Raw genomic sequence first — 72,089 nt, 5'->3', positions numbered from 1 at the left:
TTTATTATGCATTATAGATAAATATCTTATATCTTGTACTGTTGTGGTTTGTTCTATAGATTGAGATTGAAGATCTGGACAACTTTCTTGGAAGGGCCAAGGGCTCTAGGCCAATGAAGCTTGGAAAAAATCAAAGCCTTGGCCATTATATTGGAAACTTAAACAATCAAACAATTGTAATATATCATAGTAGATTGTCAAGCTCTCCAAGTCTACCAATGATGGCTTTGAGAGCTATCTCAAAGGTTATTGGATCTCAAGTTTTCAGCAGAGGTTTGGACAAGATCATTTTGGTGGAGAAGGAAGAAGCCATAAGAGTTTTTGGCTTTATGCCTGGATACAGTGGATCTAGAGCTGGATATTTTGGAGTTCTTTGCTCCTATTTGCTCTCTTATGTAGGAGATAGTAAGAATTTGAAGCTTCTTCCAGGCTATCGAAAACAAGAGTTTTTGAAATACAGAGGTCTTATTGAGTGGGATGAAACAAAAGATTCCTCTAGAGGCCCTGTCGAGCTACCTGAAACCAAGGACTCCACTGAAGGCCCTGTTGAGGTGCCTGAAACTAAGGACTCTTCTGCAACACAATCAGACTAGAAGATGCCAAAGATTAAGGGTTTCTTGAAACCCATCTTTTCCCAACTCTTTGTTTGGTTTGTAACCATTCTGTAAATCTTTGCTTTGCGCAAGAATTTAAATATCTATCTTTTCTTCTTTGGGTAACAATTTGTATAGTCCTTGCTAAAGATGATGTATTGCTTGATGTGGTTGTATCTTTAAGCTTGAATTTATGCCAAATTTGTCAATAGAACCATTGAAAGACCTCTAATAAACTGTTGGCTTTGTGTCTTCCACCTCCATGTCTTGTATGTCTGAAATATTTTGTTCTTGCTTGATAATGTGATTTTTCCATACCTTGGGTTGACCAGATAGATAGAGATCCATATTGTTTAATAAAGTATGGAGCATGGTTGTATAGAATATGCTGCATAGTCAACAAATAAGGAAAGTTATTAAAAAACATTATATGAGTTCGACAATGAAGAAACAAACATATACAAACTTCTTACCATATAGTGAGTAAAGTGTTGATCACCCCAAGCTTCTGTCATCGCCTTTTTGAAAAGGTTCAATTCGTTTTTAAAGTCTTTGAGATCATCGTCATTCCATTCAGTCTTATCACAATAAAAAAACACTTTGTCTAGTGTTTCCCAAACTTTAGCTTTTCTATTTCGAGCTTGTCCATTATCAGTGTGATCCTTAACTGCATTATGTAGGGATTTCCACTGATTAAATTTAATAGTTGAGCCACCATTTCTCGAGTTTATCTTGCCAAGTCTCCCATGAAAGCCTAGAAACCTTCTAGCCTTCACTCCACCAATAGATGGTTTTTTTGGGACACAATTACCATCCTTAGACTTTTGAAGATCTGGTTCAATAACAACATTGCCACCATGCAAACCAATTGCAGAGAGAACTTTTTCAACCTTTGTTATAGCATCTGTTCTAGTTGATAATGGCTTCAACTTCCATGCAAATCCTATATAGAGATGAACAAGCTTTTCGATTATCCTGCAAAGTGCATGAAGTGTACAAATATGGGCATTCGCTAAAGGAATTTCCAAGACTGGTTTAAACTGTGGATCCTTATTGTGCCTAGAGGGAGCTCTATTCCAATTGCTTGAGTTTAACTCTACAGCTGGTGACATGCAGTATAAGCAAGGAGATCTCGAGTTAGCTCCCTTTGATACATTATACATACATTTGAGTGTCTTTAGGTCACCAGCTATGTGCCACTCAATCTTGTAGTTCCCTAATCCTTCAACAAATAGCTCTTCTCCTGCTTGTTGCCTTTGAATAACATTAGGTATTGATGTTTGATGAAAAACCCAATATAGTATATCAAAATTCTCAGTATCTACCTCAAATGCTCCTAGCCACCAGATATTATATTCAGATTGAACACTAAATGATGTTGAGTGATTGCAATGACTTGACGAAAGTGCTCTATTCATCAAGGTGATAGAGATTCTCTCCAATTTTTTACATTTCAGAATCTCACTTTCATCAAGTTTAATCACAAATCTAGCCACTCCTTGTGCCTCAGCTACTGACAAGTCATAAAATTTGATCATTAAGCATTGTAGGGTGGGCAATTCAAGGAAAATATTGTTAAATTCATTGAATGTAACCTCCTTTTTCTTGCCCTTGAAGCTAGCCTTGATATGAAAAGGCTCACCTAGAATCTCCATCACTTTGTTATTAACTCTCTGTCTGATAGTCCTAACCACAAATGGTTTCGGAAGTATGCAATTGTGTACCTGTCCTTGCTTCATATTTGATTGTAAAAGTTGGAAAAGTTGCATATAAGCATCTCGACTGATACCAATACTATCCAGTGTCTTCTGTACTAACTCAGAATCCAAAGAATGATCCTTCACAAATGACTCCAAGCATTGTTTCTTTGCCTTTTTAAATTTCTTCTTCTCCAAAATATCCTTTGAAACCACTGAAGGAAGAAGATGATAATAAAACTGAGCTGCTTTTAAAGAATCTCTTTCACTTGCATTTGGTTGTAGAAGAGATCTAAGCAAAATTAACATCACAAATCAATGCAAGTAGTTTAAATAAAGCCATATTTAAGATTTTTCAAGTGAAAAAAAATATACATTGCTGCTTGGATTCTTTTACCACAGCCTCCTCCTCCTCGTTTGAGATTCTCAATATTTTTAAGAGCTCTTTGTCGATTTCGAAGGCCTAATAAAGTTTGCTTTTGTTGATAAGCTTTGATACGCTTTTCCAATGAATGATTTTTTTGTTTTCAATCGTCTAGCTTCTGCAACAACTCTATATTGTGTTTCATCAAAAGATGATTCTCTAGTCCAAGGATATCCTTTTCTGCAACAAGATTAAGTGTATAACCTAAAAATCCATTGTAGCCATCGCCAATAAACCTCATTAATGACGAGCTGTTATAGAAAGGAGGAGTGCTATTTCTGTTAGGATCTTTGGGATATAGCTTTCCATCTAACCAAAGATCAATATTCTTCTTTCCTTCAAACCTCAGTATATGTTTCATAGACTCTGTAACCGTGATAGATTTTGTTCTCTTTCTTATCGGTTCATACTCACTGTCCAACTCAATATGAAGATGATAGAGAGGTCTTTTATGAGAGCTACAGAGATCATTAGATGATTGATCCATAGCTGAGTTACAGAGATCATTGGGTGATTGATCCATAGCTAAGGATATGATTAGAAGCAAGAACGAAAACAAAGAAGAGACTAATAAGGAGGAGAGAAAAAGAAGAGAGAAACGATGGAGAAACGATGGAGGGAGGCAATCGAGTATCCACCAAAATTCAAATTGAATATTACTTTTCACTTTAATGAGGAGAGGTAAGATCTTCATTATGACAACCTTGCCAACTTTATGGCGACCTAGATTTCTAGGTTTGATGTGACCACGAGAATATCACGACAATGACTTGTTAACGAATTTTGATATTTTAACTTACCAAAATATAAACCTTTTAAAAATTCTATAAAATGATTTTATTTCGTAAATTGTTTTCTCTCTCTAGGATCTCTTACAGGGCATTTTCGAGACCTCAAATCTCCCCTAATGAAGCTCTCTTCATAGGTAGCTACTAGTAATCTAATTGCTAGAGCTAAAACTCTAGACAAGCATGCAAACCATTAGGGCCAAAAACGCTTCAAAAAATGCACTTTTGTTAATCACGGGATTAAGGAAAGGGCCAAAGAGAGTTTGCCACGTGTGCAAGAATATGGTATTCTTGTCTCCTCTTTTTTAGAGATAGTGGAGTCCATTTCGTGATTCTCTCTTCTTTTTTAGCCAAAACCCCTAAAGTCTGACATGTTTTGGAGTCCCAAAGACGTTATTTACTTACAAATCTGACAAAATACATGACAGAGATGTGATGAAATTAATAATGAGTTTTTTGAAAGTCGGGAGATCTTTCAATATTGTTTTTGGCGCCCAATACATACTCATTTGGGTTCTTGGCGCTACTTTTTAGTTCATTCACCCCTCTTTGAGCTTCTTTCTCTGCGCTTTCATTCTTTTCATGGCTTCCTCCAGGCGCCCTTCTCGTTTAATACACTCTTGCACAGTCTATAGCCAGGGAGTAGATGGAAATTTTGAGCCCAAAACCTTTGCTGTAAATGATTGGGTTACCATGCTGCCATCTTGCAAGGGCTCCCATAAGGTGAAAAGAAGAAAACGAGAAGATATAAAACATCACTGGAAGGGGCGTATCATTGCCTTCAAAATTATGCCCGAAGGCTGGTTTGTCAAGGTGCAACATGTTTACATGGCCAAGGATATGCACTTGCCATAAGTTGAATAACGTATATAATTCTTTTCCATTTATGCAAGTTCTAACAAATGGTTCGTTATTGTAGATATCTTTCCGTCAACAAGTATTGAATGGCAACCTGTGGAAAGCCTAAGTGGGACTTTCCATGCCATTCATAAGGTATTGGCAGACATTATTTATGCCAATCAAACTGTGTCTTTTTATAGTGAATGCAAGGTTTTTATATATTATGCACAGTATGTGGTTCCCTCTAAAGCGGATAGGTATGGGAATATCGAAGATTTGCCATTGCCAAGTCTTTCATCTCTAAATTGGGAGATTCCTGACAAGGTAACAGTGCAGAGTTTCAAATTCAAAATATCTTAGGATATTAAAAAGTCCATGACAGCTGGAAGGATCTCAAGAAGAATACGTTTATCATGGTTTGTACCCCTCCATATCTTCGTGGCTTGCTTCAAAACAGTAAATTTACAAAGAACGAAGGTATCCTGGTTAAGTAGAAACTTTTCGGAAGAGGATTTGGACAACACTATAGGGACGCATTGGAAATCTAGAGAGTGCGATCATAAAGGTGATATCTTGAGGTGCAGTGCATGCCCTCAATCCTTGGCTTTGGCTTATAGTATCCCTCGCCAAAATCTTGCTTTGGGCTTTGATTACAGGCGATACAAACTAAGATTGGGTATTTGGGTTCCCTTGGATTCTGATACAGATAACACACCATATAAACTTGTGGTGCACGTTTTTCCGCATGAAGAAGTAAAGAAGGTGAATGTTACTTCCAATTGGAGTCTAAAAGATGTGAGGGATACCTTGGAATTGCTAGACAATACATCCCCTAGATATAAGTTCAAAGTGAATGGTGTAACAATTGGTAAAAGAGCCGAGCGCTCTTTCTTTTGTATGAGTTGTTTGTCTCCCACAATTGTGAGTTTGGGGCCTTAAGAATGAAAACTTGGCGGGAATTTATCTTAATAGACTGTCCTTAAGATATTTTTTAATGGGAACTTCATAAGCTATCGTGAAGCAAGTCGCCTTTCGAATGTGTATAAATAAAATGTACATTGCATCCGATTTACAAGTGAAAATTTTCATTACACAATGAGGTACAAAAATTGCATAAAAATGTACAAAGCCAAAATAATAAGGCTCGTGTATAAAATGTACATTACATTCGATTTACAAGTGAAAATTTTCATTACACAATGAGGTACAAAAATTGCATAAAAATGTACAAAGCCAAAATAAAATGGCTCGTGTATGCTTATGTTTGCTATTTTCATTCTGTATTGATTTCTTCAAAGATATTTTTTCTCACAGGGCCTTTCTTTGATTGTTGAAAAAATTTGACCTTTACAGGTAGTCTCTTTTCTTGGGGCTTAAGAGGGGATGGATCAAATTTAAGAGGAGAGAGCACTGGCATTCCTTTTTTCTTAGACTCTGCAGCAGTGGTCCCATTGCCTTTTCCCTTGCCCTTGTCTTTACCATTGCCATTGTCCTTACCCTTTCCCTTGACCTTTCCCTTGCTTGTGCCCTTGGCCATCGAAGTTTTGGGAGGAAGAGGGGAGTCAGGATCATACGGTGTGATTGCTTTGTCTAGAATCAGCTCGATGCATCTCTCCCTTATCCACCAAACATATGATTCAGGATAGTCTCTACACTGTAAGAATAAATGTTATAAGTTAGTGAAAAGACATCATGATAAGGGTTACACAAACATCAAATGAAATAAACTTACATTCACTCCTTCTATTTGTAACAGCTTTGAATCCACTGTTCTGCAAATGTTTGAGATAACTCTCCATCCACAAGAATGCGCATCGCTTTGCAATGGAACTTCTTGTAGAAGAAAAGTATACGGCCTTTGAGGATCAGCAAGATCCTCGTATGTTGTATCCAAAAATGTAGAAACGAGTCTACCAGCACTGCAAAAGGAAGCTTTGTAAGTTCAAAATATTATTTATAAAAGAAATCAAAGTAAGTAATTTTCTTCCAACATACATTCGTGCTTGACCGTGAACACCGCTGAGAGAATTCATAAAGATAATTTCCCTTGAAAGACAATTAATGTTGATGAGACTCCAATGCCCTCTGCAAATTCATAAAAGAGGTGAGTAGAAGGGTGAAAGCAAATGAACATAAATTTTCCTCTACAGAAAAAGAAAAATACCTTTCTACATAAGGGAAAAAGATGTGGTAATTTCTCACACTATCGAAGCTACGAAAAAATGGTGAAATATTAGAACCAGATTTTGCAAAAAGTCCCACAGAGAGAAGTGGATCAACAATGTATATGGTTCTTCGGATATCGAGAGTGAGAGAGGAGACCAATGCCCTGCAGATAATAGCAAAAGCTATTCAATACCAATTTCATCCAAAATATAATTGAACCTATAAGACTTAACTTATGCAACAAAAAACCTTACCTTATGCAACAAAATACCACGGAGTCAGATAGTTGGACATCCCTTTTTTCCAACATGGGCTTGTCCTCGGGAGATATACTAAGATATTCCTCCTCAGGTTCCCCAGCAACATTCACAAGAATCTGCCATACACTTTGCCCATCCTCTCGCTGTTGACGGGAGCAAGTGATGCGGCTTTCCTCTTGTAAACATCGTCTTCAGTTTTAAACACCTCCTGATTTTCTTCACTCAAGAAAGCCTCCTGCTGGGTGGCACCCCTTGTAGGGTAAAGGTCACTAACATCCTCAACATTTAGCTTTTTCTCTTTCCTGGACAATTTTGGGGGAACGTTAAGGATTTCAAAGGCTTTTTGATCATTGGAAGGCAAGGGCCTCAGGACTTTGTCAAACCTATACCTCACTCTGCTAATGATGCTGAAATCTTTATTCATAAGGGTAATCCTATGAGCATGGGCGGCAGCAATGTAAGCGTCGTTCATGAAATCAATAACAAAATCTTCTGCGGCCTCTTGCAGGGCAAGAATGGCTGAGAGTTGCCACTTCTTATTTAGACCAGAGACAGTTGCCACTTGAGACAATCTATCAGAGATCTCTTTAACCACCCTTATAAAAGCAGCTTTTGGAATGACATGTTGTGTAGCTCTCTGGGCTTTCCTGATCTCACTGAAACATCTCTGCATATAGAAGAACCTGGACTTCCTCTTTCTCTTTTGTGGCTTGGGGTGTTCAGTGGCTTCAGTAGATGTGGGCTCAGGTACCATTGTAGGGAATGAATCTTTCACAGGGTAAGCCTCATCCTTTGCTTCCTCAACTTCAGGTGAAGAAACATTTATAGAAGATGTAAGGACAACACCTGGTGTAGGGGGGATTTCTGTTGTAAAATTCTCTGGAGCCTGTGATGGACCAGCTTCTTCTACCCCCTTAGATTCATCAAATTTTAACTTTCTTCTACCCCCACTGTCCTTCCCATCTAGATACACTCTTCTTGCAGTTTGCTTTGTCCTTGCCATCCAGAAAAGCAAAAATAACAACCAGAAGGACAATAATTGAAAGACAAATTGGCGAGCAAAGTGACGAAATGAGGAATTCCGATACGGCGCGATATGAACAAAGCGAGCAGAATGGAACAGTGCCTTCGCTCCGTATTGGAGATCAGATGCCGATACGGCGCGATATGGAGGAAACGAGCACACCGTTTGGACGCCCTCGCTCCGTATTGGAGATCAGAAGCCGATACGGCGCGATAGAGAGCAAACGAGCACACCGTTTGGACGCCCTCGCTCCGTATTGGAGATCAGAAGACGATACGGCGCGATAGAGAGAAAACGAGCACACCGTTTGGACGCCCTCGCTCTGTATTGGAGATCAGAAGCTGATACGACGCGATAGAGAGAAAACGAGCACACCGTTTGGACGCCCTCGCTCTGTATTGGAGATCAGAAGCTGATACGGCGCGATATGGAGAAAACGAGCACACCGTTTGGACGCCCTCGCTCTGTATCGGCACACCTCTTTTTACTAGCGAAAAAAGGACTTGTATCGCACCGTATCGGCAAGCAAGGCGGGAAGAGCTCGAGAAATGAAAAGTGTACACGTCGGAAAAATGACCACTTATATACCCAGGTAAATCATGACACGTGTCAGACACGTGGCCGATACTGATTGTGCCACGTATCTGCATTTATGGTCCGTATGCTACGTGTCAAGTAATGACCGGTCCACTTGTTCGCCACGTGGTTGTCGGCCACGTGTTGCCCAACGGCTACTGCCACGTGTATGAGACTAACGGATACTGCCAGGTGGCATAATCCGCGCCTACATAAGGGTGTGTTTCTTATTTGTACGGCTTTTTTCGGTTTCTGACCTCTGTTTGTATTGCTGATACGGTACGAGAGCGACTGTTGGTTTTCTTCGCTTTCCTCTCTTCGCTTCGTTTTGGAGGTTCTGTAGATCTAGTCTTCTTTCAGCGTTCCTCAAGCTCGTGTGACCACCTTTGTTGTGGCTCTAGCGCTTCTTACTGGGATCACCTATACGGCGCGAGGGGGCCTTTCCGTCTGAATCGTTTCTCTCTTATCGCGCCGTATCGTCAGAAGTTGGAAACATGTCTGAACCCATAGAATCCAAGGTTTCTTCAGGAACTGGTAAAAGAAGAAGGCTTTCAAAAGGCTCAAGTGCATCAACAGCTGATCAGCCTGTGCATTCTTTTTCCTCTCCATCCTCTGCCACCAGTGTGAGAAAGCCAAGTACATCTCCAGGGAAGCGAACGTCAGTAGTGAGAGGTCAAGGAGTATCAGAGCTCATTGATATCACTCCATTAGAGAGGCTACTTGATTTTATGCTTCAGAATGGAATGGATCTCTCATTCTATGGAGTTGTGAAAAATATTTTTAATCCTGATTGGGAACTTGACAAAGTTCTGAAATCTTGTGAAAAATATATTGTGGAGGATTTTTTGGAGTTTGAAACTCTTGCAGGTCCTTCTGTTGAAGTTGGCACAATTGAATATGTCCATGTTCCCATTGGGTCAACAGGAAATGAAAAGGCAGTATTTACTAGAAAGTGCAGGGCCCACTCTCTGGAGAGGTTTCATTCAACAGACATATTTTGCTGCACTCATTCCAAAAACTGCAAGATGATGAGAAAATCTGCTGCTTTTATTATATTGACCCTTGTCAAATACCCTGTGAAAGCTGAGGAGCAACAGTTGGAAGGAGCAAAGACTGCCAGCTTTTGCATGTTGGATGATCTGGTAGATGAAAGGGAAACAGAGGAGGTTGTAGATACAGATTTTGAGGCTTCCATTGTTGAGAATTTGGATGTTGCTCACTTCAAAGCTGAGACTATCATTGAGGAGAGCCAAGGAGATACAAACCCTCAACCTGATGAGAGTTCTCACCATATTGTCCCTTCCCTGCCATGTATACCTTTCAAGGACAAGGAGTACATTTTACTATCAGATATTCAAAGACTTTTTAATCTCAGGGAAGATTATTGTCTTGCAATTATTGCAGAGGCTTCTGATGCTGCTAATGGGATAATTGACACAGAAAATGAATCAAAGGAAGAGATTCTGAAACTTGATAAAGAAACTCTAGATGATAAGTTTATTGATGCTGGTGAGACATTCTCTCTTTGTTTTGAAAAGGCCAAAGAAGCTGAGAAAGAGTTGAGTATTACTGATGAGGACTTCGATCGCATTCAAAGCGAGCTCGGCATTTCCAATTTTGGAAGAGAGGAGTCTGAATATGTTAAAGAATTGACTAATACCAATGAGACAGCATCATCAATTAATTTATGGAATCCGTTAAAATTGGAGTACGATGAAAATCAAGTGGTAAGATAATTTTGAATTTGCTTTTACACATTGGTAGGTTTACATTTCATGCTCATTCAGTATGGGTTTTATTTGCAGTTGGAGATTGCCGATACAGATAACTTCTTGGGGCGTGGTAAAGGATCGAGAGCTGCTAGTAACACCACCAAAGACATTGCACTCGGCCACTACTTGGCTAGGATTGACCCTGAATCCTTTTTTGTACTTCATAGTAGTTTCTCAGAGGACGCAGCATGGCCGATACTTTGTATTAAAGCTCTTACAAGGCTTCTAGGTTTCTCAGGATTACAATATAATGCCCACAAAATAATGTTTTTGGAAAAGACTGCAGCAATTAGGATTTTTGGCTACGGTCCAGGTTACTCTGCTTCTAGAGCAGGATACTTTTTGGCGTTTTCATCCTACGCCTTAGCTGCAGACAGAACTGATGTAAAATCTATAGCTGGCTACAAGAGAAAAAAATTTCTACGTTATAGAGGAAAGATTCCTGAGGAGGAAGAGAATGTGAGAGTTTTGGAAAACTAGCTTTGTATATATTCTTTCTTATATATAAAAGTGCGATTGCTCATGTGTCATTGCCGTCTTTTATTTGCATTCTTTGAAGTTGTCGTCGAAAAAACCAGTTGAATAGCTCCTCCAAAGCATTGCTTTTTGTAACTCCTCCCCCATGCCTTGTGCTTCGAAAATAACTTGTGCGTGCTTGATAGTGGGATTTTTCCATGCCTTGGTTGCTATAAGTTGCTAAGGGGCCATGCTCCTCCACAAAGAAAGGTCCATGAATATGAAGAATATGCTACAATACAAAGTAACACAAATTTTATACCAATTGAAAAACCTGTCAAAATAAGCCGATATTAAATAATTATTACTTTACCAGATAAAAAGTGATATCTTTTTCTCCCCATGCCTCTTTTATCACCTGAACAAGCTTTGTGATTGATCTTTTGAACTCTTCCGCATATGCATATGTTGTCTTATGTTGCCTGAGGAGTTTCAGAAAAACATCAAGGTATATCCAGACCTCCATTCTAAGAAACGCAAGCCTCGGCGTGCTTGCAACATTTGTTGTGATCTCACATAGCTCTCTCCAACACTCCCAAGCCGCATTCACCTGCTTTCCTGAATGGTTTCCTAAGAATCGTCTAGCTTTTGAGTCTCCCATAGAGACATCGGCCAAGATATCTCTTGTTTTTCCTGAAAGTATTGGATCCTTTCTCAAGTGAACTTGGCCCCCATGAAATCCCATTTTCGATAGCAATGCCTCGCATTTATCAATACACTCATCTGATAAAGATAATGGCTTAATGGAATATGCGTAGTCAAGATGCAACCTGAGAAGCTTATCGATTATTCTAATCTCTGCATGCAAAGTACAAATATGAACATTCTTAAGAGAGATGGAAAGAATGGGATCCCAGATGTCTTCTATGTTTTTAAATTTACTCAAATCTATAGAGTCTCTATTTGGGGCTCTTCTTACTGGTCGCAAACTACTCCAATCTTTGGATCCAATACTTTCCATGCAATAAATGCAAGGATATTTTGCATTTGCACCATTACATATTCCAAGCATACATTTGATAGTTTTTAAATCAGCACTCATATGCCATTCCACATTAAATTTACCAACCCCATCAACTACCAACATTTCGCCTTCACTTTGAGACTTAATGATATTTGGAATACCTGTATGGTTGAACAACCATTTCAACGTTTGATGATTTTCAATTGGTACTTGGGCTGCACCAATCCACCAAATCTCCATCTCGGATTGGATCTTATGCAATGGAGCTTTGCCCTCGCCATTGCCATGGTCCAATGCCATGTTCATGAGGCAAATGCTAATTCTTTCCATCTTCTGTCCCTTTTGAATCTGTGCTTCATCCAACTTCAAGGCAAACTTTAGAACACCATAACTTTCTTCTACTGTGATTTTATACATGTGAACCATTGCAATTTGCACCTTTTTTAGATCAACCCATATATTGTTAAACTCATTGTAATAAAAAATTGCATGTTTTTTTTGTTTTTCATAGGACATAGACCTTTCGATGTGAAAGTAATCTCCAAAAACATGTGGAATCTTGCGATTCATGGAAATTCTTGCAGTGGAAACTGCAAGGGCTCGGGGCAATCCAAATATAGTTACCCTATTGCGTTTAAGATTTTTAAACCATAATCCAGAGATAGCACGGTAACCTTTTCGACTTATACCCATAGTATCGCATGTCTCTACGATTTCATTTGCTTTCACTGTGCCTTTTAAATCCTTCACTAACTCTCTCAGAGTTGGACCTCTCAAATCCACATTTTCTGGTGACTTAAGAATCCTCAAAATGTCTTTCTTATTCATGGTTTCCTTCAAAAGTTTGATTCTTTCCTCATTCTCTCGGATATTTATGCCTAATATGTTAGAGACATATTTCTTTGTAAGATTTAGTCTCCTTTTCTTTGCTCTCTCACACAAGCTGGTTATATTTTTTAATGGTCTCTTCCTCTCTCTAAATCCTACTGGAGTTTCTCTCAAGCGTATTAGCTTATTCTGCAATGAATTGTTAACATTTTTCAAAATATCAATCTGACTTGTCAACTCTAAAATTTTTGTTTGTGTAGTTTCTAGTGCTTTTTTCATTTCGTGCACGTGAGCTATATATGTGTAAGATGCAGAGTATAACCTCATACAGTAGCCAAGCATTCCATTGTAACCTTCTCCAACATATCTTATATAGTCATGGACATTCAAAAAAGGAGGTGGTTTACCTGTAGAAGGATCCCTGGGATAGATATTTCCATCCACCCACAAATCTATATGCTTCATTCCTTGTGTTCGCAACCTGTTGGCTTCAATCTCATCTATCAATACTCGATGATGTATACTTCTCCAAGATGTGTAAGTCGGATCTAGCTGAATAGATAGCTTGTATTTACGTGTGCTTGCGCATGTGTTATTTGAAGTAGTATTGCTAGACATTCTAGCAAATGAACCGAGCAAGAATCTCACAGTGATAGAAAGCAAGTGTAGCAAAAGGAATGGTAAAAGAGAATAGTGTATAGAAAGAAAACGCGGGAGCAAACAAATGCGAAGTTCGTACGAAAATCTCGAAAATACAAAATCTCTCGAGTTCCAAGACAATAAATGGCCGAAAAGGTGACCCCTGACCTGGATTAAAAGATGAGGGCAATTAATGGCCGACCTCTTCAATGAACCAAATATTCTCTCATTAATCACATCTGGACAACCAAATTTAGAGGTTTTATTCTTCCTAAACCTCAACTAATTAGCAACTTAATCACTTTCTTACAAGTGCCATTTTTGAAGCGTTTTTGGCCCTAATGATAGCTCACATGGAAAGTAGCATGGGCCAACTGATTTTCTAAATCAAGGGCCTTGCTAAAAAAAACTAACAACTCTCAACAGAGCCACTATGAGGGATATAGGTAAGTTCGCTAGTTGAGAAGCTTCCACCACATTTGGCATTATGGTTCCAAGGAACAACACACTGCCATACTTGATAATAGTAGCACCCATACATTTATTGATTTTTTCAATTTTAGCAACAGTAGCCTTTTTCAGCCTTGTGCTATTTATAAAACTGGCAGTGGTCCCACCAAGGAGAGAGCATCTATTGCAATGCTTCCAAGGTCCACACTTTGCTTCTCAATAGTCATAACCTAGTTGATATGAAACACTTGACTAGAATTTTTGTTGGTATTAAGTGAGCAACAAAGGCTTACACAATGAGCATTCTAAAGCTATACCATAAAACCATCATGTAATGTTACCTGGTGTTCTTTTAATTTCAAGCATTCTCATTCCTTTGCAAGCAGTGAGCCACCAGGCATGGACTCAACTTTAAGCGTGGATAGTGTTTTAGTTGATGCAGATGCTTTGTTCTAAAACCATAAAAGACAAATGCCTTAACAACTAGCCAATCATGTTTCAATATAAGACTTGTGGTAACCTTCCATGAAAATAACTTCCAAACTTTCATGCATTCAAATATGTCCTATGCAATCCCAAGCATTTTTAAGTTGTTACTTACAAGTTCTTTAATAGCACTACAAACCCTCCCAGGGTGTCAAAAGAGACATTGTTAAAGAGGCTACAGATACCATTAATCTCCCTCTCAACAGAGAACTTAACAACTTCTAAGAAGCATAGGCTTGAACAATACTGGAACAAAGTACATGGCCTTGAAAATTTGTGAGTATCCCAAAAAAAGAAACTATGATCGACATATATAACAGCTAGAAAAACCAAAACATCTTGTGTAAGAATAGTGATTGAAGAGAAACCTTACCAATGTATTATCAATACTGAAGCACTTTATGCCTAGCACCTTTAAGCTTCTTCTCAGTGTATGGACTCACTAATGTTATCTCAAAATAAAACTTACTAAGCTTGTGTGATGTTGCAAATCGTCAAGCAACAACATCAAGATATGAGATCCCATTTACATTATGTGCGGCAAGGTAGGATCATGTGTTTGTATCTCTCGAGGAAGTTACTATATATATATCTCTCTGCATCACGTGTGTTCAAGGCCTATTTATAAATATCCTTATTTGTGAGTTTTTCCTAAATAAAACATAACCCATTTCTATTCAATTTGTAAATAACCCCTTTATATTACACCCTTCTTTATGTAAAAATATATAGAAATGGTATTTTAAAAATATTTTATTTTGAACCCACGTGATGCACACATATATTCATGAGTAACTTACCCGAGTTGTATCTGTCAAGTCATGGAATCCAAATGGTGTTGGTCAAGGAAAAGTTGCAGCAAGTGCAAGAGACTCAAGCATAAAAATCCACACAATACCATCATTGCATGCACAAGCAACATCCAAACTTGAAATGGCTAAACCATGGTCTTGTCAAACCTGCAACGAGCAGTTGAAACTATTGTTGATGTCTGCAGATAGGAAACCACATCCTTGCTTGCATCAGAGGATACCTTAAGATTAACCCATTTTTTCAATGCAAGTCCATGATGTAGAATGCATAGTATTCTTGTTGAACATCATATGTTAGGAGAGAACTGCACACATGAAATGCCATATTAGTGCAATTTCAGCTCAGCTAGGCAAGACCCATCGGTTACATCCCAAATACAAAGCAGCTGGTTGATGCCCAGACTAAAACAACAAAAAACCACCCAGCTTAGTGCTAGGAAACCTCTAGCCCTATAATTCTCTACATAAGGACTTTTCAACTAACTATTGGTGGGGGACTGAAATCGCAGTCATTTTGTAGATGATATATACCTCTCCAGAAGTAACAAGTCAGCCTGCATCAGGTGAATAAGCAACACATGCCAATGCTTTTGGAGTCATTGTAACATTGCCCTTTACAAGGTTGCAAGCCCACCCATTTGCATTGCCAGTTGTGAGCCCAATAGCCTTTTTCAGTTGAAGCTGAAAATCAAGTACGCATCATTGATATTAAAAACTTAGTAAAATCATTTTAGGGAAGGAAACACAAGCTTGTGCCACTTCTTTGGGTCTTCTAGTTGAGTTATCAGAATACACAAGTTTGTGATTTGACAACCTCAATATACAACAAGTGAGGATTGATAAATATAACATCACCATTGAAATATACAAGTTTGTCTGCACAAACACCAATACATTTCAAGTGCTTCTCGTTCATTTAGCTTCATTCTCTTGCAGAATACATACATTCTTATGTGCCAAGAGTTCCTTAATTGTCTAGATTCTCTGTGTACATGGCTTCAAATGTGTACATATGCCTAATTAGAATATCAATAATGGCAATAGATGCTACCTTTTCAAAGGACTTAGGGCGGCAAGCTTTGTGCTTGAGAAGCCTCATGCTATGGGATGAGGAGTCTGTCTGGAAACAGCTGTGACCACAAAGGAGCTAGTTATGCCATAGCAATTCAGAAAAGAAACAAACAAGGCTTTCTTCTCGTAGTTGCAAAACTGATTACAAGGAAAGATGGAGGAGGCATGCTCACCGTAGGTGGAAGAGGTCGTCGATTGCAGTGAGATAGTTCTGATCGGAGTCCATGCGACATGACAAAAATGGTGTAGTAATAGGCAGCAGCAGTAGCATTTCCCTACATGACGAAAGGAAAAATGGTGCGATGCTAACCATGGTTCAAAACCAAACCCAAAGATAAGTTAACTGAATTTGCTCAAGGGTGTGTGGGTAGCCATGGAAAGGAATAATGATTAAGGCCACTAGAGCCATTATTACAACATTAAGGACATCCTAACACATGGCCACTCTTCTTGTGCATGCAAGAGAGCTTATTGGAAAACAAGAATTTGGGGTGGTTATTGGGGAGAATGACCAAAATAAAAAGAAGAAGTTAGTAAGTGAGGAGACAACTATGGAGTTAGATTATGTAGCTCTTACTCTATTATAGTGTCCTTCCTTCTCATCTAAGTTGGTTATCCAACATAAGTGTGTGGGTTGGATTTCTTTCCTTGATATGCATGTCTAGTTGGATGGTGTAGTGCATGCTCTTACAGAAGTAGTAGGGCATATTTTCTATGTGCCTACTATGGCCTCCTCCTATGGTACTCTTAGACCATAAAGAAAAACTTGTATTCTTTGGGAGAGGCATCAAGAGCCATCAAAATGTATGGAGGTGTTTCACCCTCATGGGCTTGAAGTGGCTTTGAACATTAAATTTAAATATTTTCCAAATGCATGTTACATCTACAGATTTGGGAGGGCATTATGCTAAGGATGATCGTTGAGGCTATTGAAATCTCTTGCCATAGTTTAAAACTTGAATATACAAAATTTAGGAGAGTTCATGAGAAAGCATGAATCATGAAAAAAGCAAGAGAGAGTACTTGACACAAGATTGGGCACAATGCCTCCTCTAAAACCCTAAGAGGTCCTCTAGTAGTCAATCAAAGAGTCCCCACACAACATTATCCAATCTTTCCTTGGGAAACAATGAGCTTAGTTGAACACATGAATTTTGGTTATACTTCACAAGGATCATATGTGATGGTAATCCCTTATATCAAATTTCTTCAAGACAAACAAAGTTTTAGCCCTTTTAATCCAAAATAGAAATTGAATAGGATGTGTACATGCACCCCATGACGATAATTTTAGGTGCTTGATATTTAATAAGGCCAATAATGGATTATATTTTGGAGTTTTTTCTTTTTAGTAGAAATATACATGTTTCTAAAAATCTGCATTGAATTAATTTTAGCTTAGTCTAGTATAATATTTTGTTAGATGTAACAGGTCCTCTTCTTTAGACTTCAAACATAGTAATCCGTAGTTTTTTAAAATAATAAAACTTATATTAATAATAATCCAATAAGTTTACATTGGTTGAACTCTTACCTTGCAATGTGAATCCTAAGAATATTGATCTAAATTTTACTTATTGTTTTTTATAACTTCCAATAGACTATTAAGTTTATATGTTTATATTAGATAGGTTTTGTTTTTTCATGTCCTTAATGGATCCCAAATAACTTTCCTCACTATATTATTGTTGATAGAGATACATCACTGGTGGCTAGTACCTTTGCATACATGGATCCAGAATACATGTGCACAGGATCCATTGGGCCCTTCTATGATGTCTTTGCTTTAGGGATTGTGATCCTTTGAATTCTCATAGGCAAGTAGGTTGTTGGTTTGGTAGACATGGTTTAAGCAGCTATTAATGACAAAAGGCTTGAAGAAATCCTTGACACATCTGCTGGAGAGTGGCCGCTCCTTGAAACTTTGGAATAAGCAAACTTGGTTGTGAAATGTGCAAAACCAAGATGAAGAGACCATGTCTTTTATTTTTGCCTCCGCTCCACCTCCTCCTTCCTCTCCCTATCTCTCACGCCAAACTCAAGTAAATACACAATAAGGGCTTATGCCCCTTACATACAATGTGGGCAAGGAGCCACCTAAATAAGAGGTGGATGACAAGACATTTACACATATGCAAGTCTATTTATGAGCTTTCCTTTAGTTTTTCCTCTTAGAACCAGTCATAATAGCGCATGGGAAGATATTTGACCTATATTCCATAAATGATTGGTATAAATCTAACAAATCGTGGTAGGAAATCTTTATCCTCTTTGGGGAGCTGATATTCCCCATATGGCTTGAAAAAAAATTATACTCTTTCTGTAAGGGTTGTAATTGGACTTTGTAGGACATGCTTTGGTAGGGTGGTTGCTTGATAGCGCATCCCTCAAACCCAAATCCAAAGGACCAAGTTTTATTCAAGTGAAAAAGTCCAAATTCCAAAAATATAAAAAAAAGTAAAGTTCATATTTTGCATCCCTAAGGTAGACAATCATTTTGGAAATTAGTCTTGTAATCTCAAGTAACAATAATAGAATGAAAAGCAATCAATAGTTAGCTCAGAATCCTTATGTGATCAACCATAAGTTGCAGGAGTTGATATGGTATCTTCTCTCTATTTTCAATTCTACTCAACCATCTATTTGTCTAAATTCACCATATAACACACAAGCATTGTCTCTAGCATATCAAGGCACAAGCACTTTATATGTTTCACCTCAATTTAAATTAAAGAAAAATGTTGAATTGAAGTACCATATTGACTTTTGTTAAAAAGTAATTTAGGTTCGGGCCTCCCTTCCTCTCTAACCTTGGCATTTTATAAAGAAACACAATTAAATTAACATAATCCCTGATATTGTTAAACTATCATATATTAGAATATGCTTGTGAACACTCACCAATTATCTAGGTTTTTGGAAATATGAATACCAATTCATGACCAATATATGGTAACTAGTTTTTTCTAGATATGATTGGATGAAAATGCGAATGTGTGTGGATGGTCAATTAGGAATAGCTTGTCTTTGATTGAACAAGAAAACTATTAATATATAGATATGACAACTAGAATGTATCCACAACTAAATACTATGTGTTGAGGTAGAGAGAGAGAGAGAGAGAGAGAGAGAGAGAGAGAGAGAGAGAGAGAGAGAGAGAGAGAGAGAGAGAGAGAGAGAGAGAGAGAGAGAGAGAGAGAGAGAGAGAGAGAGTTTGCAAGACATCCATTGGAGGATTTTTTTGCTCATCATTAGTCATCTAGTGGAGTGGCTTATGCAACTGAAAGCCTCTATTCCTCCTCTCATTTAGACCTTCTTGATGGTTTCAATTATGGCTACATATATAGCAACCTCCAATTTCTGCGCATGAGAAAGTAGTGAGAATGACAGTGTAGATACCACTATTTAGTCTCAAACCTTGGGTGAAAAATTCTTCAAAGCATTCTTTGAAAAGCTCACTCATCCCATGTTGAGGACACTCCATGGTTTTTAGAAAAAGGAATGGAATTGTTAATTTGTGATGAAAGTCCAAAGGCATATCTGCCATCTTATCCTAGGTCTCGACCCATTTTGCAACTTCTAGGACCACTTGCCATGCATACACAAGTATTTTAACTACTTTGAGACTTTGAATACTTATTCTTTTAGCTCAAACAAGAGAGCATTTGCCTAGTAGAAGACATCTAAGTTAAGTTTCTTCATCTTCACTTTCACAAGCCATGCTTTAATGAATTGCCCATGCATGTGAGGACTCTATTCTCTTTGAACATGCCAAAAAAAAAAACACATGCTTTTCGTGCAAGTGTAGGAACATCAATCCCCCCCCCCCCCCCACCCTTGCAAATTCTCTTTGAAATCTTGCCCAACTACTTCCACTAAAGTTTAGCACTATTGTTAAAAAAATTATCATAGAAGTGAGAATCACCCCAATGGGCATCCCAAATACCTAAACCCTTGCTCCAATTCCACTACTTTGAAGATTGGCTCCCTTGGCCACTTTGCTAACTCTTTCAATCCTAGGCAAATTAACTTGTTTTTTCTCACACTAGTCACCACCCTAGAGAGTTTTGAAAAACTTTCATACGTTTTCATCAATACATCTACTAATTGCTTCTTTACTTGCACAATGTTGGAGTTATTGCTGCCAAATAATTGGGAGACCAAGTGTTTTATTTTTGGTATAGGAAGTCCATTGGTTACTCCATGTTGCACTTTCAAATCCAAATTCCTAAGCAACAGGTTGGTCATTATGGCAAAGAGTAGTGGGGCAATGGGACACCCTTTCCCATCAACCTCTTTACCTCAGATGGAGTTAAGCATAGACCATTTACAAATACATCCTAAAGAGATTGAAATATCTCTACAAAAATACACTACAAGATATAGGCCTTATATCAACGTTTAAAGCGATGAAAATGCAAACAACAAAATTTGCCCCTGTCGTCGCAAAAAGCATCGTTATTGGCGACGCCATAGAACAGTCGGTATTGGCGTCACTATCAGCATCGTTATGTACATGGCAAACTGTCACTATCAGCGTCGGTATTGGCATCGCTATCAGCATTGCAAATGTTGATAGTGACGCTAATACCAACTCTGATAGTGACGGTTTGCGACGTGTATAACGGCGCCAATAGCAACGCGAGCAGTAAAATTTGCGACACTAATAGTGACGGTAACATGGAATTTTTTTTTTTGTGGCAGGGCAGCATATAGCACTGTGTGCTTTATGAGAGCCATACAAAATAGTTTCTGCACTACTGTGTACAATGCGCTTGCAAACAAAAACAATGTATACTGAAATCATAAAACTGATACATGAAATAAATACATGATTGCATAAAAAGCGATTGGTACAATCATGACAGGATATCACTAATACATAGAAAATGTATACATAGATCAGGCGACTCAAAAATAAAGGTGTGTGAGCTCTAGGGATCCAAGGGTGAGCTACATATCCTCGTCCCTCGAAAGCTCGTCCCGCTGCAAAGGAGCATCGAACGGACTCTGCAGAAAAAGAAACAACACATCAGCCCACCATACAATAATGCATTCAAATATATCATGCTAACTATGGACAAGAAAGATGAGTGACTTACAAGGCCGCCGCATCTATATAATCGGTTGACCAATGCCCTGAGGCCGTGCCTCTCTGCATATCGAGTCTCAAGGCCAGTCGGATCATGATTTGTAATGGAGTGCTGCAAAGAAAACAAAATGCTAACTGTTAGAAACATGATTGTCAGTACAAAGAATATTTCAAAAAAATAAATAAGCAAAACAAAAGAAAAACTTACAAAGTCCTCCAAATATGTCCTGTGGCCGCCTCTCCCAAGATGATGGACCACTCCGGCCTCGAGTCGTACCCTTGCCGCCTCATGTTGCTGACTCCAATGTCCTGGAGAATTTGTAGCCTCCTCCCTCAGTCGGCGCCAGTCGTCTGCATCTAACCACTTGGGCTTTGCAGCCCCACTCTCGATTGCCTTGCATGCATCGGATCATCTATGTGACATGTATGCATGCATGTAATCCATCATCTAGCCCATAGAGAATCTATCTACTGCGGCTGGCACCGGAAACTCCTCGTGCAAGGATGCTACTATGTAGTCCTTGCTCCCCTCCGGTATGTTCTTCCAATGATCCAAGACGTTGTGCCGAAAAACTTGTTTGTAAAACTCTCTCATGCGAGCCATCACCCTCCTCTCCTCATCATTCATGATGATGGCTCTTGACCTACTATCGACTAGATATCCATAACCCGCAGGAGTCTGCCTAAGATGGGTCCTCTCCCATCTGCATACATGCTCTTGGGCATATCCAGGAGACCCCTATGCATCTGGTGTACCGACAGGGGTAATATCTCTCGAAGTGGCACTCGTAGGGGTGCTACCTCTACTGACGGCTATGCAAAAGCCAGAGTAACTAGAGTAGACGTCCTCACAGGTGTGACAAATCGTGGAGGTGACGCAGCTCCAGCTGAACAACGAGACGAAGACACTGCGTCCATGTCTCCATAGCATCCACCTGAGCCACGAGAGCGAGGAGTCGCACCTATATCCCGTGTCGACCATGGGCTCACTGCCTCTATATCTTTGCAGTATCCCCTTGATCCCGATGCACTCCCTCCCTCTGGCCCAAGTCGTGAGCGTCGAGATCATCTGCTTGAAGCCGAAGCATTCAATCGCGCTGAAGCAGATTTAGCAGAGCGCCCTGATAAAGACCGAGATAGCTCCTGGTCTGCCATCTCTCTGAATCTGGCGATCTGGTCTGGAGACATGTGTGCGAAGATGTCCTGTAACTCCTCATCGCTCATCCCTCGACTCATCCTGAAAATGTCACCTCCACAGATAAAAAATGATGTTAGAATAATCAATTTAAATCATACAAAGCATAGTAATATAAATCATTTAAAGAAAATCTCACTTAAAATGCATATCTTATGTACCCTTATAAGCGATTGGTCAACGAATTGAGTAAGTGGATGCTCCAAGTATGAAGTATCCTATGGTCCCATGTTAATCTCCTGACACAACTCCGCATACACTGGAAGGTCGATAGACATGTCACCACAAAAGAATGAGTCCGTCTCGTTCTCAAAGAATTCTTGGACTCCTGTATTTCCATCATTGTTAGCCGATACTGGCTCCAAGCTTTCGACGGCCTCCACCCCTTGCAATATCGACCCCTCTATTTGCATATTATCTTTATCTATGCTCAGAACATCGCTTTGATCATATACTCTCGCACTTCGGGGAGTTGAAGGTATAACATACCACCATTGAGGTTGTCGGGGGTTTGGATAGAAGATTACCTGTTCACAAACATGTACAAGAGAGTTCAAACCATTGTGACATAAACCATGTCATAATACAATTAGCAAGCAAATGAATCCATGCACCTGTTCACAATGGGCCGGCAACACAAAGGTGTCGCGCAAATCCATCCATTTTTTTTCGGAATCTATTTCGAGAAATCCAGATGGACCTCGTCAAACTGTTGCTCCAGCTCCTCCAAGTGTCACTTTGAACCATTGCACATCGAATAGTATCATGGAGAAGCTACGGTAATCCATTGAAATGCCCACATTCTTGAAAATATGCATGGGATCCAACAAGTAGTTGATCTGTAAGTGGGTCCAATATGGCAACTTATAGAAAACTGAGAACCGCCGCATTCCATTTGGATGTGATTCCACATGGACCATTTTCAGCTCGTACCAGCTTGCGGCATTCATATATATTGGAGGTCATCCAAGGAAACCTTGAGTTCATGATCCTCCAGCAAGAAAGCAGGGTGTCCTTGATATACCATCTTCTTCATGGTTCGTAACCTTCGGGAGTCTAAATGTGGCCCGCACAATGGACATGCATGATAACCTGAGGTAACCAGACCTGTTCCAACACCACGACCTAGTGAATACTTGATTGAACAAGATAAAATATAGATATTACCAGTAAGAACGGAGGATTGCTCACTTGAGCACTCTCCCAATCCCGGAAAGTCATGCATCGTCCACTTGAGAATGGCTCAAATATTGGCTGACCGCCGACCATCGCGCCTGCTCATATCTTGCACAGTGATCCCCTTCTCCCACAAAATCTTAAGCTCATCGAGTAATGGACAAAGATACATGTCCATATTTTTTACTTTGTAGCGGCCTGGGACGAGCAAGCTAAGGATGAGATGTCCTTTCTTTGTAGAAAGCCATGGAGGGATATTGTAGTTAACAAGGACTATAGGCCACACACTGTAAGAAGTTGAGCGCAGACCGAATGGGTTCACGCCATCCATTGCGAGATCGAGCCAAAGATTCCTTGGCTCTCGGGCAAAGCTTGGGAAGGTAGAGTCAATGTGGCTCCATGCGCGCGAATCCGCTGATATTCGTTGAACTCCATCCGTGGACCTATTCTGCACATGCCACATTGTCAAGCTCGCCATGCCGGACGTACGAAACATGTGGTTTATGCGGGGGATAAGCGAAAAGTGTCTGAGAACTTTTTGAGGGATGGTTTGCCCTTGTAAGTCCTGTTAATACTTGTGAGCACCACACTTTGGACATGTCTCCATAGTCTTGTATTCTCCTCAAAACAGACAACAATCGTTGATACATGCATGGATGTTATTGTAGTCCATGCCAAGCTTCTGTAAAACATGTCGTGCATCATCACGAGACTCAGGCATGGTATTTGCAGGTGGTAATATATGATATTTCAATAACCTGAAAAAAATCATAAAACACCTTGAAAAACATAAATTTTTGTAATAATAGTGCCGAAAAAAAAATCAATGAAGTGTATGTACAAGGTACCTGAACAACTCGGTCACACTCGTATTGCTCCACCCATATTTTGCTTGCACACTTAAGAGTGCAAGCAGTGTCTTCAGCCGAGATACTTGGCACCCATTATATAATGGTATGGATGCTTCCTCTCTAAGCGGATCAGAAGTCTCGACATCCATGGGAATCAATGCATCGATCATTGCCTCCATCTTAGGCTCCAAAATTGTAGGTAGGTCTAGAAGGTTGCCTGTCTCCTCTGGCATTGACGGTATAGATTGGCCTTGCGAGTGGTGGATTGAATCTTGCACTCCATTCATTGCACGCCCACGTACTTTTCTAATTGGCCGCAAAGGGTGCACTCCCCCTTGGGATGAGACAACACCTTCCTGGATAGAAAATTTGCCAGTAAGACCCAATCTTATTGTATATGTATTCAATTAGCTTGCGAGTACAATGCATGATTGATATTAACTTCAAATTACCGTTTGTTGAAAATCCGAAATCGCTTGATCAACGATCTCAGATTGAAACTCGCCAAATCGTCGTACGTGTTCTATAGACAATCGGCGTTTTCGTCTAATTGCCAACTTGCATTGAGAGCAAGGACATGGGACACACTGATTAAGATATGCTTTGCGATCTTGAACAACATGACCTTCTTTGTTTTCCATCTTGTCTACATTACAACAAACAATTTAATGACTTGTAATACAATTTGGGAAAACCCTTCACTCATTGTTTATTGGAGGTCACTTATGCTTCTCGAGATGTCTATTTGATTGAAATCACTTGGGATGCTATGTCAATGTCTTGGCATGCTATTGGACTAATTTGAGTACTCATTTACTCAATTTATAGAGGTTTTCACTTCTGTAATAAGTAGGATTGAATGCTATTTTGTCAGAGAAACTTTATGCTTATTGCTTATTGATGCTTATTGATTACTTTGCATGCTACACTAATGTCTATGGTTGATGCCATATGCTTGGCCATGCTTCTTGAATGCACTTGGATTGAGATTGAAGCTTAGTCTCATTGAGTTTGACTGTCACTTCTCACATCAAGCATTATTTAAGACACTTCATGCCTCTTATCATTGGATGATACATGAGCCATTTGTTAGATATATTATAGTGAGACAATAGGACTAATTGTGACATGTACATGCTCTCTTGATACTCATTGGATGCAGTACCCCTATCGTAGGATGGTTTGATGTTTTGTCTTGGATCTAGTACTTATATCTACCATAGTGTTGTCAGTGGTATTTATATGCTTCTAGGTTATGTATTGAGCCTTAGTGCCCTCTCTCATTTCCTTTTCTCTCTCCTCTCTCTCTCTCATTTTTTCTCTCTCCTCTCCCTCTCTCATTTCGTTTTCTCTCTTCCTCTCCCTCTCTCATTTCATTTTCTTCCTTAAATGTTTTATTTGGAAAATATCTCCCTCTCTTCCTGCTAGCTTTCACTCAAGAGGTCCTTCCATTTAAATGCTCCTAACACTCTCCAATGAGTTGCATTTAGATAAGTTCCATTGTGAGTTCAATTTGAATGCAACCCATAGGGTGTTTTATCTAAAGAACTAATTTCATGTTGTAAGCAAAAAAATTTCACTAATTTCTTTTCTAATACAATTGATAAACATTAGACATAACTAATCCTCCATAGCAATCATTAGACATAACAGTAGACATAACTAATTTCTTTCCTAATGCAATTGATAAACGTTGGACATAACTAATCCTCCATAGCAATCATCAATCAATGCAATTCGAATCTCTACTACAAATGGTTAGAGAGTTTTTTTATAAAAAATTGAGTTGTTGATTTCTATCTACTCTAATATACTCAACCAATCAAATCATCATCTCAAATCAATTCAGCCTCACAATCCAAGCATGGCTCCCTCAATTGGTTACGCCACTATATTTTGCAATCCATCCATTCCTCAAGTACTCCAACAAAGAGAGGAAGCATAGAAAAGAAAGAGGGATATCCCAACCTCATCTCAACTCCACCTCTCACCCTCCAAATTGTAGAAGAAAAAGGGGAAGAAGAGAAGAATGCAAGATAGGAGAGAAGCTTCACTCTTCTAGTTCCTCACTTAATTCCTCTCTCACTCTCCCTCACCCTCACCCTCACCCTTACCCTCACCCTTGCCCTCAATGTGAAGCATAAGAAGATAGGATACAAGGAGAGAGAAGAGAGCTCTCAAGTTTGCACACACAAGAATGATCTATGCATGCATCCTATGTTAATTTGAACACTTCAAAAAAGTGAATAGAGAGTTTTGCCCACAACCTCTTCCATTTCCTCCCTCTCCCTCTCCCTCCCTCTCCCTCTCCCTCTCATTCTCTCTCATTTCCTCTCCCTCTCTCAATATATATACACAAATTATAAAAGAAAAAGGGAGAGGGAGAGAGAGAATGCACTCTCCCTCCCTCTCCCTCTCCCTCTCTTTCTCTTTCTCTCCCTCTCTCATTTCCTCCCCCTCCCTCTTCCTCTCTTTCTCTTTCTCTCCCTCCCTCTTTCTCTTTCTCTCCCTCCCTCTCCCTCTCCCTCTCCGTCTCCGTCTCCGTCTCCGTCTCCCTCTCCCTCTCCCTCTCCCTCTCTCTCTCTCTCTCTCTCTCTCTCTCTCTCTCTTTCTCTCTCATTTGCTCTTCTAAACAAGCAAAAGAGAAAGAGAATTAAACCCTAAACAAGCAAAAGAAGGAGAGAACAGACTCACCGATGAGATATAGTGAGGGTTTGGCGGCTCCTCTTCGCGATGAAGACTCCTCCTCTCCTTTGAGAATGACGGCGGCAGCGGCAAGCCTTCTTCCTCTCCCTCTCTCACGACGGTCGCTCTCTCTCTCTCTCTCTCTCTCTCTCTCTCTCTCTCTCTCTCTCTCTCTCTCTCTCTCTCGCTCTTGCTCTCAAAACAGTAGATGAAAAAATGCGAAATAAACCCGTGCTCGGTTTCAGCCTATTTTTTTTCTTTGTGGGGCGTTGCTATTTGCGTCGCTATGCAAATAGCGACGCCGCGACTTGGGTCGCTACCCGCCATCGCTATAGGTTTAAATCCTTGTAGTGATACCATGATTTCTCTTCCATCATCTATGGTAGTGATGAGCTTTTGCTGCTTCTTTTGCTCCATCAATTTATAAAATTAATTACTTGGAGCCTCACCCATAAGATACCATTGCCCTTCAACTAAATTTTTGCAACTTCAACTTTATGTTTTTGCAGATCCTCAATTGAATGCTCCACTTCTTTGAAAAGTTGATAAAACATCCCATCATCAAAACACTTAGTAAGAGCCATAATAATATACTCCCTACATTCTACTAACATACAACCCTCTTTGAAGTCTATCTTGATATTTGTCATACATCTTGGCAATGTCAATGAAGATAACTATGGATCTCATCTAGTTCTAGATTGGGTTAGCCATTGTATTGTTGGTTTGTTTCCTTCAATTATGGTTTGAATCCTTCCCTTTCTAGAGAGGAGGTTCTGAACCTAAATAGAGAGTGGCTTCCATCTCTTTCTCCAACTAAATTGATCCTTCTTAGATGGACTTCCTAGGCATCTCACATTCCAAGAGATCATAGAGAGCCAACTAATCAACATTGTATCTTTGTTTGAGCCTCCATAATCCTGAATAGAAAAATATTCTTGTCAACAAAACATTTGCAAGTAAGCTGTTAAAGGGAAAGGCTTTCCTTCTCACCTCCATTAAATGCCAAAGACTTTGGTGGCTAAATTTCTTTATTTCCATCTTGCTTTAACTTTGGCATCTCTAGGATTGACTGATAATTGGGTTCCTCCTTTTGAGGGTCGTTTGCTTTCATAAATTTAGCCTTCTCAATCTATGAGGTTTTTACTTTTTTCTTCTTTTGTGACTATGTTGCATGAAGTTCTTCCTTATCTTCAATCTTTTCTCCTTGGGTGCTTCTTAGCTCCATGCCTTTTTGGGCATTCCTTTGCAAAGCACCCACGTTCTTTGCATATGAAGCATGTAACCAAGAAGAGAGAGAATTCTACATTGACCAGCGATTCAATCCATTAGAATCATAAAGCTATAGCATCTCAAGGATCTTCTTCTTCTTATCCCAAATTATGAAAGGCCGCTTGCTCCACTAGTTGATGTTGTTTGTAAGAACATAGAGCCCTCTACCTAAAGCTTCTACTAGCACATTAACTTCTCCATCTAGCAAGGGAGGAAGTCCATGAAAACTAGCCCATATTGGGCATTCAATTTGCAATAGCTCCTCAGGAATAAAATCAGCACTCCATGAGACCAAGTAAACAGGGTTCTCTTTCAGCCAAAAAACTGAACCCAAAACCCAATTTATTTTTCCTTTAGATGAAAGCAAGACCAAAAAGAAACCTATTGACAAGCACAACAATGCCAGCACTAGTTTGACCCAAAGGTGAACCAAAACCATCTAGCAAACTCATCCTCAAGGGGGACCTTCCCTTAAAATACATGTACATGTGACATAGAGAATACTTAGCATAGTTTTACCGAATGCATGGCAACAAGAATACCACTCATGTACACATCACTTGCTTTCCAAATTCCATGGTGACTCTCTTCTTCTCACTGAAAGATTTCTAGTCATCCCACACCTTATTCTCTAGCTCTTCCATATTCCTACTAGCAATGACAAAATTAGCATAATCCATCTCCATCCTATCATATTTCTTCTATTGCTTTATGTTTGTGCTCTATGTTCCATCATCTCTTACTCCTCACGCACCCCCCTAAACATGCTACATGCATGAAAGAGGGATTGTATAAGTCACATGTCAGTAGGAAATGTTGCTTTTAGTGCACTTAATATAGCTGCCCTAGTTAATAGAATGTGCCATGATCATCTACTAAGAACTCCCCTTTTCAAGTTTCCACATACTCATGAGGTTTGATGCCATTCTTTTAAGGAAAAAGCTATTACAATTTCAAGAGTTTCTATTTTGCTAATGGATGGGTATGCTTCTAGTTTGTAAGGGGCTCAAATAACTTTTGATAACTACTTGTGATGTATTGATGCTAGATATATTCCACACTTGGAGGGGAATTTTAGGGTAACTTCAAGATTTAGAGCCATGTCATTGAGTTGAATTGAATGAGACTCTTCTTTGTTTTAATGTGACAATGAAATATTTTGGATATATACAAACATATACATTATAAGTGTGTATCCACATTGTCTTATTTGAGATTGTCTACATGGTTGATGGTTAAGTGTATCGATTGTGGTGTGTATTACTTAGCATGACTACGTTGGATATTATATACAAAACAAATTTGGTTTAATGTGCATAAACATTATACTATTCATAGCTTCATAAAATTTTCGAGTAAACATGGCTATATTAGGCACTATATACAAATTCATATTGCTTTACCATATAGAGACTTATTTTACTAGGTATATCTTCACATTTATCTAGTAAAATAAAAAACCTAGTTCCAATTTTAAAAACCCTAGTTACCAACTAGAAAAATTTCAGCATTTACTAGATACAAGTCTATTTACCATCTAGTTCACTGTCTAAAGTTCCTTATTATATAACAAGAGGTCTCACCTTATGACGCACACCAAGGAGTCACTGCGGAGACAAGGGCAGGGGCACCCTAGATATGGCCAACTACCCAATTGCCACTTCAGGGAGTGGAAAGAGGCCAAGAAGAGAGCAGCAGAGAAAATGACAAGTCGCCAGTATGCAGAGGCGCGACGTATCCAAATGGCAACCATGGGATCGTCGCATTATGGATCAGGTGGTAGGGAGTTATGGGAGGCTGAGTTTGTAAGTATTATTTGATTTCTTTTTTAAAATTAAATTTTGTGATTTGTTTCAATTAATTATGTAGTGTGTTCTAATACGTTGTATGTTAAAATTATTTTGTAGTATCATATCATTGGTAGGATGCCTACTCCTAGAGAGGTAGGCTACCATCGATGTCATAACCAAGCATCCACTTGGTAGCATTTCTACAAGGAGGGACTAATCACGGAGGAGCAATATAATTGTGCCATTAGGATTCCACAACTAGAAGAGGTATATTTTAGTTTTTACATGAAAAGTATAGGTAACTATAATTTATTGTTTGTAATGGTATTTATATACCTTAATCCTTTGCATAGGCGAACCCTGATGCAGTTGAGGATAGCGAAGGGGGGACTAGCAGTAGCAGTGGCGGCAGCGGCAGTGGCACCGGCAGCGGTGGTGGTAGCGACGATGATGCCTCTTCTGAGGAGATATAGAGGAGCCCCATGTATGCATGCCTCCCCTTGGCTTGTAGTTTTCATTTTTGATATGTATTACTTTCAACTAGTGCTTGCGACCATGACCATGCTTGAGGTCACAAGCATTAGAACTCGTCATGTAAAAATGTTTCATCTATATATATGAAATTTCGTGTTCTGCATACATTGTTTTGTTTTCAGTACAAAAATCTTCGAAATATGTACAAATATTTCAGCACAGTACGCTCATCATGTGTTCTTATCAATATATGGACTTTGGTTCCTCACATTCTTTTGCTTTCAGTATAATAATATTTCTCTGTTTTTCCTAAGTATACAATTTGATGTTGATGGGCAGATTTTTTTTTTCATACCTATGTTTTTCGTGTCTATCTGCGTGTCTAAATTGCAGGAAAAATACACGTCTATTATCGTCAAAAAATTACAGAGTACACGCCTTTCAAGATGCATAGTTACATGCATCTATAGACGCAGAATATGAATATATCTACTTTTTTATAAATATGATTATATATTTACAGAGCGCATCAATAGGCACGTCTATATGTGCGTGTAGTTTTCACTATAAGCGCGCTTGTAGACGCGAAATTGCAGACGCACCAGTAGATGCGGTAATAAACGTGCCCAACATTTTTAAACACAGTTCAAATATTGCATCTACAAGTGCGTCTATGGAGCCTTTTTCTTGTAGTGATTGCCATGCTTAGGTGGATTGGGTACGCAAAATCCATGAATCATTAGTTCATGCATATAGTAGGTATAGACAACCTTGTAGCCGATATGCTTTCACGAGAAATATATGATTAGATGGATTTTTCTTGCATTGATGCACTTGATGGTGGGGCTCATCTTTCAGCCATGCATGCTGATCATACTTGTCATATATCTTCTTTGGAGAGCTTTGAGGAGTCTTTGTATATAGGAGAGTATTTGCAAATTGGTCATTATTTGAGTACCATGTCTAGACAGGATGGATGGACTCATGCGTACTTCAAGAAGATTTGGAGAAAAGCTTATGGTTTCTTCTTGCGGAATGGGCTGCTTTGGAAGCGCCCACAAAAGCGAGGAGGATAGCCATTGAGAGTTGTATATGACAGAGCTTCATAGGTGCAAATCATGCAAGAGTTTCATGAAAGTGTTTGGGTAGGGAATAGAGCTATTTGGGTGACCTATGAGAAGATTAGAGAGCATTACTGGTGGAAAGGCATGTACAGAGGTATCTTACAGTTTATTGAGACATGCACTGATTGTTAGTTGTTTTCTTTAGTGAGGCATAAGGATGAGTTTCACCCTACTTACCTACTATGTATTCACTAGAAGTGGGTTCTTGATTTGATTACTATGCATGTTGGATTGTGGTAGATGCATTACATTGTTTTATAGAAGTGGTATATCATGCAAATGCATGTGTGATACTATATGAGGAGAACCTCTACATATTTGAGCATAGGTAAAATCCCAATCATCTTTCTATTCAGCTTATGGAAGGTAGTTCTAAAAGTTTGGAAGTAGCTGCCAATGCTATGGATTCAAAGTTTTCAAAGTATGTCAATGAGTTTCTACTCCCTATTTCAAACTTATGAGAGCAACGTCCTATCTTCTTGCCAAGGAACAAACATCATTTGTGTCAAGGAAAAATGTTTGTGTTGCTAATGGGCTTGAGTACCAGATTTCTTGCAATACTTTGAAGGTCTCCTTCCCCATGGACACCGTCACAGAAACCTTGATGGTTGCCGTGATGGCCGCCGTCGGAGGCATTGGCATCATCCACTACAACATGCCCGCCCCTGATCAAGCATCTTTTGCCCATCATGTTAAGAGCCTTAGAGTAGGGTTAATCCAGAAGCTTGCCTACCTCACCATGCATCTTGTCGTCAAAGGCGTCAATGCGGGCTAAAAATAAATATCAGTATGGTCCCCAAATTTTTGTGGACGTATTGGTTCTTTGTTGGTGACTTGCCAATAGTTTAATTTTTTATATTTTTTTGATTAATTAATTTGAATGATGCCAATCTGTCATCATCTTCTCACACGGACGCATGGTTCTGGGTGTTTGCCTTTGACAAACAGGATGTAGGGTTCGAAACTTGAGGAATCAGTCCAAACCTCATTTTACGGGCCTTTTTAATATGTGGGACTCATAATTACCTAGTACATACTGAACCCGTCAAAATCTACGGGGCATCCACAGCCGTCGATGCGCCGAGGAGAAGCAAAGGCTTGGAGGAGCAGAGGCTTCTTGTCCGTTCTTGTGAAGAGGACGGAACCGTGGCATGCCGGCTTGTTGGCATCATCACGAGCAGAGATATTGACTTTGTTCTCAACAGGCATATGAAGCTTCGAGATGTCATGACGACTGATCTTGTGACTGCAGCGGCAGGATGTAGCCTCAAAGAGGCATCTCAAGCATTGATACAAAGTAAAAAGAGCATGTTGCCCATTGTTTCCGCTAATGGCGATGTTATGGAGCTGTTGTGCAGGATGGATTTGCTGCAGAAGCGTGATTGCCAACTTTTGGGCCCTCCTTCGACAGGCCGTATAATCAACGTAATATAATGACATAATTACAAGAAGCATGACGATGACTTGGGCAAGAGGGTTCTGAACACAGATGGCAGGTAGGATGGTGACTTGAAGATGCCGGCTTGTGAGCGAATCGGTGGCTATTTTTGAATCGCAGATTCGCAGGGATACCGACAGAACTATTGATGGAGGTGATGGCATTAATGTGACGTCCGAATTAGCGACTGTTATAAAAACATGAAGTAATGATGATCAGTGTTGACCTAGAATGGCGGCCTGACAAACAGGGTCACGACGAGGATGATGGGCAAGTCGGCAGCATTATTAAGGCAACAATGACGATGGTGATGATAGTATGCCCCATGAATACAGGGTAGCTGCATTTTTGAAAGGCATAGCAGGCCGCGGCATATCTATTATCAAGCATAGAAGCTTTTAAAGCTTATCTTTAACGTCTTAGGCTTTAAAAGAAAGCCAAAAGCAAACTCAACGTAGGAGAGGTTGATAAAATTATATAATGATATGTAAATGAGGTTTTATGAGAGGGGCCATCAAGTTCTGTGGGGGTGGCTTGAGTTTGAGCTTTGTGCTCCTCGTCCTCCTCGAAGATATCTTCATTTAGTCACACGGGGGTGGCTTGAGTTCGAGCTTTGAGCTCCTCGCCCTCTTTGAAGATCTCGAGCTCCTCGCACTCTTTGAATTTCTCACCATCAAATTCTATGAGACTCGCTCTTGAGTTCAATCAACTTTGAGCTCCTCACCCTCTTCGAAGATCTCTCAATCAAATCCTCACATTCACCCTTCTTCTCTTCTCTCTCAGAAGAACAAGACTACAACCTTGACTTTTCATTAGCCAGCGATCCTTTGCTTGCTTAAAAGAGACATGGCGCATTTCTCTACAACGACTTTATTGTCTTTGCTACCCGGCATCATATCAATGAACAATGTTTCATCACAAAATTTAACTCACTACAAGGATTTGAGCTAGTAGCGACGTCGATTAGCGACAGGGGATAGCGGCGTCACTATTGGCGTCGCTATTTGCGTCACATTGGCATCGCTATTGGTGTCGCTAATAGCGTCGCTATTTGCGACGCAAATAGCGACGCTTCACAGGGAAAAAAAGCGGGCCGAAACCGAGCGCGGTTTCATTTTGCGTCTGCGACTTATGTATTTTGAGAGCGAGAGAGAGAGAGAGAGAGCGACCGTCGTGAGAAAAGGAGACGAAGAAGACTTGCCGCCGCCGTTGTTCACGAAGGAGAAAAGCCTTCATCGCAAAGAGGAGCCGCCCCACACTCGCCATATCTCATCGGTGAGTCTCCCTCTCTCTTTCTTTTGCTTGTTTAAGGTTTAAATCACTTTCTCTTTTGCTTGTTTAGGAGAGGAAATGAGAGAGAAAGAGAGGGAGAGGGAGAGAGAGGGAGAGAAAGAGAGGGAGAGGGAGAGGGAGAGAAAGAGAAAGAGAAAGAGACGGAGAGGGAGAGGGAGGGAGAGTGCATTCTCTCTCTCCCTCTCCCTTTTGCTTGTTTAAGGTTTAAATCACTTTCTTTTTTGCTTGTTTAGAAGAGGAAATGTGAGAGAAATAGAGAAAGAGAGAAAGAGAGGGAGAGGGAGATAAAGAGAAAGAGAGGGAGAGGGAGAGGAAGGGGGAGGAAATGAGAGAGGGAGAGAAAGAGAAAGAGAGGGAGAGGGAGAGGGAGAGGGAGGGAGAGTGCATTCTCTCTCTCCCTCTCCCTTTTGCTTGTTTAATGTTTAAATCACTTTCTTTTTTGCTTGTTTAGGAGAGAAAATGAGAGAGAAAGAGAGAAAGAGAGGGAGAGGAAGAGAGAGGGAGAGAAAGAGAGGGAGAGGGAGAGGGAGGGGAAGGAAATGAGAGAGGGAGAGAAAGAGAAAGAGAGGGAGAGGGAAAGGGAAAGGGAGGGAGAATGCATTGTCTCTCTCCCTCTCCCTTTTGCTTATTAAAGGTTTAAATCACTTTCTTTTTTGCTTGTTTAGGAGAGGAAATGAGAGAGAAGGAGAGAAAGAGAGGGAGAGGGAGAGAGAGAGAGAGAGAAAGAGAGGGAGAGGGAGAGGGAGAGGGAGGAAATGAGAGAGGGAGAGAAAGAGAGAGAGGGAGAGGGAGAGGGAGGGAGAGTGCATTCTCTCTCTCCCTCTCCCTTTTGCTTTTGGAGAGTGTTAAGATATATTGTGAGAGGGAGAGGAAATGCAAGAGAAAGAGAAAGAGAGGGAGGGAGAGGGAGAGAAAGAGAAAGATAACATATATTGGAATGATAGCATATCCATGATTATGGTAATGGTATCCACTTTGCTTTTTTTATAGGTACCATTACATCGACTCCTTAAGAGGGCTAAAAATTAGTCATACACTTTATAATATCTAATTAGGAGATTTAAGATGCACGATACTAGACTTATCGATAATGGTATGCAATATGCTTTGCTATGGGCCAGGTACATTGGTGACTCTTTAAGATGGCTTAAAATTGGTCATGTCCTTCATGATGTCCAAGTAGGGGATCTAATTGTGATATGCATAATTCATTGTTTTTGTATTAACTTTATAGGCATAACAAATTAGAAATCATGCCAACTAGTCAACGGAAGGAATAAAAGAAAATGATACCCTAGCTAATGGTCATTATAGTACTTCATCAAAATGAACCCAAAAGTATTGTTATAGAAGAAGAATCTCTTAAATTAAGTATAGGATATTTTCTCTCAGGTCTTATGACTATGAGTAGAATTGATTGAAACGAATTTTATTACTATAGTTGATAAATTTCATAGATGGCATTAATTTTAATACGCGATCCTAGGACAAAAAAATCACATTTCTAAGATGTTTTTTGTAGAGACTGATTTATTATTAGACTAAGAGATCCTCAATGATGCTCATAAATTGATTACTTATACTCAAAGCCCTCTAGTGCAGTTTTTTACAATAACGAATAATTATCTACCGGAACAAAAAAATCCTTGAGCATGATATAGGGCCGAGATATAACATCAATAAATCTCTCAACTACTATGTACAATGTAAGATTTATGGTCAACTTGCAACTTGACATACATCTCCATAAAGCTATCCATTTAAGCCTCGTTTGTTCTAATGTAGATAAGATGGAAAACGAAGAAGGTCTTATTGTTCAAGATCGCAAGGCGTATCTTAATCAGCGTGTCCCATGTCCTTGCTCTCAATGCAAGTTGGCAATTAGAGGAAAATGCCGATTGTCTATAGAACACGTACGACGATTTGGCGAGTTTCAATCTGAGATCATTGATTAGGTGATTGCAGATTTTCAGCAAATGGTAATTTGAAGTTAATATTAATCATGCATTGTACTGGCAAGCTAATTGAAAACCATACACAATAAGATTGGGTCTTGTTGGCAAATTTTCTATCCAGGGGGGGTGATGTCTCGACCCAAGGGGGAGTGCACCCTTTGCAGCCAATTAGAAGAGTTCGTGGACGTGCGATGGATGGATTGCAGGAGCCAATCCACCACTCGCAAGGCCCACCTATACCGTCAATGCCAGAGGAGATAGACAACCTTCCCGACCTACCTATAATCTTGGAGCCTGAGATGGAGGCAATGATTGATGCATTGATTCCCATGGATGTCGAGACATCTAACCTGCTTAGAGAGGAAGCATCCATACCATTATATGATGGGTGCCAAGTATCTCGGTTGAAGACATTGCTTGCACTCTTAAGTGTGCAAGCAAAATACGGGTGGAGCGATACGAGTGTGACCGAGTTATTCAGGTACCTTGCACATATGCTTCATTGATTTTTTTTTTGACACTATTATTACAAACATTTGTGCTTTTTCAAGGTCTTTTATGATTTTTTTCAGGTTATTGAAATATCATATATTACCACTTGCAAATACCATGCCTGAGTCTCGTGATGATGCACGACATGTTTTACGGAAGCTTGGCATGGACTACAATAACATCCATGCATGTATAAACGACTGCATACTATTTCGAGATGAATACGAGACTATGGAGACATGTCCAAAGTGTGGTGCTCACAAGTATCGACAGGACTTGCAAGGGCAAACCATCCCTCAAAAAGTTCACAGACACTTTCCGCTCATCCCTTGCATAAACCACATGTTTCGCACGTCCGGCATGGCAAGCTTGACAACGTGGCATGTGCAGAATAGGTCCACGGATGGAGTTCAATGAACATTAGCGGATTCGCGCGCATGGAGCCACATTGACTCTACCTTCCCAGGCTTTGCGTGAGAGCCAAGGAATCTTCGGCTTGGTCTCGCAATGGATGGTGTGAACCCATTCGGTCTGCGCTCAACTTCTTACAGTGTGTGGCCTATAGTGCTTGTCAACTACAACATCCCTCCATGGCTTTCTACGAAGAAATGACATCTCATCCTTAGCTTGCTCGTCCCAGGCTGCTACAAAGTAAAAAATATGGACGTGTATCTTCATCCATTAGTCGATGAGCTTAAGATTTTGTAGGAGGAGGGGGTCACTGTGCAAGATATGAGCAGGCGCGATGGTTGACGGTCAGCCAATATTCAAGCCATTCTCATGTGGACGATGCATGACTTTTCGGGATTGGGAGAGTGCTCAGGTGAGCAGACCTCCGTTCTCGCTGGTAATATCTATATTTTATCTAATTCAATCAAGTATTCACTAGGTCGTGGCTCGCCTTACAGGTCTGGTTACCTCAGGTTATCATGCATGTCCATTGTATGGGCCACACTTAGACTCCCAAAGGTCACGAACCATGAAGAAGATTGTATATCAAGTACACGCCACTTTCTTGCTGGAGGATCATGAACTCAGGGAAGGTTTTCTTGGACGATCTCCAACACGTATGAACGCCGCAAGCTGGTACGAGCTGAAAATGGTAAACCCGGAATCACATCCAAATGGAATGCGACAGTTCTTTGTTTTCTACGAGTTGCCATATTGGACCCACTTACAGGTCAACCACTTGTTGGATCCCATGCATATTTTCAAGAATGTGGGAAGCTTGCTATGGGATCACATCACAGGAAAGAGAGACACTATAGGGTCATGAATGGATTTGAAGGAGGTAGGTAAGATGGAGGCGCTTTGGCCGCAGTCGAGTGCTGATGGTGGAGTGCAGCTTCCTCGCGCTCCTTGGGTTTTGTCCACCAAAGAAGAGCGCATTGTGAAGCAAGTAATCAAGTCTATCCGCACTCCGACGGGTATGATGCGTTCTCTCAGGTCCGCATTTTCTAAAGATGACCAATTGTCGGGGCTAAAATCCCATGATTGGCATAAGATATGCCAGGTTTGTGAACAAAATGGATTGTAATTAGTGTGGGCATTTTGCAATTTGAAAAGTGGCCATTATTCATAATGCTTTCTCATTTGTGGCAGTTTGTCCTACTGATCGCGATCACAGGATGTCTTACTCCAGAAATTCGCGGGGCCATTTACAAGTTGTCGACTTTGGTGCAATGGATCTCATAGAAAGAGATTAAGACGTCCTCTATTGAATCCGTGAGGCGGGGAGCAGTGAAGACGATCTGTCTCTTTGAGAAATACCTGCCCACTAGTATGCTCACGATACAAGTCCACCTTCTTGTGTATCTTGTGGATGAAGTGGAGATTGCTGGACCTGTCCATACGCGATGGATGTTCTTCCTGGAGTGCTTCATGAAAACCCTGAAAGGCTTTGTGTGACAACGAGCTCGGCCAGAAGGTAGCATGGCCGAAGGTTGGTTGGTGCAAGAGGAATTAATGCATATCTCACAATGGCTACCAACGGTGGAACCAGACAATGAAATGCTATGGACACGCTGAAAGACGATGATAGGCTGACTGGAGATGTGGTGGTTGGAAATGGGGTAGAAAAAGAATGGATGCCTCAATGGAAGAGAAGGTGAATCGCTTTTGTATGTTGCACCATGCCTTCATGGAGACGTGGCTCGCCAAGTACCAGATTGCAAGGCAAGATCGAGAGGAAGCGCGAGCTAAATTCCGATGAAGTACGCGTCATCGATCGATTCGATATCCCGAAGACATAGAGGAGATGCCGCGGTTTATGTCAACACGATGATTGCATGGAACCTTGACCGCAGCATCTAGCGAAGGGACAGAGGTCTCAATGGAGGAATTGGAATTCTCGAGGGGATGTAGTCCAAAGGTGATGAGGGTTTTAGAATATGTCGTATCTAAATTTTATATGCGATATCTAATTTGAGTGTTTCAATGTACAATACAAAATATATAGTGCAGCGTGGTCGCGCGGACGACATGTTCGCGTGGAGTGTATTGACAAAATGCGCTCCACAATGGACGTGGTGCCATGGCAAGGTTTGAGCAAGAGAGCCGGCGACGAGCAACGGATCCAAACATGGTTGTGGATGAGATGGAGTATTTTGGGAACTTGCAAAGTATTATTATGGTGGATTACCATAGCTTCTCCATGATACTATTCGATATGTAGTGGTTCAAAGTGGCACTTGGAGGAGCTGGAGCAACAGTTCGATGAGGTCCATCTCGATTTCTCGAAATAGATTCTGAAAAAAAATGGATGGATTTGCGCGACACCTTTGTGTTGCCGGCCCATTGTGAATAGGTGCATAGAGTCATTTGCTTGCTAATTGCAATACGACATGGTTTATGTCACAATGGTTTAAACTCGCTTTGTACGTGTTTGTGAACAGGTAATCTTCTATCCAAACCCTCGACAACCTCGATGATGGTATGTTATACCTTCAACTCCTCGAAGTGCGAGAGTATATGATCAAAGCAATGTTCCGGGCATAGATGAAGATAATATGCAAATAGAGGGGTCGATATTACAAGGGGTGGAGGCTGCCGCAAGCTTGGAGCCTGCATTGGCTAACAATGATGGAAATACAGGAGTCCAAGAATTTTTTGAGAACGAGGCAAACTCATTCTTTTGTGGTAACATGTCTATCGACCTTCCAATGTATGCAGAGTTGTGTCAGGAGATTAACATGGGACCATAGGATACTTCATTCTTGGAGAATTGTATTACTCAATTCGTTGTTTAGATCTCTTATAAAGGTACATAAGATATGCATTTTAAGAGGATTTTTAAAAAATGATTTATATTACTGTGCTTTGTATAGTTTAAATTGATTATTCTAACACCATTTTCTATCTGTGCAGGTGACATTTTCAGGATGAGTTGAGGGACGAGCGATGAGGAGTTTTAGGACATGATGGCACACATGTCTCAAGACCAGCTCGCGAGATTTAGAGAGATGACAGACTAGGAGCTATCTCGTTCTTCGTCAGGGCGCTCTGCTAGATGTGCTTCAGCGCAATCAGATGCTTCAGCTTCGAGCAGACGATCTCGACGCTCACGACTTGGGCCAGAGGGAGGGACTGCATCAGGATCAGGGGGATGCTACTGTGGAGACACGAATGTGGTGTCTCCATCTCGTCGTTTAGTTGGAGCTGCGTCACCTCTAGGATTTTTCACACCTGTGGGGACGTCTACTCCAGTTACTCCGGCTTCTACGCAGCCGTCTCAGCAGGTGGCACCTCTTTTGGTGGCACCCCTTTGAGTGCCTCTCCGAGAGAGGTTACCCTCGTAGATACACCGGATGTAGAGGGGTCTCCTGGATATGCCTAGGAGCGTGGACGGAAATAGGAGAGGACCCATCTTAGGCAGACTTCTAGGGGTTATGGATATCTGGTTGATAGTAGGTAAGGAGCCATCATCATGAATGATGAGGGGAGGAGGGTGATGGCTCACATGAGAGAGTTGTGACAACAAGTTTTTCGGCACAACATCCTGGATCATTGAAAGAACATACCGGAGGGGAGCAAGGACTACATAGTAGCATCCTTGCACGAGGAGTTTCCGGGTGCCAGCCACAGTAGATAGATTCTCTACGAGCTGGATGATGGATTGCATGTGTGCATACATGTCACATAGACGATCCGACGCACGCAAGGCAATCAAGAGTGGGGCTGCAAAGCCCGAGTGGTTAGATGCAGATGACTGGCGCTGACTGAGGGAGGAGGCAACAGATTCGCCAGGACGTTGGAGTCAGTAGCGGGAGGTGGCGAGGGCACAACTCGAGGCCGGAGTGGTCCATCATATTGGGAGTGGCGGCCACAGGACATATTTGGAGGACTTTGTAAGTTTCTCTTTTGTTTTGCTTGTTTGTTTTTTTGAAATATTCTTTGTACTGACAATCATGTTTCTAAGAGTTAGCATTTTGTTTTCTTTGCAGCACTCCATTACAAATCATGATCCGCAAGGCCTTGAGACTCGATATGTGGAGAGGCACGGTCTCAATGCATTGATCGACCGATTGTATAGACGCGGCGGCCCTGTAAGTCACTCATCTTTCTTGTCCGTAGTTACCATGAGATATTTGAATGCATTATCATATGGTGGATTGATGTGTTGTTTCTTTTTTTGCAGAATCCGTTCGATGCTCCTTTGCGGTGGGACGAGCTTTCAGGGTACGAGGATTTGTAGCTCGCCCTTGGATCCTTGGAGCTCATACACCTTTATTTTTTAGTCGCATGATCTATGTAGATATTTTCTATGTATTAGTGATATCCTATCATGATTGTACCAATCGCTTTTTATGCGATCATGTATTTATTTCATGTATCAGTTTTATGATTTCAGTATACATTCTTTTTGTTTGCAAGCACTTTGTATACAGTAGTACATAAACTATTTTGTAAGGCTCTCATACAACACACAGTGCTATATGTGGCAAGCTGCCCTGCCACAAATTTTTTTTTCCCTGTTACCGTCACTATTTGCATCGCAAATTTACTGGTTGCGTCGCTATTGGCATCGCTATGTGCATCACAAATTTACTGGTTGCGACGCCAATAGCGACGTTTCTATGGCGTCGTAAATAACGACGCTTTTTGCGACGACGGGGGTAAATTTTATTGTTTGTATTTTCGTCACTTTAAACATCAGTATAAGGTCTATATCTTGTAGTGACTCCAGCTCTTCATATGTCTTTTGCTCACATCCTTTAACTCCCCTTAATCAAGAGTCTTTTTTAGTTGAGTACTCTTCATCATCCTCTGCTCCCATCTCATAAAGCGTCCCTATAGCGAGAAACTTTCATGAACTCTTGCATGTATTCCATGCAATAGCATACTTTCAATCCATGTAGAAAGTACGTTGCAAAAAATTAAGATAAGTATAAAATATTACGAAAATAGTATACAATCTATAGGTATTGTGTGGTCAAAAGGAACATCATTAGCTAGTATTTAGCTCATTGGGCCTCTTGGAGGTGAGGAGATCTGTTCACAATAGGGTTGGGTACTAGGAAGCTTCTTTTAGGGGTAGGCCTTGCCATTTGATGATATATTTCTTGATGGATCGAGATCTCAAGTGTTTATCTTTCTACCCAATGATTACCTTAGGGATATACTCCATGATACTTTCTTCATCTATGGGAGGTAGGTCTTTCACATAGTTCACTGAGGTGCCAATGAAAGGCTTCAGCTAACTTACATGAAACACATTGTGAATCTTGGTGGTGGGGGGAAGCTCTAATCTGTGAGCCAAGTCACCAACTCTCTTGAAGATTCGGTAGGGGATGTAGAAACGGTGGGCCAGCTTGTTATTGTTGCCTTCCTTGAGAGTGGAGCAAGGGGACTTAAGCACTTTCAAGAGAATCAACTCTCCCGCTTGGAATTCCAAATACCCTTTTATCTTATTGGGCATAAAGCTTCATATGTTATTGTGTCTTCTGAAGACTCATTTTGCATTAGTGAAGTAGGTCCTAGCTCGGCTTTACTCTAGTAGTTGATCTTATCATCAAACAAGACTGTAGGAAGGGGATCCTTATACTTGTATAATGCCTCAAAAGGAGAAACCTTGATGTTAGAGTGGATGGAGTTGTTATATGCAAAATTAGCCAACTGCAAAACCACATATCCCAAGTGTGTTGTACATCATGGCAAAAGTGTTGTAGACACTACAACATATACATGCTATAACGACGTTTTCTTTATATATAAAAAATATCCCCGTCGTCAGTATTAGCGTCGCTACAAAACCGTCGCTATTTGCCTCGCTATTTAGCAATGCTAATACCGACGAAATTAACAACGAAAATACTGACGGTTACAGAGGAATTTTCGATGCTAATATCGATGATTGCAGAATTATATTCCGACGCTAATACCGAGGGTTACAGAGAATATTTTTTTTTTTGTGGCAGAGCTGCAAATGCAGCCCTGCCACAGTTAGAGCTACACAGGGCTAAGAGACAATTCCTGTTGTCAAAGAAGTTAGACAATCGATCCCAAATAATGACAAGACTTTGCAAACAAGTACTTTCATGACATTAATTAACACAAATGTGCACTGCATTGATAAAGAAAATAACAGAACGTAAATTGAGAAGTGCTACTGCGACAAAGCAAATATGGAGTCATGCTACAACATAGAAGTCCGAATCATATACACTTTGCTATTGCATATGGAGGATAGAGGCCATAAGGCCTTACATAATACAAGATGGGGAGTAATCCTATGTAGCCTAATCTGCTCTCTATGACTCATCCTCATCAGAAAACTCCTCTCACTGTAGTGGCATATCGAAGGGAGTTTGCAACAACAAATACATATATAATTGTGAGTACCAAATACAAACTGACATATAATGAAAGATTTCTCAAATTAGGAATGATATTTATTACTACTTACCTGCCCTTTGCGAGCATAGAGCTTCTCGATCAGGGCACTCAAGCCATGCTTCTCCCTATATGTCACCTCTAGTGCAGTCGGGTTGCGATTCACGTAAAACCTTGCTGTGGCACACAAACATTGAAAAACAATGTTGTCAAAGAGTTTACTGTTCATGATATAAATCATGGGATTCTTATGAACACAGAAGAGTTTCACTAAAAGTTATATGAGATATTTGCATACAAAATTCAGGCATTGTTATCCAATAACCACCTTAGTTATACAAGTTCTTTTGTATTTAGCATATAATTTTTAGTTATACCATGTACATTAATGAAAAATAAGTCTATGGGAACCTACAACTTGGACATCTAGAAGTAATTGATAGTCTGCAGGATAAATCACATTAATTCAGGTACAAAAATATGGTCAGATTCCAAGAATGATGCCAAAAACTGTCAAAAGTCTACTAAGTCCACATGGGACTAGAAGTAACTGACATAAGTGACCAGCAAGTGACCTAGGCTGGTCAAAAAGTGACCAGGGACTGAGCAAAGAGCAGCCCACATTTTTCGGCGAAAATGCGGGCTGCACTGTCTGAGGCAAACTGGAGAGAGCTGGAGCTATGGTGCATGAAATGGAGCATGCAAATTGAAGATTAACAGGCCCAACTACTGAAGATGTAAACATGGTGAGAGCTCCACTTCTCTACCTCTTTGGTCTGATGAAAATGCATGCTGAAACAGTCTAGAAAAGAGGGAAATCTGAGAGAAGAGGATTCAGCCTGCTCTTATGCACGATTTCTCTCATCTTGTTTACCTTATTCTTGGTCCAATGAAGCCCGACTTGTACCCAAGTACTTGAGTGACTTTGGGGCAAGCAAAGGGTGAGGATATTGAAGACTTATGGACTGTTATGGGCTGTAATAACCAGTCATAAATAGGGCAGCCCACTGTTACGATCTATTTGTATGAGCAAACATGGGTTTTTTATGGTTGTAATGGAGGGAAATGAACTATTTTCTTCAGGACATTATTCATAGATGATCAAAAGTGCTTCTTCTTGAGTTTATGCACTCATTTTGAACTTGATTATGGGCTGGAATTTTCTATTTTAAAACAGGGCTGAAGGTAAAATTATACTTTTCAATTCATTTCATGTATCTTTGGCCCAAATCTTGGATGCATTTGAATCTATCAACAATATACTTGTTCCAAAGGGTTGAAATTCATCTATGTACATGAAATAAATGCCATTAGAGCTTGCATTTGACATTCATAAATGAATTGAGAATCTAAAAATATCCTTTATGATATGATGTATGTGTCCTGAGGCATTTGATGTAATCAAGTTAGTCTTATTCCTTCTGTTCATGTATGCTAAGTACATAGTGAGAAGGCTTGAACTCTTCTTCCGTACCAAAATCATTTCTAAATCCCGGATCTTATTAAACCTCAATCCATTTTCCCTTTCTGAATCTTGAATCCTAAACTCTTCTTCTGCACTAAAAGCCGCGGTGGTAGACCTTCAACTCTTAACGTGACGACAACGTACTTGAGATTCGTGTTCGAAATACATATATCAACATGGATGTCATTAAATTAGAGTACTCTACCCTATTAATACTTACAAAATCTGACAGGAATGTTGCGTGGCCGCTGCTACCAAGGTGATGCACCGATCCTGCGTCCAAGTGCGCCTTTGCTGCATCCTTCTGCTGCTTCCACTTGTCTGGAGTGGATGTCGCCTCATCCTGGAGATTACTCCAGTCCTCTGTATCCAGCTACTCCAGCTTCGATTTGCCCTGCTTGACTGCTTTGCATGCATCAGACCGTCTATGCGACTGATAGTCATGCATATGCGTCATCATCCACCCTCTCGAAAATCTATCATTGCTAGAGGGCTGAGGGAACTCTCAATACAATGTATTGATTATGTACTCCTTGCTGGCATCTGGGATCTCCTTCCACTTGTCTGTAATGTTGTGCCGAAATACTTGTTGGCACAACTCATGCATCTTAGAGATGACAGCTTTTCCATCATCATTCATGTATAAATGGCCAAAGGCCTTATCTATGAGATACGAGTAACCTGCAAGATTTTGCAAACGGGTACTTTCATGACATTAGTACAAATGTGTCAAACACAACTTGAATTGATAAGTGCTACTGTGAAAATCTTGCACTACAATAGAAACGAGGCATAGACGCGCAAAGTCGGGCACGTCTATCATTGCGTCTATATGTGCATGTAAAAGAGCGTGTAAATAGACGTGAATTTTGCATTCTATATATTCGCGCAAATAGACGCCAATATAGACGCACCACCAGACGCGCAATTATTTAACCACCTAAAATTGGAATTAATATAATTAAAAAACCAAAGTTAATAATTATTTAACCACCTGAAATTGATTCTTGAGCATGCACGTGTGCGCAAGATAAAAACCATAGAATTAAGAATACACATTGAATCATTGAATTAAAAAAACAGAGTTAATAATTTTATTTTCATTGCTCTCTAATGAATGCAAGTTCCTCCAGTTGACAAGCCTGATATAAGTAATTAGCGGCAAGCGACAGAAACCTTATTATACAATTAGTAGCAAGCATTGCAATATGTATCTCATAATTTCTCTACTTGAAGATGATAAAAAATACTTTCTTTTTATTATGGAAAATTCAATTTAGCTTTAAACTTGACTATTGGTTCTTGAGTATCCACGTGTGCGCATGATAAAAACCATAGAATTAAGAATACACATTGAATCATTAAGAAAATTAAGTATGTTACAGTGAATGATCCATCTCATCTTCAATGAGATTAGCCCTTGCTAAACTATCTACTTCTAGGATATGTTACCAAGAGGTAATGAAACAAATAAGTCTATCCCACTATCAAATGTGTTGCTATATTGCTCAATAACTTCATCAATATCATCGACAATCACATTATTGTCTTCTTTTGCGTTTCCTTGAACATCCTCATGAAGTTCATCTTGTACTATATCACGCATATCATCCATTATGGTGTCATCATGCACATCATCATTAATTGTTGGATTGTCATCTGCTATCTCCATGTCGGTAATATTACCACATATTGGTTTTGAACGATTAGATATAGGGATGACATACCACCATCGGTTATTGTTTACCATTGGATGATACACAACCTGTATTTGAAAAACAAAAGCAAGAAACTTAAATACTTATTATATTGTGTATATGTATCACATGTATACATATTAAAAAATTAGCTTTTGCATATATACCTACTCGTATTGTTGAGGTAGTACTAATGTGTCATTCTTGTTTTGGTGAAATTTGTAGAGTCAATGATTACAAAACCACTTGGATGACGTCTGATTGTGCAATACTCACCGTTTGTTACCACTTCTTTAAACCACTTCATATCTAGTACATATATAAAGAAATGTCTGAAGTCAAGCTTCAGAATATCTTGGATCAAGCCACAATAACCTTCCATGGTACCATTGGCATCCTCGAAGTGAGCAAGGACACCACAATCTTGGGTATTTCTATTTTCATCTATACGTTGAGTTCGAAGATGTTTACCCTCACACCAAAGTGCATTGAATAATGTGCACTAGTAGTAAAAGATAAAAGATCAAACATGTCAATTATTTATATAAAATAAAACTTATAGAAACAAATTAATTGATAGTATGTCTCACCTTTGATAAGCAACCTCGTGCGTATTCCCACTCTTCTTGAGATATATTAATTTCCTCCTCTTTTTCCATTCTCTCCATTTTCTCATGTAACCAATCTATATCAATATGACGTGGGAGCGCATTTAGATGATCTGGAAATGAGACATTACGTCCATATCTAATGCGAAATTATTGTCTTTTGCTTTTTCTTCTTGCCCTTGCTTCATTATATAGTGTCACCCATTTGGTCATTACATCACTATTGAGCACACAAAAACTATTTAATTTATGAAGTTCTTCTTTTGTTAGCAATTTACTCATTCCTTTTTCTTGAGGTATTATAGAGGTCATCCTCAAGTCTTCACCATCTTTCCATAGTCGTGGTTGAGAGGGATCCACTTCAGCAAGATATTCAGAGATATAAAAAAGGGATGATTGCACTAACTAACCCTTAGCCATGCTTCCCTCAGGCCGTGCTTTTTGCCTCACAAAATCTTTCAAGGTTTTCATGAAGCACTCAAGAAAAAACATCCATCTTGCATGAATTGCCCCACAAAGTGCAATCTCATCAATCAAATGTACGAGTAAATGTAATTGAGTAGTTAAAATGGATCGATGAAAAATTTCCTCCACCAAACAAACCACCTCAACAGATAATACTCGAGTATCTTGCAATGTGTTTGGATCAATTTCCTTCGAGCTCACGTATCTGTCAGGATGTATTTGAGAATTGTTTATTTTTGTGTAGAAATTCAAAGATATATAATGAAAAAATACAATGTATACACACCTCACGAGCTCTCCCATCTTGTAAATGATATCGCGTACATCTTTGGATACACAATGGGATATGCTAGTAGGAAGTACGAATTGAATGTAAAAAATATTCATAGATCAAATGATTAGTTGAGGAAAAAGTCATCATACCCCAAAGTTTACACATAGTTACTCCACTAATTACTATATTCATGGTTAGAGATACCCTTACTTGAATCATTTTGTGCCAATCGTGGGACTTCAAACCAGATAGTTGCTCCACACCTCTTTTCTTTTTCTTTATGAAGGCTCCCTTGAGACATCTCATACATCATGTGGGTGTTCGAAAGCTATATATTTGTTTCTTCACTATTTTTTCCTCGTTCTTTGACAACATCCAAGGTGCATGGGGTAGCGCAATCTTTCCTCTGGGTCCAATGCGTGGCCAGGCTCATCTCATGCGATCAATGTTATGTAAATCCTCCCTTACATTGACTAAATCACGAGCCCCTATCAAGTGATCCCATAATGTAGATACAACATTTTTGAATATGTGCATGGGGTCCAACAGGTGATTGATCTTGAGTTCAGTCTAGTACAGAAGACGAAAAAATATAGAGAACCTAACAAACAAACAATATATTATGTAAACAATTCATCATGCTAAATACTTTAAAGTCAATCGAGAGAAATGCACTTCTTACCGACTTATGCCGAGTGGGGGTGGCTGTCGGCATTAATCCATCTCTCCTTCCAATCTCGAATGGTTAGAGATTGTGGAGTCATTCCATTAGTAGGGAGAACATAGTTGGGATGGTCAATAGGAAGAATTCGATGATGATTGTCGTAGATAACCTTCTTTAAATGTGCCGGCCTAGAGGAAACTAGAGAGGGACCACAAATAGGACATCCATGATATCCTGATGTGGTTAAACCTGAATAAACAAGTGAATTAATAAAATGCAATTGATTCAAGTCTTGAATTTCAAATATAAAGTTATATACATGTACCTGAACACTCTCCGTATCTTGGAAAGTCATGCATGGTCCACAACAACATGGCCTTCAATGTGAAGTCTCTAGAGGATGCAGATGCACTTGTATCTTACACCTCAATACCTTTCCATAACATTTCTAACTCTTCAATCAAAGGCTCTAAGTAAATGTCCATGTTTTTTACCTTGTGCTTTCTAGGAATCAGAAGGGACAACATTACATGTCCCTTTTTAATTGCCATGGATGGAGGAATATTATAGTTCATCAATACCACTGGCCATACACTGTATGATGTGCTTTTGATGCCAAATAGATTGATTCCATCCATACCTAAATCAAATCTCAAATTTCTTGGCTCTTCTTTGAAAACGGGCCACAAATTATCTATATGTTGCCATGCCCGTGTGTCTGTAGGGATTCTCCATTTTCCATCACTTGAATGATGACTAGCATGCCATGACATGAGCTTTCCAATAGACTTACACTTGAACATAAGTTTTATACGTGGAACAATTGGAAAATGTCGCAAAACCTTACGAGGCACATCCATTGACTTCATCTCCACTTCGTATCTAGATTCGCCACAAATAGGACACTCTCGTGTGAACTCATGAATCCCGCGAAATAAGACACAATCATTGGCATATGCATGGATCTTGACATAATCGAGGCCTCCCAGAGATGTCAAGTAATGTCTTGCTTGCTCTCTCTTAGTTTGCAATTTGTTTCATTTTGGAAGCATTTGTGATAATAACCTACATATATTTTTAAAAGTGAGTTAAAAAACCACCAACATATATTTCTATCTGACTTCAAAATAGAATAATTAATATTATGATTCATAAGCCAAAGTGAATTGATACCTACCTCAATAACGCATCCAAACTGACATTACTCCATCCATAAATTGTTTGCAAGTTAAGTATCTCGAGGAACGCACGAAGAACGGAGTACGTACAACTTTCATAAAACGGAGTAGATGATGCTACGTATAGTGGATCATCTGGCTTCGTAGAGTGACCTTTTCCCTGAACCGGTTGCGAAAATAGATGGTGTACCATGTTGTTCAAAATCTCATCCTCTACGACTTGATGGGGCATTTCATGAGGGCTACTATCATGGTCGTGAGTCTCTACTCTTCTTGAAGACTCTGCCTCCTCGCATCGACGTTTTGTAGCCTCTCGACGCCCGGGAGGGAGCATCTGAGGATGTGGCACCGCATCCTGCTCAACCACAAAAGGGAGTTTCATGTACGTTGATATATATTGAGTAATATAGACTAGCAATCTTAGTGGTAAAAAAAACAATGAATACGGGTGATTTTTCTCGGTCCCATTCTCCATACAAGCTGAGGTGTGACATTGTAATTCGACGTGCTTGAAAAATACACCCTCGACAACGATCACACATGCATTTAATTTTTTGTCGTAGCCATGCATCTCGATTATGAAGACGCAATGTTTCATCCTCACTTGAGGATGTGCTCGTTGACTCATCAGCATGCACCGCACTAGGTGATAATGACGACATGATTAAACCTAATTCATGACAACATCAAAATATTTTTCATTCATATGTTTACATAAAAACTTCAAGCTAGCGTATTGATTATTCTAAGATCTCAATTTTAAATACACAAAACTCATCATAAATACATTAAAACTTATTATAAGAATTCACTATCAAAACTTATCTTAAAAACAAAAAATTATGATAAAGCCTAAATGCGCGTCTATATCCGTGTTTACCTACGCGTCTATATTAGCGTCTATTTGCACGTCTATGTTCGCGTCTATACTTGCGTTAACATGAACAATAGACATGCATATACACGCCAAAATAGACGCACACGTCAAAATTCAAACCATACTTAAATCATTTCTTTTCAAACTGCGCCTTTCCTTTCCTGCATTTTTTGCGATAATGAAGCTTGAGTTTAGTCGACATGTAGTCTCTTCATGCCTCACCTAGTCTCTTTATGCCTCACCTTCTCATGACTCACCTCTTCTTTCATTTCAAACACACAAGAAGGGAAAAAGGAAAGCCAAGGAGAGGAAGAAAGAGAGAACAAGAGAGAGGAGAACAAGAAGAAGCAGCAAGCAAGCATAAAGGGAGGGTAACTTACCAAGGAGAGGAAGAAGGAGAAGGAAGAAGCGCCACCACCCGCCACACCAAACACCCAAGGTGAGTCTCTCTCTCTCTCTCTCTCTCTCTCTCTCTTTGTCTCTCTCTCTTTTTCTCTCTGCTCTGTCTGTGTATTAGGATTTCCAATTCCATTATGTATTGCATTTTGTAAATCATCAATGGCGGTCGTCGGACTAAAATCAGCCGACTGAGCGCGTCTGCTAGTGCGTCTACATTTTAGTGTAGACGCAGGTATAGACGCGAAAAAATATTTCCTCTCATTGCGTCTGAGGACGCGTCTTAGAGCGCGTGTGCTGGCGCATGTGCTCTACAGTCTACACGCGATGATACACGCGCGCGCAAAGCGTTGACCTGGAATATGCGTCTGACAGCACGTCTATACTGCATCTCAGATGCAAATATAGACGCGCTGAACAGAGGGTTGACTTTAGGAATGCGTCTGAGAGCGCGTCTAACCTGCAATTTAGACACGGTTATACACGTGCCAGCTCTCCCAGATCTGATAAAAAATAATATATTTTTGCAATGATGAATATGACCAATCCCATGTTTGTGTTTATCAGTTTTCTTGTTTATGAGAAGCATTAGCACTTAAGTTTTATGCTCAATGTCTAAAGAAAGCTCTTTAAAAATGTAGGCAATATATGATTTTTTGTATGCAAACAAATTTGTCTTTTTCCTGTATTTTTTTGCAAATGTCGTATCCTGGTTCATCTAGCAATGACTCGGATTTGGATCGCATGAATGATACATTGGCCTCATTTGGCAGGGGGGTCAATGCATTTTTTGGAGGTTTTCTTAGTAGGGAAGACTTTATGGGAGAGATGACCAGACACCTTGACCGCTCTCCCACAACAGATGAGGTGTTCAACGTCATGTCTGGAACGCCTCTGACGTCTTTGCCTCACACTATTTTCCAAACTCCAATTGCAGGTACTCCATGTGCAGCACCTATATGTGCATCGGCTGAAGCACAAGAGTCAGCGGATGCACGTGCATCTGCAGAAGCACGTGCATCCAGTGAGGCAGAGGGTAGTCGACAGAGAGGGAGGAGGGAGAGTCGAGGGGGAGGACGAGGCTTGTGTGGGGGTTGCCTAGGAGGTGGTGAGCGATCACCCTCACTAGTAGATCATGTAGAGGAGCCAGTATGCAAGTAATATAGAGCTATGGATACTGGTGGCATCTTCCATGATGATGAAGGAAGGGATGTAATGGCGTACATGAGGAGCGTCGTGCATGCGACGTATAAAGATTGTTTCATCTACTTCAAAAATCAGAAAAGTGGCTTGTGGCAGGAGGTGTTGAGGGCAGTCCATAGGAGGTACCCAAATCCTGAGGGTCAGCGAATCTCGGATGATTGAGGACGCACAAAAGTGAGGGATTTGCTTTACAACAAAAGATCCCACCTCATGACACGCGCCAGGGACTCGCTACGGAGGTAGGAGGAGGGGCGTGGAGCCGATAGCCAACCACCTATGCGCCACCGTATAGAGTGGAAGAAAGCCAAGAAGAAAGCAGCAGAGAAAGTGAAGAGCCGCCAGCATGCAAAGGCGCGACGGATCCAAATGGAAACCATGGGATCATCGCATTACGGATCGGGCGGCAGAGAGTCGTGGGAGGCAGAGTTTGTAAGTATATTTTGATTTTTAGTTTTTTAAAATTTATATTTGTTTCAATTCTTTATATAATTTGTTCTAATACATTGTGTCTCATAATTGTTTGTATATATCATAATTGTTTTGCAGACTACTATCGTTGGTAGGATACCTACTCCTAGAGAGGTAGGTTACCATCGAGGCCATAACCGCGCAGCCACATGGCTTCACTTCTATGAGGAGGGTCTCATCACTGAGGACCAATACAATCGGGCTATGAGGATTCGACAGCATTTACATCCGCTCTCTGTTTTTTTTTTTTCCCAATACAACCGAGAAATTTAGACGCGCCGATAGACGTGCAAAACACAATCTAAAGAAAAAAAGCAAGAGGAGGTTTTTTTTTTCCAGTTCTATTTTGCGCGTCTATCCGCGCGTCTAAATCGCAGAAAATGCGCGTTTATAAGCGCGTCTACAATGCAGAGTACACGCGCTAGATAATTCAAATTAAAAAAAATAAACATCTTTTAAAAAATTGAGATTTTTTGTTTTTTGTTCGCCTCTATGGGTGCTTGTAAAAGTGCATCTATAAGCGTGTCTATATGCCCGTCTAACTGCCAAATAGACGCGCTAATAGATGCATAAAATAAATCAAATAAATAGCAATTTTGGTTTATTATACGCTTGTATTCACGCGTATATGTGTGCGTCTATCGCACGTCTATTTTTGCATGTAAATTCGTTCATACATGCGATTATAGACACGACACTGTAGACATGCAAATAGACGGGCAGATAGAAGCGCACATAAGATTTTCTCTATATTCCAAAATCGCATCCAAAAGTGCGTCTATGAGGCCTTTTTGTTGTAGTGTTCATGCGAAAATACATACCTGGAGGAGTGGGTTTCGTGTACTTCTTGTCGGCCCTGGGAGTGATCGGTGCCGTGCGTGAAGGAGTGGGAGTAGTAGATGTCTGCCCGCCACCGCTAGTGAAAGATGGTGTCGACTCCCTGGTGGCAGTGTGAGTGGGAGAGACTGCATCTGTATCCCCACAACAGGAGCTACCTCCTCCTCGACTACGTGACTCTGAAGCAAAGCGAGACCTGTGACTGCGTCTATTGGAGATCGAAGCATCGGACCGATCGTGCTGAGGTGGAACGGGAAAGCTATGCATCGGCTCTATCTCTGACCCGTGCTAGCTGCTCCAGTGAGAAACGCGCTAGCATCGCGTCAATGTCATCATCTGTAAAATCCCGATTCATCCTGTCGTTCGTGCCCAAATCCTAAACCTGCACATACAAGGAAAAATAAGTCAATTAGATAATGAATTGCAAGACATAATAAAACTAAGACTTAATTTGCAAGACTTCATTTTAAAATAATAAAAAAATTTAGATAATACAAAACACCATACTCCAAAAATATACAAACTGTCCTAACCGATTTGCAAAAAGTGGCATTGCTGTAGTGGGATGAACGTTTTGATTGAGTCACTTTTGTTTAGGGTTTCATAACCGATTAGTATGCACCGGGAGAGAGTTTGTAAGTATATTTTGATTTCTAGTTTTTTTAAATTTATATTTCTTTCAATTCTTTATATATTTTATTCTAATATATTGTGACTCATAATTATTTGTATATATCTAAATGTTTTGCAGACTACCATCGTTGGTAGGACACCTACTCCTAGAGAGGTAGGTTACCATCGAGACCATAACCGCGCAACGATATGGCTTCACTTCTATGAGGAGGGTCTCATCACTGAGGACCAATACAACCGGGCCATGAGGATTCGATAGCCAGAGGAGATATATTTTTCTTACTTTCCTATTAAAAGTATAGCAAATTATACCTTTTTCTCCACCTTGTCTATGTGAGCAACCCTGATCTTTTGTGTGTGTAGGCGAACCCAGATGTGGAGCATAACGAGAAGGGGGATAGCGACGCTAGTAGCCATGGTGGTACTAGCGAAGATGTTTCCTCTTCAGATTCGTAGAGGAGCACCATACCTCCTCATGAGGCCTTCTTTTCTTGTATATGTATGATATCTCTTTGAGCCTACTGCTTGCGGCCACACTTTAGGTCGCAAGCACTTAAACTTCCCTTGTAAATGCTTTTGATATATAATGAATACATGGACTTTTATTTTCAATTCTCGTGTCCGTAAGATACATTGTCTTTTTTCCAAATGCACAATCTGATGTATGGGACGCGCGTCTATAGTGCACACTACACGCATTTATACACGCGCTTCATAATTGAATTTTAAAAAAGAAATTAAATATCTTTTTTGTTTTCCGTTCACGTCTACCAGTGCTTGTAAAAGCGCGTCTACCAACATGTCTATATGCACATGTATATGTGTGTCTATTGCGTGTCTATTTGTGCGTGTAAATTCGTTGATACATGCAATTATAGACGCGAAATGGTAGACGTGCAAATAGACGGGCGGATATATACGCCCGTAAGAATTTCTGTATATTCAAAAATCGCGTCTAAATGAGCGTCTATGAGGCCTTTTTGTTGTAGTGAAAGTCGAGCGCATCTATCATTGCGTCTATAAGTGCATGCAAAAGTGCATGTAAATAGACGCGAATTTTGCATCTATATATCCGTGCAAATAGATGCCAATATAGACGTGCCAGCAGACACACAATTATTTAACCACCTAAAATTGGAATTCACATAATTAAAAAACCAAAGTTAATAATTATTTAACTACCTAAAATTGATTCTTGATCATGCGTGTGTGCGCATGATAAAAACCATAGAATTAAGAATACACATTGAATCATTGAATTAAAAAAATAGAGTTAATAATTAAATTTTCATTGCTCTATAATGAATGGCAGTTCCTCCAGTTGACAAGCCTGATATAAGTAATTAGTGGCAAGCAACAGAAACGTTACAATTAGTAGCAAGCATTGCAATATGTATATCGTAATTTCTCTACTTGAAGATGATAAAAAATACTTCCTTTTTATTATGGAAAATTCAATTTAGCTTTAAACTTGACTATTGATTCTTGAGTATGCACGTGTGCGCATGATAAAAACCATAGAATTAGGAATACACATTGAATCATTAAGCAAATTAAGTATGTTACAGTGAATGATCCATCTCATCTTCAATAAGATCAGTCCTTGCTAAACTATCTACTTCTAGGTCTATGTTACCAAGAGGTAACAAAACAAATAAGTCTATCCCACTATCAGATGTGTTGCTATATTGCTCAATAACTTCATCAATATCATCGACAATCACATTATTGTCTTCTTCTGCATTTCCTTGAACATCCTCGCGAGGTTCATCTTGTACTATATCATGCATATCATCCATTATGGTGTCATCATGCACATCATCATTAATTGTTGGATTGTCATCTGCTATCTCCATGTCGGTAATATTACCATATATTGGTTTTGAACGATTAGATATAGGGATGACATACCACTATTGGTTATTGTTTACCATTGGATGATACACAACCTGTATTTGAAAAACAAAAGAAAGAAACTTAAATACTTATTATATTGTGTATATGTATCACATGTATACATATACAAAAATTAGCCTTTGCATATATACATGCTCGCATTGTGGAGGTAGTACTAATGTGTCATTCTTGTTTTGGTGAAATTTTATAGAGTCAATGATTACAAAACCACTTGGATGACTTCTGATTGTGCAATGCTCACCATTTGTTACCACTTCTTTAAACCACTTCACATCCAGTACATATATAAAGAATCATCTGAAGTCAAGCTTTAGAATATCTTGGATCAAGCCACAATAACCTTCCATGGTACCATTGGTATCCTTGAAGTGAGCAAGGACACCACAATCTTGGGTATTTCTCTTTTCATCTATGCGTTGAGTTCGAAGATGTTTACCCTCACACCAAAGTGCATTGAATAATGTGCACTAGTAGTAAAAGATAAAAGATCAAACATGTCAATTATTTATATAAAATAAAACTTATAGAAACAAATTAATTGATAGTATGTCTCACCTTTGATAAGCAACCTCGTGCGTATTCCCACTCTTCTTGAGATATATTAATTTCCTTCTATTTTTCCATTCTCTCCATTTCCTCATGTAACCAATCTATATCAATATGACGTGGGAGCGCATTTAGATGATCTGGAAATGAGACATTACGTCCATATCTAGTGCGAAATTCTTGTCTTTCGCTTTTTCTTCTTGTCCTTGCTTCATTATATAGTGTCACCCATTTGCTCATTACATCACTATTGAGCACACAAAAACTATTTAACTTACGAAGTTCTTCTTTTGTTAGCACTTTACTCATTCCTTTTCCTTGAGGTACTATAGAGGTCATCCTCAAGTCTTCATCATCTTTCCATAGTTGTGGTTGAGAGAGATCCACTTCAGCAAGATATTCAGAGATATAAACAAGGGATGATAGCACTAACCAACCCTCTACCATGCTTCCCTCAAGCCATGCTTTTTGCCTCACAAAATCTTTCAAGGTTTTCATGAAGCACTCAAGAAAAACCATCCACCTTACATGAACTACCCCACAAAGTGCGATCTCATCAATCAAATGTATGAGCAAATGTAATTGAGTAGTCAAAATGGATCGAGGGAAAATTTCCTCCACCAAACAAACCACCTCAACAGATAATACTCGAGCATCTTGCAATGTGTTTGGATCAATTTCCTTCGAGCTCACGTATCTGTCAAGATGTATTTGAGAATTGTTTATTTTTGTGTAGAAATTCAAAGATATATAATGAGAAAATACAATATATACACACCTCACAAGCTCTCCCATCTTGTAAATGATATCACGTACATCTTTGGATACACAATGGGATATGCTAATAGGAAGTACGAAGTGAATGTAAACAATATTCATAGATCAAATGATTAGTTGAGGAAAAAGTCATCATACCCCAAAGTTTACACATAGTTACTCCACTAATTACTATATTCATGGTTAGAGATACCCTTACTTGAATCATTTTGTGCCAATCGTGGGACTTCAAACCAAATAGTTGCTCCACACCTCTTTTCTTTTTCTTTATGAAGGCTCCCTTGAGACATCTCATGATACATCCTGTGGGTGTTCGAAAGCTATATATTTGTTCCTTCATTATCTCTTCCTCGTTCTTTGACAACATCCAAGGTGCATGGGGTAGCTCAATCTTTCCTCTAGGTCCAATGTGTGGCCAAGCTCGTCTCATGCGACCAATGTTACGTAAATCCTTCCTTACATTAACTGAATCACGAGTCCCTTTCAAGTGATCCCATAATGTAGATACAACATTTTTGAATATGTGCATGGGGTCCAACAGGTGTTGATCTTGAGTTCAGTCCAGTACGGAAGACGAAAAAATATAGAGAACCTAACAAACAAACAATATATTATGTAAACAATTCATCATGCTAAATACTTTAAAGTCAATCGAGAGAAATGCACTTCCTACCGACTCATGTCGAGTGGAGGGTGGCTGTTAGCATTAATCCATCTCTCCTTCCAATCTCTAATGGTTAGAGATTGTGGAGTCATTCCATTAGTAGGGAGAACATATTTGGGATGGTCAATAGGAAGAAATCGATGATCATTGTCGTAGATAACCTTCTTTAAACGTGCCGGCCTAGAGGAAACTAGAGAGGGACCGCAAATAGGACATGCGTGATATCCTGATGTGGTTAAACCTGAAAAAACAAGTGAATTAATAGAATTCAATTTATTTAAGTCTTGAATTTCAAATATGGAGTTATATACATATACCTAAACAATCTCCGTATCCTGGAAAGTCCTGCATGGTCCACAACAATATGGCCTTCAATGTGAAATCTCTAGAGGATGTAGATGCACTTGTATCTTGCACCTCAATACCTTTCCATAACATTTCTAATTCTTCAATCAAAGGCTCTAAGTAAATGTCCATGTTTTTTACCTTGTGCTTTCCAGGAATCAGAAGGGACAATATTACATGTCCCTTTTTAATTGCCATGGATGGAGGAATATTATAGTTCACCAATACCACTGGCCATACACTGTATGATGTGCTTTTGATGCCAAATGGATTGATTCCATCCATACCTAAACCAAATCTCAAATTTCTTGGCTCTTCTTTGAAAACAGGCAACAAATTATCTATATGTTGCCATGCCAGTGTGTCTGCAGGGATCCTCCATTTTCCATCACTTGAACGATGACTAGCATGCCATGACATGAGCTTTCCAATAGACTTACACTTGAACATAAGTTTTACACGTGGAACAATCGGAGAATGTCGCAAAACCTTACGAGGCACATCCATTGACTTCATCTCCACTTCCTATCTTGATTCGCCACAAATAGAACACTCTCGTGCGAACTCATGAATCCCATGAAATAAGACACAATCATTGACACGTGCATGGATCTTGACATAATCGAGGCCTCCCAGAGATGTCAAGTAATGTTTTGCTTGCTCTCTCTTAGTTGGCAATCTGTTTCCTTTTGGAAGCATTTGTGATAATAACCTACATATATTTTTAAAAGTGAGTTAAAAAACCACGAACATATATTTCTATCTGATTTCAAAATAGAACAATTAATATTATGATTCATAAGCCAAACTAAATTGATACCTAATTCAATAACGCATCCAAGCTGACATTATCCCATCCATAAATTGTTTGTAAGTTAAGAATCTCAAGGGACGCACGAAGAACGGAGTATGTACAACCTTCATACAACGGAGTAGATGATGCTACATATAGTGGATCATCTGGCTTCGTAGAGTGACCTTCTCCTTGAACCGGTTGTGAAAATAGATGGTGTACGATGTTGTCCAAAATCTCATCCTCTACGACTTGATGGGGCATTTCATGAGGGCTACTATCATGGTCGTTAGTCTCTACTCTTCTTGAATACTCTGCCTCCTCGCGTCGACGTTTTGCAGCCTCTCGACGCCCGGGAGGGAGCATCTGAGGATGTGGCACCGCATCCTGCTCAACCACAAAAGGGAGTTTCATATATATTGATATATAATTCCCGTAACATAGACATGCAATCTTAGTGGTAAAGAAAAAACAATGAATACCAGTGATTTTTCTCGGTCCCATTCTCCATACAAGCTGAGGTGTGACATTGCAATTCGACGTGCTCGAAAAATACACCCTCGACAACAATCACACATGCATTTAATTTTTCGTCGTAGCCATGCATCTTGATTATGAAGACGCAATGTTTCATCCTCACTTGAGGATGTGCTCATTGACTCATCAGCATGCACCGCACTAGGTGATGATGACGACATGATTAAACCTAATTCATGACAACATCAAAATATTTTTCATTCATATGTTTACATAAAAACTTAAAGCTAGTGTATTAATTATTCTAAGATCTCAATTTTAAATACACAAAAATCATCATAAATACATTAAAACTTATGATAAGAATTCACTATCAAAACTTATCTTAAAAACAAAAAATTATGATAAAGCCTAAATGCACGTCTATATCCGTGTTTACATACGCATCTATATTAGCGTCTATTTCTGCATGTATGTTCGCCTCTATACTCCCGTCTACTTGAACAATAGATGCGCATATACACGCAAAAATAGACGCACACGTCAAAATTCAAACCATACTTAAATCATTTCTTTTCAAACTGTGCCTTTCCTTTCCTGCATTTTTTGCGGTTCTGAAGCTTGAGTTTAGCCGACATGCAGTCTCTTCATGCCTCACCTAGTCTCTTCATGCCTCACCTCCTCATGACTCACCTCTTCTTTCATTTCAAACATACAAGAAGGGAAAAAGGAAAGCCAAGGAGAGGAAGAAAGAGAGAACAAGAGAAAGGAGAACAAGAAGAAGCAGGAAGCAAGCAAGCAAGCATCAAGGGAGGGTAACTTACCAAGGAGAGGAAGAAGGAGAAGGAAGAAGCGCCACCACCCGCCACACCAAACACCCAAGGTGACTCTCTCTCTCTCTCTCTCTCTCTCTCTCTCTATTTCTCTCTTTCTCTCTCTGCTCTGTCTGTGTATTTAGGATTTCTGATTCCATTATGTATTGCATTTTGTAAATCATCAATGGCAGTTGTCGGGCTAAAATGAACCGACTGAGCGCGTCTACATTTCAGTGTAGACACATGTATAGACGCGAAAAAATGTTTCCTCTAATTGCGTTTGAGGGTGCGTCTTAGAGCACATGTGCTGGTCAATCTACACGTGATGATACAGACGCGTGCAGATTGACCTGGAATATGCGTCTGACAATGCGTCTATACTGCATCTCATATGCGAATATAGACGCCCTGAACAGAAGGTTGACTTTAGGAGCGCGTCTGAGAGCGCGTCTAACCTGCAATTTAGACGTGGTTATACACACGCCAACTCTCCCAGTTCTGATTAAAAAATATCTATTTTTGCAATGATGAATGTGACCAATCCCATGTTTGTGTTTATCAGTTTTCTTGTTTATGAGAAGCATTATCACTTAAGTTTTATGCTCAATGTCTAAAGAAAGCTCTTTGAAAATGTAGGTAATATATGATTTTTTGTATGCAAACAAATTTGTCTTTTTCCTGTGTTTTTCTTGTAGATGTCGTATCCTAGTTCATCTAGCAATGACCTGGATTTGGATCACATGAATGATACATTGGTCTCATTTGGCAGGGGGGTCAATGCATTTTTTGGAGGTTTTCCTAGTAGGGAAGACTTCATGGGAGAGATGACCAGACACCTTGGCCGCTCTCCCACAGCGGATGAGGTGTTCAGTGTCATGTCTGGAACGCCTCTCTAGAACACCTCTGACGTCTTTGCCTGGCACTACTTCCCAAACTCCACATGCAGGTACTCCACATGCAAGTACTCCATATGTAGATACTCCACGTGCAGCACCTGTACGTGCATCGGGTGAAGCACAACCATCTGCAGAAGCACGTACATCCAGCGAGGCAGAGGGTAGTCGACAGAGAGGGAGGAGGGAGAGTCGAGGGGGAGGACGAGGCTTATGTGGGGGTTGCCTAGGAGGTGGCGAGCGATCACCCTCACCAGTAGATCACGTAGAGGAGCTTGTACGCCAGTACTATAGAGTTACAGATGCTGGTGGCATCTTCCATGATGATGAAGGAAGGGATGTAATGGCGTACATGAGGAGTGTCATGCATGCGACGTATAAAGATTGTTTCATTGCCTTTCAAAAATCAGAAAAGCGGCTTGTGGCAGGAGGTGTTGAGGGCAGTCCATAGGAGGTACCCAAATCCTGAGGGTCAGCAATTCTCAGATGATTGGGGATGAACAAAAGTGAGGGATATGCTTCACAACAAAAGATCCCACCTAATGACATGTGCGAGGGACTCACTGCAGAGGCAGGAGGAGGGGCGTGGAGCCTATAGCCAACCACCTATGTGCCACCACATAGAGTGGAAGAAAGAAAAGAAGAAAGCAGCAGAGAAAGTGAAGAGTCACCAGCACGAGAATTGAAAATAAAATTCCATGTATTCATTATAGATTAAAAGCATTTACATGGAAAGTTTAAGTGCTTGCGACCTAAAGCATGGCCGCAAGCAGTAGGCTCAAAGATGGATCATACATATACAAGAAAACAAGGCCTCATGAGGAGGTATGGTGCTTCTATACGAATCTGAAGAAGAAACATCTTCGCTAGTACCACCATGGCTACTAGCGTCGCTATCCCCCTCCTCACTATGCTCCACATCTGGGTTCGCCTACACACACAAAAGATCAAGGTTGCTTACATAGACATGGTGGAGAAAAAGTTATAATTAGCTATACTTTTAATAGAAAAGTAAGAAAAACATACCTCCTCTGGCTGTCGAATCGTCATGGCCCAGTTTTATTGGTCCTCAGTGATGAGACCCTCCTCATAGAAGTGAAGCCATGTGGCTGTGCGGTTATGGCCTCGATGGTAACCTACCTCTCTAGTAGTAGGTATCCTACCAACGATAGTAGTTTGCAAAACAATTATGATATATACAAACAATTATGAGTCACAATATATTAGAACAAATTATATAAAGAATTGAAAGAAATATAAGTTTTAAAAAATTAGAAATCAAAATATACTTACAAACTCTGCCTCCCACGACTCTCTACTACCCAACCCATAATGCGACGATCCCATGGTTTCCATTTGGATCCGTCGCGCCTTTGCGTGCTGGCGACTATTCACTTTCTCTGCTACTTTCTTCTTGGCTTTCTTCCACTCTATGCGGTGGCACATAGGTGGTTGGCTATAGGCTCCACGCCCCTCCTCCTGCCTCCGCAGTGAGTCCCTGGTGCGTGTCATGAGGTGGGATCTTTTGTTGTGAAGCATATCCCTCACTTTTGTGCGTCCCAAATCATCTAAGAATCGCTGACCCTCAGGATTTCGGTACCTTCTATGGACTGCCCTCAACACCTCTTGCCACAAGCCGCTTTTAAGATTTTTGAAGGCAATGAAACAATCTTTATACGTTTCATGCACGACGCTCCTCATGTACGCCATTACATCCCTTCCTTTATCATCATGGAAGATGCCACCAGCATCTATAACTCTATCTTACTAGCGTACAAGCTCCTCTACGTGATCTACTGGTGAGGGTGATCGCTCGCCACCTCCTAGACAACCCCCACACAAGCCTCGTCCTCCCCCTCGACTCTCCCTCCTCCCTCTCTGTCGACTACCCTCTGCCTCGCTGGATGCACGTGCTTCTGCAGATGCTTGTGCTTCAACCGATGCACATACAGGTGCTACACATGGAGTACCTACATATGGAGTACTTGCATGTGAAGTATCTGCATGTGGAGTTTGGGAAGTAGTGCCAGTCAAAGACGTTAGAGGCATTCCAGACATGACACTGAACACCTCGTCCGCTCTGGGAGAGCGGCCAAGGTGTCTGGTCATCTCTCCCATAAAGTCTTCCCTACTAGGAAAACCTCCAAAAAATGCATTGACCCCCTGCCAAATGAGGCCAATGTATCATTCATGCGATCCAAATCTGGGTCATTGCTAGATGAACTAGGATACGACATCTGCAAAAAAAACACAGGAAAAAGACAAATTTGTTTGCATACAAAAAATCATATATTATCTACATTTTCAAAGAGCTTTCTTTAGACATTGAGCATAATACTTAAGTGCTAATGCTTCTCATAAACAAGAAAACTGATAAACACAAACATGGGATTGGTCACATTCATCATTGCAAAAATATATTGTTTTTTATCAGAGCTGGGAGAGCTAGCATGTGTATAACCGCGTCTAAATTGCAGGTTAGACACGCTCTCAGACGCACTCCTAAAGTCAACCTTCTATTCAGTGCATCTATATTCGCATCTAAGATGCAGTATAGACGCTGTCGAAGGGTTTTCGAAAGCAAAGTCGCGACCACAGAGGTTCTTGAGAAATTCCAAGATAGAAGATTAATCAAGTGAGAACAGGCTATGCAATAGTAAACTCCATACTTTTCATATTGAATGCAAAGATTGCTGATTTAACATGCATCTGTTCAATAAACTTGTTGTTCACAACTTGAAGAGCTACTGAATCCAGGCACCACCGGTTCCAGTAATCAAAGACCAGTTTCTGATCAACAGTTATTAACCCTGTGTGAGTTTAACATACTCTATGGCAATGCTTTATTGCTAGATTCTATGACTCTGCAGAAGGCTAGGTTTGTCTCTAGCAATCTCTCTAACACCAAAAGATACATATAAGATTTCCAGCAAGGGCTGCCATTGGCATGCTTCACTCGTGTTATACTCTTCACTGCTTTACAAAGAGCATAATACTTCAAAATCTAATTCTTTGTAATTATTGAGAAGTAATTCAATGTCCTCAACCTGCAAATCTCCAACTTTGGCATATAGGAAAGGGAATTCACTTGCAAGATGACCTGCTTTATTGGCTTCTAGTACTGCACTAGATCCATCAGTCTGCAACTTTACCAATCTGTTAACAAAGGTGATACTTCTCGGGGTGTGGTGAGCCTCTCTTGAGGCATCCAGTCTGACAAAACTCTTCACCCTAAGAGCTTGTGCAAAGAACATCCAAGCAAGTTTTGACAGATCCCTGTGCTTGAACCTCAAGAGCTAGTAGTTTTTCTGCTGTGGGAATTATCTTCTTCTTTGCATAGAGAGCCCTTGACTTATACTCGTAAGCCCCAGTCAATTTCACGCACTTGTATTACTTGCCTAATCAAGGTATATTTAGACATATCCATCTCTCTTGCGGTATAATTTTGATAGGGACTACTGGGAACGTCGGTTAAATCTTCAGACACAGAGGGTTGCCGTTGATGAAAGAAATGGTGCGATGAGTGGTATGATCAGTTGCTCCGGATCATGGGTCGGAAAATAAGCTTGGCAAGGACAAAGGCCTGGAGCTTGATGAATTCGAGGAATCTATTGCACAGGGTCTTTTTTATCTGGAGAACACCAACCCAGATCTTCGAAGTGATTTAAAGACCTGTTTATCAACTTAGCCAAGCAAGTTGACATTTCAGGCATGCGAAAAGCAGTTGTAATTCATGTGCCACGTAGGCTTCGTAAGGCATTTAGAAAGATTCATGCTCGATTGTTACACGAGCTAGAGAAGAAATTCAGTTGGAAGGATGTAGTTTTGATTGCCACAAGGCGCATAATGAGGCCTCCAAAGAAGGGGTCTGCCTTGACTCGTCCTCGTAACCGAACATTAACAGCAGTACATGAAGCCATTCTCCAAGATTTTTGTTTACTCAACTGAGATTGTTGGGAAATGAACTTTCTCTCTGCTTTTTCCTTTTTAATCTAATTAGTGCGTACCGGTCTTGAATATGCTCCACTCTTGCCAATAAAGCCTCCCCGTCCGGTTCAAAAAGAACTGCGATTCCCCCAAAACCCCCAAAGGCCAGAAGCCTCCCAGAAAGAGAGATGGGAATAGCACCCGTGCTCTTATTAGCCCAGAGAAGAAAGTTTAAAGCCATGAAAATCCCAAAAGCAATCCCAGGAAAAAAAAGCAAATCACGCGCCATGCTATTGATCTCCAGCGGCACTGCAACATACCCTGCAGCTATTCCAAGAATCAAATACAGCATAATTAACCCAGAAAGAAGCATTCCTCTTGAAGCAGGAGACATAAATCCAAATGCTGCAAAGAGGATCGTTACAATTGCCATTCCAACTTTGTAATCATTGAGAAGTGATTCAATATCCTCAACCTGCAAATCTCCAACTTCTGCATATAGGAAAGGGAATTCACTTGCAAGATGACCTGCTTTATTGGCTTCAAGTACTGCACTAGATCCATCAGTCTGCAACTTTACCAATCTGTTGACAAAGGTGATACTTCTCGGGGTGTGGCGAGCCTCTCTTGAGGCATCTAGTCTGACAGAACTCTTCACCCTCAGAGCTTGTGCAAAGAACATCAAAGCAAGTTTTGACAGAGCCCTGTGCTTGAACCTCAAGAGCTAGAAGTTTTTCTGTTGTGGGAATTATCTTCCTCTTTGCATAGAGAGCCCATGACTTATACTCGTAAGCCCCAGTCAGTTTTAGGAACTTGTATTACTTGCCTAATCAAGGTATCTTTAGACATATCCATCTCTCTTGCGGTATAATTTTGATAGGGACTAAGGGGAACATCGATTAGATTTTTAGACACAGAGGGCTGCCGTTGATGAAAGAAATGGTGCAATGAGTGGTATGATCAACTGCGGATCATGGGCCAAAAAGTAAGCTTGGAAAGGACAAAGGCCTGGAGCCTAATGAATTTGAGGAATCTGTTGCATAGGCTCTTTTTGATCTGGAGAACACCAACCCAGAGCTTCGAAGTGATTTTAAAGACATGTTTATCAACTTAGCCAAGCAAGTTGACATTTCGGGCATGCGAAAAGCAGTTGTAATTCATGTGCCATGTAGGCTTCGTAAGGCATTTAGAAAGATTCATGCTTGATTGTTACGCGAGCTAGAGAAGAAATTCAGTGGGAAGGATGTAGTTTTGATTGGCACAAGGCGCATAATGAGGCCTCCAAAGAAGGGGTCTGCCTTGACTCGTCCTCGTAACCGAACATTAACAGCAGTACATGAAGCCATTCTCCAAGATTTTTGTTTACTCAGCTGAGATTGTTGGGAAACGAACTTTCTCTCTGCTTTTTCCTTTTTAATCTGATTAGTGTGTACCGGTCTTGAATATGCTCCGCTCTTGCCAATAAAGCCTCCCCGTCCAGTCCCAAAAGAACTGTGAGTCCCCCAAAACCCCCAAAGGCCAGAAGCCTCCTAGAAAGAGAGATGGGAATAGCACCCATGCTCTTATTAGCCCAGAGAAGAAAGTTTAAAGCCATGAAAATCCCAAAAGCAATCCCAGGAAAAAAAAGCAAATCACGCGCCATGCTATTGATCTCCAGCCGCACTGCAACATACTCTGCAGCTATTCCAAGAATCAAATACAGCATAATCAACCCAGAAATAAGCAGTCATCTTGAAGCAGGAGACATAAATGCAAATGCTGCAAAGAGGATCGTTACAATTGCCATTCCAGTAATCTGAACCCCATCCCCAACCATGATACTCAGCAGCTCAGCATGTGGTGATAAGAAGCAAGTGCCTTGACAAATGGTCCATGTCAATTGCAATAAGCAATCAATGAATGGAGCTCGTTTTGCTGAAGAGGTTGCTTTCCCAGCATGATATATATATATATGACAGCCATTGTAAATCCACATTTCGTACATGCCAAGCTGCCACAGACAGAGAAGCTGCATGTGCCGGGCTAAACGGTCTGAACTGCTGTCTTGCCTTCCCAAATCCATTTGAGCTCATACACAAGCTGATCTCAGGATTATCAAAGCTAGTAAAGGGTTGTTTTGCAAGTATCATTGCTACATGTTAGCTGTTTCAGCCATCCAAACCAGATGAGGTTTGAACAACAGTAAAACAACTGATAGTTAGGATGTTGCAGAGTACCTCATATCTGTCGGAGTTTGGCTTCCCAGTTTCAGATTGGAAAAACTAGTTTCATATAGAATTGAACAAAAACTTATGTATAGAGTTAGAAAAATTGTGTAAACAATGTCAAAGCTTCCCAAAAATTTTGTGTCTGCTTGGAGCACCAATCACTGCTGTATAGTAAAACAGAGATTTCAGTAACAGCACATGTATAGTTGTCCTTGTATCGGAGTGTGTAGAAAGACAGATGAATGCTGATGCCCCTCAAGCCCACATTCTACATATCCTAAAATAAGTGTAGCCCATGAGACTGTATCTCGAGGTACCAATCTATCAAAAACTCCTTGTTCTTCTACAAGCATGTCACATTTAGCATACATGTCAACCAAGGCATTACGGATAAGTTCCTCTTGCACCAAACCCCTCTTCACTATATTACCGACGTAGAATAAAAGAGCAAACATAACGACTAAGTATGTACAAAGTATCAAATCCCACACACACAACTTTTTGGTGGATTCCACACCTCGGATGGGCAGCAGTACGATATCCACCCCCTCTAATCCTACGCATCCTCCGGATGGGCCAACTACCCATGATCATTATCATCAAGATTCACGAACAGATCAATCTCTTCATTGTGTATTTTCGGTATATCAACAAGATTATCTGTCATATCATCTGTCTCTTCTATTGGAGTTTCTTCTCGTTGCTCTTCTCTTGCAAATTCTTCCAATGCATAATCCTCATCATCTCTTTTCTTGAAAATCTTGATTCTTTTTCTTGCAATAGGCACTCTAAGCACTATCCCATCCAATTCTGTCAACTCATATGTTGCATTATCAAAGACATGTCTGACTATGTACGGTCCAAACCATCTTTTCACCATCTTCTAAAGTGTAGTATGCTGATTTTCAAGGCTGCTATCAAAGACTAATACCCAGTTTCCCTCTTCTATTGATCTAGGCCGCAAGCAATGCCTGCTGTCAAACTTGTCCTTATTTCTTAGTCTAGCAACCTTCAACCTGTTAACAGCTAGCTGAATATCCTCTAGTCTTCTCTCCAATTGCCGAATCCGAAGAGCTAAGAGCTCCTCTCTCGTCAAATCCTCCTGCCAAGGTAAAACTGACCAAGTCAAAGCACAAGTCTCAATCGGCATAACCGGTTTCTGACCATACATCAACTCTACAGGCATATATCCTGTGGTAACATTGTGAGTCGTACGATCAGCCCACAAAGAAAATGGTAGAAGTCTCGACCATTCTCCAATCCGTCCTCTACATGCTTTGGCTAATGCTTTCACTATCGGCGGATATCCTCTTTCACTCTTCCCATTTCCCTCTGGATTGTATGCTGTGGTTAGAGCCAACTTGAATCCTAGTTGAGAGAAAAGCTCCCTAGCTTCATCTGCATCCAATTCACCGTGATCTGCAGTGATCTTACCCACACATCCATACCTGCAGAAAATTTCTTCCAATAAGAACTTACACACTGCACTAGTGGTCTTCGTTCTCAAAGGTTTGCCCTCAACATGATTGGTAAGATCCTCTCTAGCCAAAACAATATATCTCATCTGCCATAGACCCATAGGCATAGTAACCAAGTCAACTACCCACTTATAATGAATGCATAGCGGATAGGTCGGATGAAGCTCATCTCGATGACGCACTACCGAATACATCTGGCAGTCTCTGCAAGTCTCTACAAAGTGAGAAACATCTCTATACATGCCTTTCCACCAATATTTCTCCTTGATTTTCTCATAAGTAGCCCACACTCCTCTATGACCAGCCCAAGGACTCTCATGAAACTCCCTCATCACCTGTAACTGTGTCTCTTTATCGCAGACAACCCGCAAGGGTAATCCACCTCTTTTCTTCGGATGCTTCCAAAGAAATCTGTCCTTGAGAAAATAACCATAGGCTTTTCTTCTGATCTTCTTGAACTCTTCATCTGTCCATTCATCTCTTTTGCTTAGTGTACTAAGGTACTTGCCAATCTGCAACCAATCTCCAACATAGAGTTCTTCTATGAACGCCACAATATCATAGACATAGCAAACATGATCAACCATAGCCGCTAAAATTTCTGCATCATCCTCTTCTGCAAGTAGTGTCTCCTCATCATCATATCTGGCTCTAGACAGTATATCTGCCACCACTAGATTATCCTTTCCTGCTATATGTTTAAATTCTGGATTTAATGACTTGATGTATGCAATCCATCTCAGCATAGCTATATCCGGAGTAGAGCAACTCGTAATCATACCTATCAATGGCAAGCAATCTGTCTCTACCACAACTGAGGCTCCAATAAAGTACTCCTTGTCACATTTGAGAGCCGTAACAATCCCCAGTAACTCCCTCTTGATTTGCGGATATCTCCTCTGTCTCTCGTTTAGGACTTTTGCCCCAAACCGAATAGCATACCTTTTTCCATCTGCATCATCTTGACCCACAGCCCAACCTATGCCAATTGGACTAGTGTCAACTGTCAATACAATAGGTCTTCCGCAATTATAAACCGCTTTCCTAAGAGTAGGAGCAATCTGCAACAACTTCTTCAATTTCCGCATGGCTCTAGTGTGGCTCTCATCCCAATAAAATTTCTACCCCTTTCGAAGCAGCTGATATAAACAATCTGTTATGTGTGCAAAATGGGGTATCCAAATCATATAAAACACACAAGCTCCAATGAATCTCCGTACCTCTGAAGTGGTAGAACAATACTCCGTAATCTTGCCTATAGCATCCACCTTCTCAGGTGAGGGTTTCCTGCCATAATACCCACACATATGTCCAACAATGACAACCTCATTTACTCCAAAAACAGATTTTTGCCTTGATAGTGTCAAGTTCACTTCTTCTAACCTGGCCAAAATCTTTTCACAAGCTGAAATATGATTAGCCACAAAATATCTGCATCTCTGCTCATTTAGACTCTCATTTTTCTCTTCTTCTGCACACCCCTTAATGGGCACATCATCCAAGAAAGGCATGGTAAGCTGAGGTATGTAATCACGAAGGACCTTATGCATGGCATTCATCATATGCGCAACAAAATTAGTGACACCTTGAGGCAAGGTACACATCCTGACAAGCCCAATAGGAGTTCTCATAGTGGTTATGTCCCTGCTTTCCAAAGCCAGCTGAAACTGATCATATCCCGAATACAAATCACCTAAAGAATAGATGGCACGTCCAGCAAATGCTTCTGCAAACTCATCCACAACTGTACCTATACCAACATTCCTGATAGTAACTTTGTTTACTGGCTGCATGTCCTGTATAAATCGGAGAGTACCATTCTTCTTTGGGACGGTAAACCACCTATTTGAGTATGGTACAGATGAAGGCTCTAGGATTCCCATCTTGATTTTCTCATTCAACAAGTACTTTGGCAGGTGTGCCTTAGGCACTGAAATAGGTCGAAGGTTCCATGGAATATGAGGAATAGTAAAGATCACCATAGGAGCAACAATATCTGGATTTACACATCCAATCTCGTGCGGGAAAAAAGAAAACCCCCTTCCATGTCGCTCAAGCATCTCCTAAAAGCATTGCTTCTCTGTGGGTAGCAAGAAATCACAATTTCAAATTTTTAATGCAGCAAGAGTCTCTGCTGAAAATTTATGGCCTATATGCTCTGGATTCCTCAAAATTGGTTGTTTGGCAGCCCTCTCTATTTGCTGATCACTGTCAGGTGGAAGCAATACAGCTACCGGCTTCACCTTCTTATCCACAGTCTTGTATTTCTGTCAACCCTGGCTTCATTATGATCCTCTGCATTACTCAAATCTTGTTGTAAATCAGTAATTCTGCACTCCAATGGCTGAATATCCTCAGCCCTCTGCTCTATGGACTGCATAGGAACGGCCCTAAACTCTGGATGCTGAAATATTTCAGCAGTAAACTTTGTTGGCTGAAAGTTTTCAGCCGTCTGTGTCTCTGTAAGCTGATCATAATCAGTCGAAAACTCTGTTTACTGAATTTCATGAGCACTCAATACTTTTTGCTGAGTCACCTCAGCCTCTGACTCTATTTGTGACACAAAATCTGCAATTTCATGAAACATGTCTAGGGATTGCACTAATACATTACTGTGACAACTCTGCATATCAGTTTTTAGCATATTTTCCATCTCTGTCATCGTATCTGCAAAAATCATACTATCATACATCCCATCTATATGCTCATCATCCTCTAAAATACCTGCATTTTTCAAAATTTTCTCCTTCTTGCATACGTACTGCCTGGCAGCTCTAGGCAAGTTAGACATCTTCTGATAACTCATCAAACTGTTTGCTGAAATTCCAACAAAACTGGAGGAGAAAACACTACTACCAGGAGGCGAGAACTCCAATCTCCTCTGCTCTGTACCACCGTCGTCTCACAAAAC

This window comes from Lygodium microphyllum, chromosome 1, assembly GCF_053477565.2.
Source record: "Lygodium microphyllum isolate KBCC chromosome 1, Lygodium_microphyllum_v1.1.10, whole genome shotgun sequence".
NCBI lineage: Eukaryota > Viridiplantae > Streptophyta > Polypodiopsida > Schizaeales > Lygodiaceae > Lygodium > Lygodium microphyllum.
This window is presented reverse-complemented; position numbering follows the sequence as displayed.